The following is a 70,848-nucleotide window of genomic DNA, read 5'->3' as shown; positions in this document are numbered from 1 at the left end:
AAAACTCCCTAAAAATACCTGTTAGTTCCTTTGCCTTACTTTTTAAGTAATTTAGTTTTGCCATTATGTCCAAGTGAGGGTTTCTGTCTGAAAATTTCTCACCTCCTCTGTTTCTCCTCCAGCTCCCTGCAGAGTTCTGCGTTGTTTTCCACAAGCTGGGAATTTTCCTTCAGGAGCTCCTCATTCGGTGAAACCTTCTGTGTTGTGTTGCTGTAAATACGAGGACCAGAGAGAAATTAGACCCTTGATTTTTTTTTTACTTGAATTTTGGATTGAGGGGTTCAATTTACTTCGTGCTTTTGGCAAAGTAGTTAGGTAGAATAACTCAGATCTTGATTCCCTTTTCTGAGCCTGTCTGTCTGCATAGACTCATCTGAAAAATTTCTTCTGTCAAATATCAAAACTCGAGTAAAATTAGCATCTTTGGGTTTGTTGAACTGTGGTGGCTCCATTGAAAATGGAATCAAATTGGAAAGCCTGGTGCTACCCCACTGATTTTCAGCATTGGGGTTTGTAGAGCTGCACTGTGGTAGACATGCACATGTAGACAGGTAGACTGCCTTTAGATTGGGAAGCTTCTTTCTGGCCTTCCAGAAAGAAGAACTAAGAATGTGTGTGAGGGGCAGGATCCACCTGCTCTTCATTCAGGCCCCTCTTGGAGGCTCCTTGCAAGAAGCATTGCTCACAGAGCATAGATCCACCAGCATAGATCAGCATATTCCCTTCTACTTAAATCAGCTCACTCACCCTCCACTATCCTCACCCTCACATCTTATTACGACATGAAACAAATTCTCAGGTGTAGCCTCTCCTGGCTAAAAGAAAAGGTTATTTGTTATGTGAGAGAATTGATCTCTCAGCCTGATTCCTTCACATAATAAAATGATCGTATGAAAATTTGTCATACTTAGTAATGGGCACTCAAAACATTCCCCAGAAGATTTAGACTGCTTACCTGAGGGGGACGGGGGGGTGATGGACCGCTGAGGGGGACGCCCTTCCTTGATTGGGGGCAAGTTGCTGGCACATGAAGTCTTCTGCTGAAAAGCCATGGAGATCATGAGGAAGTTGGGCCTGAGCACAGGGAAAACCCTCAAGGCCAGTTAATCCAGGCCCCCTCACCCAAAAGAGCCATTTTTACTTCCGTGGTTTGGGTCCCATTGGGTACTTGTTGACAAATAATTAAAGAAATAAATAGGACATACCTCCGTGTGTCCCCGTTACCAAAAGATGGGGTGCTCCTCTGGAACCACTGGGAAAAAAAAATAGATTTCTTTAAAAACACAAATTTATTGACATTCATTCTTACACCAGCAGCTTTATCTGGGCTCTTTATTCCCAGATCTTAGGTGCCAGCTGATATTTCTGGCATCTAAACTCTTCACACTTCCTGCTAAACTTAAGTAGATCATAACTCTGTCTTTTTAATTGTCTCCTACCTCTGTTTCTCTGCTGGACTTTTTTCTGGAAACGATAAAAAAAATTTCCAGCCATCTCAACTGAGGCGTGGCAGTTGAAAATGAGCCAGGACAGCCCAGCCAAGGTCTTAGGACATGTGCTGTGACGTCATCATCTTTGATCCAGCTATGGGGAGATGCCTGGGGTGCCCCCTCCAGCAACGGTGGACCTTTCAATAGGGAGGGTCACATGCACTAAACGAGAGACCCTGAGAGGTTTGGGTCCCATTGGGTACTTGTTGACAAATAATTAAAGAAATAAATAGGACATACCTCCGTGTGTTCCCGTTGCCAAAAGACAGGCTGCTCCTCTGGAACCACTGGGAAAAAAATAGATTTCTTTAAAAACACAAACTTATTATTCATTCTTACCCCAGCAGCTTTATCTGGGCTCTTTATTCCCAAATCTTAGGTGCCAGCTGATATTTCTGGCCTCTAGACTCTTCACACTTGCTGCTAAACTTAAGTAGATCATAACTCTGTCTTTTTAATTGTCTCCTACCTCTGTTTCTCTGCTGGACTTTTTTATTCAATCTATAAAAGAAATTTCCTGCCATCCCTGCAGTGGTAGCAGTTGAGAATGAGCCAGGACAGCCCAGCCAAGGTCTTAGGACATGTGCTGTGATGTCATCATCTTTGATCCAGCTGTGGGGAGATGCCAGGGGTGCCCCCTCCAGCAACGGTGGACCTTTCAATAGGGAGGGTCACACGCACTAAACGAGAGACCCTGAGAGGTTTGGGTCCCATTGGGTACTTGTTGACAAATAATTAAAGAAATAAATAGGACATACCTCCCTGTGTCCCCGTTGCCAAAAGACAGGCTGCTCCTCTGGAACCACTGGGAAAAAAATAGATTTCTTTAAAAACACAAACTTATTGACATTCATTCTTATACCAGCAGCTTTATCTGGGCTCTTTATTCCCAAATCTTAGGTGCCAGCTGATATTTCTGGCATCTAAACTCTTCACACTTGCTGCTATACTTAAGCACAGGTAATAATAATGTCTTTTTAATTGTCTCCTACCTCTATTTCTCCGCTGGACTTTCTTATTAATTCTATAGAAGAAATTGACAGGAGCCAAGGCCTGGCTTTTCCAGAGGGGTCTGTGGATGGAAGCCTGTCTGGTGCTTCCTGTACCCCTTGACAAGCTCCTTTTAAATGTAGGTTTTCCAGGCATGGAAAAGAGCATGGAGCGTTTCAGTTCAAGGCCAGTTTGACCCTGAGCTAGACTTTTCCTGTTTTTACTTTTTTAAAATTTTTATTGATTAAAAAGAAATAGAAACAAACATATAAACAATACAACGACGTTTTTGACCTTCTCTTTTGTGTGGAAGTTGAGCGAGGAGATGATGTTAATAAGGTTAATAATAATAAGGGCTGTACCGTCCGTGGAAGTGTCAAATGTACAGAGACATAAGCGAGGGCATCTGGGCACCAGGCGCTGAATTATCCACCGGGCCCGCCCCCCCACCTGCGCTAAAATAAGACATTCCCCCAAAATAAGACTTAATATACGTTTTTTATACTTAAAAAGGTGATTTATTTAAGGAACTGTTTGCCGAGTTTTCTGAATCCCACCACTAATTGTATCCTACATTTATTTCGCCGCTGCGCTTTTTTCTGGCATCTATAAAAAAAGTTCCCAGCCATCTCTGCAGCCTGGCAGTTGAGAATGAGCCAGGACAGCCCAGCCAAGGTCTTATGACATGTGCTGAGAAAGCTGCCTGCCATATTATAGTAATTATTGGCACCTAGAAGGGAAAGTCCTAGCATAAACGTTTTCATTCGGAAAATCCGAAGATAGGTTTTGGGGTGGGTGAAGACATCTCTGGGCTTTCTCTAGAAGGGAGACTTCCTGCTGCCCTCCATCCTCTCCGTCCCCCCACCGAAAAAAGGCAAAGGGCCAATGGTGGAGGAGAAGACATTCTGAGCAAGGGAGGATGGGCTTGGATCTCTGCTCTGCTGTCTTTTTGAGAGGTCTTTTTCTTGAGAGGACTCCTTGGATTCCTGTAATGTAGGCCTCCAACCATGCCTGAGTCTCTAGTTGGGGTGCTTCAGCTCCTTCCTCCTTCACTGGTTTTTCCAGCCACTAATTGAAATGTTGTTGGGACTCTTCAGGACCTTCTTCCAGCAGCTTTCTCAGCATCTCCTTTAGCCAGTCTTCAAGAATAGGTCTCGGTTCTTCTGAGAGCGCAGAGATGTTGAGATATTCTTGAAGCTGCTTGAGTATGTAGTCCAGAGAAGCTGCTGGAGAGTCCTCCTGAAGGGCCTCTGTGGACTTCTCCAGCCATCCCTTCCTCTGAGACCCTGCCTCCGATTTCTACAGTTTCCCGGGAGCTTCCATTGGTGCCTCCTCCTTTCCTTTAGATGTCCCAGGCCTTTCTCCTTGCAGGTGAATGATGGACTGGGGCTGGTTCTTGAATGCCAGGTGTTGACTTGCTCTTATTAATTTGAAGAAGTCCTTCCTCAGATCTCTCTATCAGAAGGGGAATATGGCCTTCAATCTTTGCTCAATTCTTGAAGGGTCTTATGTATTTCTTATCTGTATTTCTAAGCTGCTTCAAGGAATCCTGGTCCTCTCCCTTCCTCAGTCAGGGCTGCTGCCTACGTGTTTCTCACCTCCTCAGCCTTTCCCTGAAGTTCCTCAGGATGGTCGCCTTCTCCTCGCTCAACTTCTGGTTCTTCAATCTGAGGTCTTTTATTTCTGCTTTTAGTTCCACTCGTTCCTCAACCATCTCCTCGAATATTTTTGAATTCCTGTAAATTATGAAAAGCAGAAATTAGCCCTCTCATGATAGATGATACAAAAAAAAAAATTGGTTACCGAATTATAATGTCAACTGGTGCCAATTTTTTATTTATTTATTTTTATTTTTTATTTTTTGAAATCTCTATAACAATACATTTACTCACATACTTATCGGGTCTACACGCATGCAAATTAGGTTTAAGATCAGGTATTTTCTTAACAGAGATGTTATTATTTACGATTAATGTTAGCATTATTTTTAATTTATTGGATGTCTGTTGCTGGTCGATGACTGTAATAAAATTCTCTTCTCTTCTCTTCTCTTCTCTTCTCTTCTCTTCTCTTCTCTTCTCTTCTCTTCTCTTCTCTTCTCTTCTCTTCCTCTCATGATAGATGATACTAAATATTTCTCACCTATCCAGTTCTTTCTTTAGTGTTTGTTCTCCATGAGGAGTTCCTGTTTCTCCCCAGCTTGCTGCAGAACCCTTCAGAGGAGGCTCTTATATTCCTTTCTCTCCACTTCAAGTTGATATTCCAAACTGTCGATTCTGTAAGAGACGAAGACAAGAGCGAAATTAGCCCCCTCAGGTTTTCACTCCAACCATCCAACCTGCTTAAAATTAAAACTCCTTAAAAATTCCTGGCACTTTCTCACCTCCTCTGCCTCTCCTCCAGCTCCCTGCAGAGTTCTGCATCGGTGTTATGAAGCTGGAAAGATTTGTTCAGGAGCTCCTCATTCGGAGAAGACTTCTGCGTTGTTTTGCTGTAAATAAGAGGCCAGAGAAAAATTAGTCCCTTGATTTTTTTAAATTTAAATTTTGGATTGTGGGGTTCCCAGGAGCTTCTACAGGTGCCTCCTCCTTTCCTTTAGATGTCCCAGGCCCTTCTCCTTGCAGGTGAATGATGGACTGGGGCTGGATCTTGAATGCCAGGGGTTGACTTGCTCTTATTAATTTGAAAGTCCTTCCTCAGATCTCTCTATCAGAAGGGGAATATAGCCTTCAATCTTTGCTCAATCCTTGAAGGATCTTATGTATTTCTTATCTGTATTTCTAAGCTGCTTCAAGGAATCCTGGTCCTCTCCCTCCCTTAGTCAGGGCTGCTGTCCAAGTGTTTCTCACCTCCTCAGCCTCTCTCTGAAGTTCCTCAGGATGGTCGCCTTCTCCTCCATCAGCTTGATGTTCCTACTTTTCAGGTTCTTTATTTCATCTTTCAGTTGTATTCTTTCTTTTACCATCTGTTCAAACGTTTTTGAATTTCTGTAAATTATGGAGACAGAAATTAGCCCTCTCATGATAGATGATACTAAATATTTCTCACCTATCCAGTTGTTCCTTTAGTGTTTTGTTCTCCATGAGGAGCTCCTGTTTCTCCCCAGCATGCTGCAGAATTCTGCAGAGGAGGCTCTTGTACTCCTCTCTCTCGAATTCAAGCTGTTGTTCCAAAGTATTTATTCTGTAAGAGACAAAGACAAGAGCGAAATTAGCTTCCTCAGGTTTTCACTCCAACCATCCAACCTGCTTAAAATTAAAGCTCCCTAAAAATACCTGGCACTTTCTCACCTCTTCTGCCTCTCCCTTCCAGCTCCCTGCAGAGTTCTGCATCGGTGTTATGAAGCTGGGAAGATTTGTTCAGGAGCTCCTCCTTCGGAGTTTTGCTGTAAATACGAGAACCAGAGAGAAATTAGTCCCTTGATTTTTTTTTACTAGAATCATCAAACTTTTTCTTCAATTGAAAAATATTTTTAAAATTAGCTTTATTTTTGTGTGTGTGTGTGTGTATAAATTCATTGTTGCTATTTCTACTACAATAATCAGAAATCTCTCCTTACAATGCTTTAACTTGCATTGTAACTTAACTGTCAACTTGCAAAGCTTTCAAGTTGCCATAAGCAGGAAAGGTGGGGAGAGAGAGAACTGACGGAGCTGATCAATTTCCCTAACTGCATCAGAATATTGCCGGAATGGTGCTCCTAATAAATGACTGTATTTCTTTTGAAGTTTGGCTCATGGGTCATGAATTAATTAGGGCATCTTTCGGAAACTTCACAGCATTTATTGCGTATTTTAGAAAGGCTCAGTAAAAGTGACAAATCAGTACATTTTCATGGGCTTTAGATACACCTCCAGGATAGTCTTAAGGGATTTGATTAGCTACTTAAATATTAAGATTAGCATCACTATGTTTATGTTGGAAGAAATGTCCATCTGGATTTGGTTCCAAGTGGAGAGAAGGACACTGGAAACATGGAGGCTGATTGGAAAGTCGGTTTAATGGTAAACAGGACCACCTGGGTTTGAAGTCCTGGGTAGATGACCACATGGAGTGGAGAGTGAGAGGTATTTATACCCTCTCATGGACTTTGAACTTGAGCTTCCTGTTCCTGTGGCAAGGGCATGTATTCTATTGGCTGTCAGACTCCCCGGGGGCTATGCAGGGGTCATAGCTGAGGTTGTCTGTGTCCCAGGCTTGGTTGAATCTTGCTGGGTGATGCAATGAAGAGCAATTCCTATTGTGCCTGTATGGCTTTGCCCTGAGGGATAATCCCATCATCCTGAAGCTGAGGTCCTTTGTTTTGTAGATAGACTGGCCCAGTCTTTTGTTTTGTAGATAAGCTGGCACCAAAATATCTGCTGGGGGCAGGGAGCTGGGGCTGAGTTTCTGTCTCCAAGAGCATGTCCCTCAATTTCTCATCCAGGTAAATATAATATTCTGCCTTTTTAATATTCCCTAAAATATTTCATTCTTCTAGGAGAGAGGTGAGTGCTAACTTTCTAAATTTATAAGAGTTGGATTACTTAAGTAATTCACTATTCACTAAATCTGCATTACTATTACTATTAATCTTCTCATCATTCCTATCACTCATCTCCTCCCACTTATGACTGTAACTTGTTGCTGTACCCTTATGATTTATATTGATTGTTCCCTAATATGATTGGATTGCTTATTTGTATCCTATGACTATCATTAAGTGTTGTACCTTATGATTCTTAACGAATGTATTTTATTCTCCGTATGTACACTGAGAGCGTATGCACCAAGACAAATTCCTTGTGTGTCCAATCACACTTGGCCAATAAAGAATTCTATAATCTATAATCTGATGATTTTTTACCTCAGTATTTAGCAAAGAAAGTCTACACACCCCTGTTAAAATGCCAAGTTTTGGAAATGTAAAATAAAAAAATCAGACCAAGATAAATCACTTCCGAGTATTTCCTCCTTTAATATAACAAATAAGATGTACAATTCAAATTGAAAAACAAAACTGAAATCTTTGAAGGGGAAAAATCAAAATGAAAAAAATAATAATCTGGAATGATTTGGCTATGTAAGTTTTCAGACCCTCTTAGAAGGAGGGATCTGGCTGTCTTCAGAATTCTGCCATACGCAAAATAGCCACGAGATGGCAGGCTACTATTGCTATGCAATTTCCCATAGACTTTGAAAACTGCTGTTTTCATTTAATTTGAGGTCTTTTCCACCCCGTTTTCACCTCTGAAGAAATGGGGGGCTCAGAGTACGACCCCATGTCAGATTTCGCCCGATCTGTACCCTGATTATTTTTATTGCTATTAATTTTTGCCATTAAAAGGTTGCTATCTGCCATACGCAAAATAGCCACGAGATGGCAGGCTAGTATCGCTATGCAATTACACATAGACTGAAAACTCTGATTTTCACCTCTGGAGAAATGTGGGGCTCAGAGTATGACCCCACATACGAAAACGAAAACTGCCATACGAAAACGTCTCTGTTTCAAAGCCGAAGAGCCAGTGCTGTCCGAAGACGTTTCCGTGGTCATGTGGCCGGCATGACTCAATGCCAAAGGCGCACGGAACGCTGTTACCTTCCCACCAAGTTGGTCCCTATTTTTCTACTTGCATTTTTTTTAACATGCTTTCAAACTGCTAGGTTGGCAGAAACTGGGACAAGTCACCGGAACTCACCCTGTTACGCGGCACTGGGGATTCGAACCGTTGAACTGCCGACCTTTCGATTGACAAGCTAAGCGTCTTAGCCACTGAGCCACTGGGTGCAATTTCCCATAGAGTTTGAGGCAGCAAATAGATTGGGGGTGGGGGCAAATAAAAAGTAAGAATAACGCAGGGCGGACGAGAGGGCCCAGCTCCCGAACAAAGAGAACCGGTTCGGTGATGTCATATCGTCACCGCTACCGGCTTGGCTGAACCGGGAGGAACCCACCACTGATTTGCAGGCATGGTTTTAGGTTATTTTCAAGGGGGTTTGCACCCTTTTCTTCACCTCTAATGACATATGGGGCCTCGGATTACTGACGTGTAATTATCCTGATTATGTTTATTAATGTTATTCCTTGCAAATTCTCTTCTTTTTCTGGTGCGTTATGTTTAATATGATGTAACCATTTGCCAGTAGCAAAATGGAAAGATATATTGATCCTAATGTAGCTGCAAATTTTCCTACATACTCCCGACCCTGCCTTAGATCCTCCTTCTTAGGAAACCAAGAATAAATCAATCTTACCTTTAACACCCCAGCCCCGTAAATACCGTACATTGATCACTGGAATAAACGGAGAAAGGTTTTCCCAGTTTATGTGCAGTATTTTCCCGGATTTGTCTGTTCTGCTCCTGTATTTGTCACATTCGGCTTTAAAACTGCCAGAGCTGGCTTTTTTGTGATCAGCAGAGAGTGATGGCAAATCTAGACAGCATACTAAAAAGCAGAGACATCACCCTGCCAACAAAAGTGCATACAGTCAAGGCGATGGTTTTCCCAGTTGCAATGTATGGCTGTGAAAGTTGGACCATAAGGAAGGCTGAGTGCCAAAGAATGGAGGCCTTTGAACTCTGGTGCTGGAGAAGACTCCTGCGAATCCCTTGGACTGCAAGGTGATCCAACCGGTCAGTCCTAGAGGAGATCAACCCTGGCTGCTCTTGAGAAGGCCAGATCCTGAAGAGGAAACTCAAATCCTTTGGCCACCGAATGTGAAGGAAGGACTCCCTGGAGAAGAGCCTCATGCTGGGAACGATGGAGGGCAAAAGAAGAAGGGGACGACAGAGAAGGAGGTGGCTGGATGGAGTCATTGGAGTCGGTGTGAGCTTCAATGGACTCCAGAGGATGGTAGAGGACAGGAAGCCCTGGAGGAACGTTGTCCATGGGGTCGCGATGGGTCGGACACGACTTCGCAACTAACAACAATAGCAGAGAACCATTGAAACCCATGCATTCCTAAATAGAATCAATAATTATAAAGTGTTAATATCACTTGATAAGGCCACACTTGGAATACTGCATCCACAATATAAAAAAGATGTGGAGACTCTGGAAAGAGTGCAGAGAAGAGCAACAAGGATAATAAGGGGGCTGGAGATTAAACATAGGGAGAATTGGGTATGGCTAGTCTAGTGAAAAGAAGGACTAGGGGAGACATGATAGCAGTCTTCCAATATCTCAGGGGCTGCCCCAAAGAAGAGGGAGTCAAGCTATTCTCCAAAGCACCTGAGGGCAGGACAAGAAGCAATGGGTGGAAACTAATCCAAGGAGAGAATTAAGGAATTAAGGAGAAATTTCCTGATGATGAGAGTGATTAATCAGTGGAACTACTTGCCTCTAGAAGTGGTGCGTGCGCCATCACTGGAGGCTTCCAAAACTGGGCTGCCAATTGTGTGAAATGGTGTAGGCCATACCCATAATTCTATGCACCCTGCATCCGCCTATGCACGTGTCCCCCAACCCCTGCTCCTCATTGCTCCTGGCAGGCGATGGCATGCTGGGCCCGGTAAGCCTGTTTTTCCCTCTCCCCAGGCTCCAGAGCCTTTCTAGGAGCCTGGGGAGGACGAAAACGGCCTTCCCCACCACCACCAGCCCGAGGCCCTCTGGAGGCAGGAAACAGCCTGGTTCCCTACTTCCGGTGGGCCCAGAAGGCCCGAAAATCAGTTGGCTGGCACACACATGCATGCCAGACCTGAGTTCGCATGCCCACCGATATGGCTAAACATGCCACCGGTGGCACGCGTGCCATAGATTCACCATCACGGGTATAGGGTCTCCTTCTTGCCCAGGGGGTTGGACTAGAAGACCTCCAAGGTCCCTTCCAACTCTGTTGTTCTGTTAATGTTTAAAAACGACAAATAATAACATTTTTAGTTTTATTTTTCAAGCTCCGGAGCAAAACCACTATTTTTCTCTCTGCTTTTAATAATCGTTCTCTCTCCCTGCCTGCCCACACAACCCATTTTTTTTTAAAAAATGTAGGCATTCTGTCCCTCAGACCAGAAATCAATCACCTCAAGGAATGGAAAAGGCTTTAGGAATGAATTAAAAAAAAAAAAAAGAGCGGGAGGTTTTCAGAATTGTCACTTTCCTCGCCAACGGAAGAACGGAGGTGATCGTTTTTTTGTGCTCCCCATATCTGCCATGTTCTTCCCCTGGCAATGAACAAAAAATGACTTCAAAGAGAGGGGAAAATGGTTAAGGAAAAGTGATTTTCTCTCCCGGCCTTGCTGAGGGAATTAAATCGTGTTTCTTCCATCGCCAGCAAGTGAAATCATCCGATATATTGCAGCAAAATGCATCTGCTGTTTCCTGTGGCGTGGTTGACCTGGCAGGATATTTCTTTTCTTTTCTTCTTTTCTGTTCTTTTTCTTTTCTTCTTTTCTTTTTCTCCTTTCTTCTTTTCTGCTCTTTTTCTTTTCTTCTTTTCCTTCTTTTCTGTTCTTTTTCTTTTCTTCTGTTCTTTTTCTTTTCTTCTATTCTGCTCTTTTTCTTTTCTTTTCTGTTCTTTTTCTTTTCTTCTTTTCTTTTCTTCTTTTCTTCTTTGCTGTTCTTTTTCTTTTCTTCTTTACTTTTTTCTTTGCTGTTCTTTTTCTTTTCTTCTTTTCCTTCTTTTCTGTTCTTTTTCTTTTCTTCTGTTCTTTTTCTTTTCTGCTCTTTTTCTTTTATTTTCTTTTCTGTTCTTTTTCTGTTCTTTTCTTCTTTTCCTTCTTTTCTTTTCTTTTCTTTTCTTTTCTTTTCTTTTCTGTTCTTTTTCTTTTCTTCTCTTTTCTTCTCTTTTCTTCTCTTTTCTTCTCTTTTCTTCTCTTTTCTTCTCTTCTCTTCTCTTCTCTTCTCTTCTCTTCTCTTCTCTTCTCTGAAAGCCACCAATGAAACTATCTTGGGAAGCAAAGCTGGGGACTCTGTAATCAATGGCCACCTTTTCCAATATGAGGTGGGGGGGGGAAATACTTCGAGGAGAATAATTGAGAGGGTCTAAATAGCAGTAACCAAAAAGGATCTTGGAGTCCTAGGTGGACAATCACTTAAATAGGAGCCAGCCATGTGCTGCAGCTGCCAAAAAAGCCAACACATTCCTAGGCTGCATTAACAGAGGGATAGAATCACTCTGTTATAAAGTGTGTTAATACCTCTTTATAAGGCCTTTAGTAAGACCACACTTAGAATACTTAGGATACTTCATCCAAGTTTTTAGAATACTTCATCCAATGTAAAAAGACGTTGGAAAGAGTGCAGAGAAGAGCAGCAAAGATGATTAGGTGGGTGAAATTTGCCTAGGTAGACCCGGTAAATAGCTGGGGCTCAGGATCCTGCATAGCAGCTCTAACTGGAGCGTGGAATTTAAAAGAGTCAGTTTAATGTCAGGTTTCCAAGTAACATACCCATAGCAACCAAAATTCCGAGGCAGGTAGATTCCTCAATATCAAATAAAATAATAATTTTATTTGATATGTCATATTGGCACAGGCTGGCGAAAACCGACTCTAAACGTCCCCACAGTTTTCGCCGAATTGAAAGTAAAGGTTTTCCACTTTCCTAAAACAATGGTCCAATCAGGATACGGTCCAGTTGCTAGGTGACTCCAGCCCCCTCCTTCCGAGCACCTGCTGGAATGACCTTGGTTCCCAAGAGAAAGTATTTTGTTTTGCCTACAAACCCCATCTCTCTCTACTCCCCGCTCCTTCCCTAACCTTCAGCCCCAGTTGTGGCAGCACTGAAGCCTCAAAATGGACTCAGTCAGGTCAGCTCCAGGGTTGACACATATGAAGAACAGTTGCAGAAACTGGGTATGTCTAGTTTAATGAAGAGAAGGACTCGGGGAGACATGATAGCAGTCTTCCTTTATCTCAGGGGCGGCCCCAAAGAAGAGGGAGTCAAGCTATTCTCCAAAGCACCTGAGGGCAGGACAAGAAGCAACGGGTGGAAACTAATCAAGGGGAGAAGCAACCTCGAATTAAGGAGAAATTTCCTGACAGTGAAAAGAATAGCTCAGTGGAATAGCTTGCCTTCAGAAAGTTGTGGCGGAGGTTTTTAAGAGAATGGACAGTCATTTGTCTGAAATTGCATAAGTCTTCTGCTTGAGCAAGGGTTTGGACCAGGGGTGGGATTCAGCCGGATCGGACCAATTCGGGCGAACCGGATGTTAATTTTAATCTGGTTCACCGAACCAGTAGTTGCAAGGACTGTCTGACCCCATCCACCCCTCCCAGGAGTCTCCATGCAGCCCGTTTTGGATGCCAGGTAAGTGCAGGGCCCTCCTAGAGGCTCTGGGAGGGCGAAAAAAGGGCCTACCAGAAATACTGGAAGTCTGGAAACAGGCCCATTTCTGACCTCCAGAGGGCTCTGGAGCCTGGGGGAGGTTGTTTTTGTCCTTCTGGAGGCTTGAGGAAAGCCTCTGGAGCCTGGGGAGGGTGAAAAATGGGCCTACCGGAAGTCCGGAAATAGGCCATTTCTGGTCTCCAGAGGGGCTCCAGTACCCAGGGGAGGCCATTTTTGCCCTTCTGGAGGCTCGAGGAAAGCCTCCAGAGCCCGGGGAGGGCACAAACGCCCCCCCCCCATGGTGCAGGAGGCCGACTAGGCCACGCCCCCATGGCCACACCCACCCAGCAACTGGGCAGTGAACCGGTTGCTAATTTTTTTCAATCCCACCCCTGGTTTGAACTAACAGACCTCCAAGGTCCCTTCTAACTCAGATGATGGTCTGTGTTCTAGGAGACGATCCAACAATGGCAGCTAGGGGGAGCTGCGGTTCTGCCTTCGGCCCTGCAGATCTCCAGAGATCTTCTGATGTCCCGCGAAACGAAAGCCTTCGGCCTCAAAGGTTGCAGGGATGGGCCTTTGGGAGGAGGCGGAAGAGGTGGCAACTCTCTGCACATGTTCAGAGGTGTGCCTTCGTGCCTTCTGAAGTTCCGAAAGTTGCAGCATCAAGCTGGCAGGATCTGGTGCCCGTTGGAGGATGAAGGCAGAAAAGGAGACCCCGGCAGGCGGGGGAGAAAAATGATTCACCGCGTTGCAGTGCCGCTTCCACGCTCCGTTAGCGGCCCTCGCCTGTCTTGTTTTGAAACTGCGAAATGAGGCACGGCGATTGAGAGGGGCTTTAATAACCATCTCAGCGCTGACATTTAGATTACAGATGGCATTTTCAATTAGGTGGGCAGCCTCCACGGGTGGAAATCAGCTGCTGGCGCGGTGTCAGACTTCCCCGCGCTCTGTAAGAAGGGAAGCGAGAAATGGAGGAATTCAGGCCAGGCAATGAAGGCGCACACAGGGACTCGACGGGCCTGCAAACCCCCCCCCCCCCCCCAGGCATGGCGTGGGAAACCGAAAGCCCGTTCTGGGGGTTCAAGGCAGGGTTGAAATCCAGCAGGTTCTGGAGAACCGGTAGCGGAAATTTTGAGCAGTTCGGAGAACTCCGAATTTTGAGCAGTTCGGAGAACCAGCAAATACCACCTCTGGCTGGTCCCAGAGTGGGGAGGGAATGGGAATTTTGCAGTATCCTTCTTCCAGGAGTGGGGTGGGAATGGGGATTTTGCAGTATCCTTCCCCTGGAGTGGGGAGGGAATGGAGATTTTGCAGTATCCTTTCCCCGGAGTGGGAATGGGGATTTTGCAGTGTCCTTCACCTGGAGTGGGGTGGGAATGGGGATTTTGCAGTATCCTTCCCCTGGAGTGGGGAGGGAATGGAGATTTTGCAGTATCCTTTCCCTGGAGTGGGAATGGGGATTTTGCAGTATCCTTCACCTGGAGTGGGGTGGTAATGGAGATTTGGCAGTATCCTTCCCCTGCCATACTCACCAAGCCACGCCCACCAAGCCACGCCGACAGAACCGGTAGCAAAAAAAACTTGCTGGTTCACGGGTGGGGAAGCCAAAGCCATCTCCCTGCAGATTTGGGGTCTGGAGCTGAAGTTCGACAAGCTGAGGATTTCCCATCTTCAGTTCTGAAGGTCCCTCTTCATGTTGTGCCATGGGGGGGGGGGCGGAGGGTCAGGTGACACTCATCGGTCCTTGCTGAAGAGTAAGTGGTATCAGATAACAGATTAGCAGAGTTGGAGGGACCTTGGAGGTCATCTAGTCCCACCCCCACCCCAAGCAGGAGACCCTACACCATTTCTGACAGATGGCAGTCCAGTCTCTTCTTGAAAGTCTCCAGTGATGAAGCTCCCACAACTTCTGAAGGCAACTTCTGTTCCATGGGTTGATTGTTCTCACTGTCAGGAAATTCCTCCTTATTTCCAGGTTGAATCTCTCCTTGTTCAGTTTCCATCCATTATTCCTTGTCTAGCCTTCAGGGGCTTTGGAACATAGCTTGACCCCCTCCTCTCTGGGGCAGCCCCTCAAATATTGGAAGACGGCTATCGTGTCTCCCCTGGTCCTTCTCTTCACTAGACCAGCCGTGCCCAGTTCCTGTAACCGTTCTTCATATGTTTTAGCCTCCAGTCCCCTCATCATCCTGGTTCCTCTCCTCTGCACTCATTCTAGAGTCTCCACATCTTTTTTTAAAATAATTTTGATTAAACATTTTTTTCAAAACCCAAAAAAGACACTTTAAACAATAGTTTCTTCCCAACAGTTTCGCAACGGTTAAACATTCCTGACTTATCCATTTTTTCTCCCTTATTTCAATGTATCCTTTATACATACAAGTCTAATATTGATTTATTTACATATATACGTATAAATAACTACGCAATTTCATTTTCTACAAACTGCATTTTCCCCCCGTTTCCTTTTATTTTTTGTTACATTTCTACTCCTATAATCTTCCTTATTTGATCTTTCCTTGCCTTTTATCTCTCTCCTCTAGCCATTCGTACCGTTTCTCCCACACTATCTAATACTCTGTTTCCTCTTTTTCTTGTATCTCCTTTGTAAATTTCTCCATTTCTGCGCATTCCAAAACTTTTCTAATCAAATTATCTTCGGTTGATATGTTATTGTTTTTCCAATTATGTGCGTAGATTATTCTTGCCATGCTCGTCGTTCATCCGGAGGACTGCATTGCGTTCTGCGTGGGGCTGCCCTTGGAGACTGTACAGAAGCTTCAACTGGTCCAAAACGTGATTGGGGGAACAAGACGGGCATAGCAAGGGCAATAGTATTTATATGCAGCCCCACAGTACTTTGAATCCCTCTCTGAGCAGTTTACGGAGTCAGCCTCTTGCCCCTAACAATCTGGGTTTTCACGTTACCGATCTCGGAAGGATGCAAGACTGAGTCAACTTTCAGCCGGTTGGGATCGAACTGCTGGCAGCCGGCAGAGTTGGCGAAGTGCAATACTGCATTCTAACTCCGGCAAATTGTGCACACACATACACACACACCCCAGTTCCCAAGGAAGCTTTTTGTGCCTGTCAGTCTTGTCTCTCTGGTCCTTGAGCTGATCTTGAGGTGGAATGAGCTTTCCTGCTTTTCGTTCGTCGGTTGTCCAGCATTCTGGGCAGCCGAGAAATGCAACTGAGGAGAAAGCAAATAAGCAGAGCCTTTTAGAGTCCATCTGGGCTTTTTTTCCACGGTTGGAAAAAGCAGAAGCCGCTAGCCTTGCTCCGGCCGGTTTTAATTTTACTCCTCGGGGAAAAAAATTCATAATGCTGGGAGATAAAAGGAAATAATTAGGAAATTAGCAGACGCCTCGGGAAAAGACAAGAGGCTGCAAAGGAGCTGGGGGCATCCTGGCCCTTCCCTCTTTTAATCCCATTAAAATTCATGGTAATTAGATTTTAAACGACCGACCGCCTTCCCTGTTTACGGTCTTGGTCAAAGAAAAGGAGAAAAAGGAAAGGAAAAAACGATGGTGTCGCCTGAGAGGAATCAAACGAGTTTTAAAGGTTTTGGAATTTCGGCTCTGTGTCGCTTTGGAACCGGTTCGGCTTCCCGGGGTGGAAGCACTGAAGTTTACAAAGGAATAAAATAACTCAGAGAGGCGTTGGGTCAAAAGAGTCAAAATGGAGGCCACCAGAGAAGATTGGTGCTCTGCTTGGTTTTGAGGGGTGTCACAGTGTCATGGCTGCCATCTTGGCCTTTGTCGCAGTGTCATGGCCGCCATCTTGGCCTTTGACGCAGTGTCATGGCTGCCATCTTGGCCTTTGTCGTGGTGTCCTGGCCACCATCTTGGCCTCTGTCATGGTGTCCTGGCTGCCACCTTGGCCTTTATCATGGTGGCATGGCCGCCATCTTGGCTTTTGTCATGGTGGCATGGCCGCCATCTTGGTCTTTGTCGTAATGTCATGGCTGCCATCTTGGCCTTTCTGGCCCTTGAAGGATTAGAGAAATGCTTTGGCGGACAGGTGTGGGTAGGGGAAATGGGTGTGGCCAAAAAGTGGGCATGTCCAGAATGAGAACACGGAAGGGGCATTTAGAGCTGGCGCCCCACAGTGGTTGAGAACCCTGTTCCTCTCCCCAAGACAATATTTTCCTTTGCTTTTCCTACTTTAAATTTGTTACTTTCAAATTTAATATGATAGCCTTGATCGTACTTTGAATCAGCTGACAATAAAGGCGCAGAGAGATAAATAGATCTTTTCTCTAAATGCTGTTTGTTTTGTTTGTTTTTTTGAAGATAGCGATCTTTTGCCAGATCTGGTGGCAGGGAGTTCCCAAGTCAACCAGATTCCCGTTCCCTAAAACACACACACACACACACACAAAATTAGTCTTTAATCACCCATGTCTTCTTTCTGAGCAATTTGCTGTTTAAGGCATTCGAAATTGTCAGATTCGTTACGCTTTGTTAGGTAAACAGGATGGCGTTTTTTGAAAAGAAAAGACCTTTATAAATATGCATTCCCATCCTGTTTTGAAACCACTAAATTTAATAAGCTGCTCCCCCTGAAAGAGAGGGGGGGGCAGAAATGGCTGGGATGATAAGATAATTACGCCCGAACTATGAACTTTTTTCTATTTGCTGGCGAAGAAGCCCGAATGAAAGACGATTTTGCTCGCAAGGTTTTATTATTAAAAAAAAAAATCAAATCAAAACGAAGCCAAGCTCCTGCTAATGAAGACTCGGTGGCACAAAGCAGAAAAGGAGTCTGAAAAACCATCGTCCCCTGCCACAGTAGTTCGTTAAAAGAGGCTTCCTCTAATCGGAGGTGCGGCCAATTAATTTCCTTAACAAGCTCTTCATCCCAACTGTTGTCAGAGCCTAAGTCAACGTTGCACTGGGCTGCATTAACAGAGGGATAGACTCAAGATCACGTGAAGTGTTACTACCACTTTACAAAGCCTTAGTACAGCCTCATTTGGAATGCTGCATGATCCATTTTTCATCCCCTTTGTGTATATATATATATATATATATATATATATATATATATATATATATATATATACATATATATTAAAAAGAGGTTGACACTCTGGAAAGAGGGCAGAGAAGACCAACAAAGATGATCAGGGGACTGGAGGCTAAAATATATGAAGAACGGTTATAGTAGGGGTGAAATCCAGCAGGTTCTGACGGGTTTTGGAGAACCGGTAGCGGAAATTTTGAGCAGTTCAGAGAACCGGTAGTAGAAATTTTGAGCAGTTCGGAGAACCGGTAGCGGAAATTTTGAGCAGTTCGGAGAACCGGTAGCGGAAATTTTGAGCAGTTCCGAGAACTGGTAGTAGAAATTTTGAGCAGTTCGGAGAACCGGTAGCGGAAATTTTGAGCAGTTCGGAGTACCGGTAGCGGAAATTTTGAGCAGTTCGGAGAACCGGTAGTGGAAATTTTGAGCAGTTCGGAGAACCGGTAGCGGAAATTTTGAGCAGTTCGGAGAACCGGTAGCGGAAATTTTGAGCTGTTCGGAGAACCGGTAGCGGAAATTTTGAGCAGTTCGGAGAACCTGCAGATACCACCTCTGGCTGGCCCCAGAGTGGGGTGGGAAATGGAGATTTTGCAATATCCTTCCCCCAGGAGTGAGGAGGGAATGAGGATTTTGCAGTATCCTCCCCGTACCACACCCAACAAGCCAGCCCACCAAGCCACAGCATGCCCACAGAATCAGTAGTAAAAAAAAAAAATGGATTTCACCACTGGGTTACAGGAATGGGGTATGGCCAGTCTAGAGAAAGGAAGGACTAGGGGTGACAGGATAATAGCATTCCAATATTTGAGGGGCTGCCTTGTTCACTTCCAGCTTTTCCTTCCACTCTTTCTGCCCTGGCACAATTGCGCATCTCGAGGTGGCTCGCAAATGAAGTCAGAACAAGGCTCTGAGCACCACCGGAAGGGTAAAAATAATGGGAAGCCTTTTAAATGGACACCCCCTTGACGATCCAAACGTTGTAGACCGCAATCCGTCTCCGGTGACGGTCCTTCCTGCTTCTTCCGCTGCTTTTTCTTGTTCCTGCTGCCTGGTCCTCGGTCTTTCCAGGCAAACAGCAGGAGGGAATCTCCAACCTGACATCTCTTGGTCCATAAATGGAAAACGCAGCTATGCCGGAGCTTCCGTTGGCGGGGGTAGCTGCATCCTTAACAAGCGACTTCCTGCAGTCAGGCTGCCAAAACCGAGGTTCATTCTTTCAAACACTTTCCCCCCCCAGCCGGATTTGCATGTCTGTCTGTCCGTCTGTCCATCATCTATCTATCTATCTATCTATCATCTATCTATCTATCTATCTATCTATCTATCTATCTATCTATCTATCTCTAATCTATTATCTCTCTCTCTAATCTATTATCTACCTACCTACCTACCTACCTACCTACCTACCTATGTAACTAATGCACCAAGACAGATTCCTTGTGTGTCCAATCACACTTGTCCAAAAAAGTCTCCTCTTCTCTTCTCTTCTCTTCTCTTCTCTTCTCTTCTCTTCTCTTCTCTTCTCTTCTCTTCTCTTCTCTTCTCTTCTCTTCTCTTCTCTCTTCTCTTCTTTTCTCTCCTCTCCTCTCCTCTCCTCTCCTCTCCTCTCCTCTCCTCTCCTCTCCTCTCCTCTCCTCTTATATTCTATTATCTATCCAATATGTGTGTGTGTATGTGAACATGTACCTCTGTGTGTGTGTACATATCTATGTATGTATGTATCAGTGGTAGGTTTCAAAATTTTTTACTACCGGTTCTGTGGGTGTGGCTTGGTAGGCGTGCCAGGAGAAGGATACTGTAAAATCTCTATTCCCTCCCCAATCCAGGAGAAGGTTACTGCAAAATCCTCCTGATCAGCTGGGACTTGGGAGGCAGAGAATAGATGGGGGCGGGGCCGGGGCCAGTCAGAATTTTTACTACCGGTTCTCCGAACTACTCAAAATTTCCGCTACCGGTTCTCCAGAACTGGTCAGAACCTGTTGAAACCCACCTCTGGTATGTATGTATGTATGTATGTATGTATGTATGTATGTATGTATGTATGTATCTGTGTGTGTATCTCTCTCTCTCTCTCTCTCTCTCTCTCTCTCTCTCTCTCTCTCTCTCTCTCTATATATATATATATATATATATATATATATATATATATATATATATATATATATATCTGCACACTCCATTTTAGACCTGTTCCAGACTGCCGGGATCGCCTCCGCATGTTGCCGCTGTTCGCCGCCACCTCCGCACGTCGTGTGTATATATATATATATATAGTTTGTCGTGAATGCGACTGCTTGAGGGCTCCTGGATTGGAGCTGAAAGGCAAAAGGGAAGCAGTATGCTCCCTCCCATATTATTTATTTATTCAATTTATTGGGGTAGACCAGGTGCTTCGACAGAAAAAGTACTTTATGTATGTATATATGTACTGTATGTATGTATGTATGTATGTATGTATGTATGTATGTATATGTAAATAATTATATTATATTTTCCCCTGCCTAAATTGGTTTGTTGGGAAAGAGAGAGCGAATTTTTAGGCTCTCTAATTAACAGGAAAGATTTTTCTCTTTCTCCGTTGTTCTTTTTTTTTTTTTTTTGCAACCGTTCATGAATGAATAATGACATGGGTTCATAAATGAAAATTACTGTCCTTTTTAAAATTCCATAATTTCATTTTGAAGAATACAGAGTAGGGGATCGGGGGGGGGGGGGCGTGGGGGGGGGGAGAAGGGAGAGAAGGGGGCCAATTCCTGGGATATGAGAAACGTATTAATTTGGAGTGGGGCTCGCCGAGGAGTGTTAACCATTACAAAAAGGTTTAATGTCTTGCTGATTAATTACCTTGCGAAGGTTTACGAGCAGACAAGGAGGTTTTTATGGGGCCAAACATTTTTTATCTGGCATGCAAAGCCAGCCAGGCAAGAACATTGGAAGGAGGGCAAAGCAACAGGGAAGGAATTGGGTGGTGGCCCAGAAAAAGAAACCAGCTTTTTCCAGATGGGAACTCACCAAGTTTTTATTCGGCAACTTGACACATCAGCTCCTTGGCGGCTTCAAGGATAGGCTGTTCCTTGCCCCTGAAATGCCACATTTGATTTATGGGAGTGTGGAACCCCGCAGGTCGTCAAGGGAGTGGGAGCTAGATGCAGGATTCCTCCCCCCAAAAAAGAGGAGAAATGAACCCTAACAGCGGAAGGGGCAAAGCAACCAAAATCTGGAGTATTTGAAAAAAAAAAAATTGGGTGAGTAGAGATCAGGGCTGGGCCGCTGGGGGTTCGGGAGAACCTTTAGCTAAGATTCTGTGTAGTTCAGAGAACCTCCAAATCTCATTCCTGGCTGGCCCCGCCATGCCCACCCTGCCCCTCCCAGGAATCCCCACGCGGCCCGTTTTGGATGCAGATAAGTACAGGGCGCACTTATGGGAAGGCTTGGGGAGAGCAAAAAACGGGCCTACCGGAAGTTCGGGAAGACCGGAAACTATTCTATTTTCTGTTCTATATTCTGTTCTGTATTCTATTCTGTTCTGTTCTGTTCTGTTCTGTTCTGTTCTGTTCTGTATTCTGTTCTATAATCTATTCTATTTTGTTCTATATTATTTTCTATATTCTATTCTATTCTCTTTTCTCTATTCTATTCTATTCTATTCTATTCTATTCTATTCTATTCTATTCTATTCTATTCTATTCTATTCCTCCCAAAACTGGCAAAGGGCCTGGATGCTAAAAAATGCAGCTCCCACGCTTGGATAAAATGCTCAAACTAAGTTCTGGCTGCAGGAACAGGAGGACAGGATTGCTTTCTTGCACAGGTGATGGATAGGCCACCTCGAAGAGGAGAGTCCCAGAGAGGAAATAAATTAACATGCAAGAAACGGGGATGGGGGGAGAGAAGGGGGGCATTGGGGAGAGGGAGACGAGTTTCATTTTCCACCTGTCAGGATTGGCAAAACGAATTATAGAAGAAAACGCCTCCTGTCCTGGCTAGGAATAACAAGCTGTTAAGTTTGAAATCTAAAATAAATAGGTAAATCTCTCCGGTGACCGGCAGGATAAATGGTGGCCGGGTGACAGGCAGTGATTAAATTAAACAGTAATGAACTGGTGAGAAATGGGACTGCAGGAAGAAGTAGTACTGGGGAATGGCTGGGTAGGGGGGGCTGGGAAAGGGGAGGGGGTCGGTTCTCTGCCAGGCAGAGTAATCTTTCTCTGCCCCGTCTCAGGTTTTTTTTTTTCTTCCCCCTTAAACTGAACTTCTGCGTAACTGAAAAGCCAGAAGAATAACTTGACCCCTTCCTCTCTGTGGCAGCCCCTCAAATATTGGAAGACTGCTCTCATGTCTCCCCTGGTCCTTCTCTTCACTAGACTAGCCATATTAGAATCAACCTGTTTTGTTTTGCCCAGCAAAAGAACAGCTTAGACTAGTGAATGGTTCATGAGGACTAGTCACTTCTGAGTGGGCTTGCTTTCTCTTTCTCCCTTATGTCCCTGATGGTGATGGTTGAGTAGGGACAAGCAAAGAGGACTCTGGCCTGCAAATTAAACTCTTGGACAGGATCACAGGAGAAAATTGTAAGAATGGTCCCCCACCGCCCTCTCTCCATTTCCAGTTTACTTCTCGGTAGTTTGACGTTCATCAACCCGAGCTGGAAAAGCCGAGGGTCTTTCTGGTGACCTCCCGGAGAAGCCGCCAGGAGTTCGGCCTCAGCCCCTCCATTTAAAGGACCGCTAAGAGCCACCGAAGCAGAGTGAGGCCACTCAGCCATTATTCAGTTCCAACTCCCCAGCTCGGCTCGGAAGGCACACGGAGACAGCTATTTGAAAATGTCATCTGCAATTTAAATTGCCCAAAAGGAGAAATCGTATCCAGGGCTTTCTGGAGCTTGGAGCTATAAAACAGCATTGTGTGCGTGCATGTCTTATATTTTCTGCATGAGGGCCCCCCCCAGAGAGAAGACGGCAGCGTCGACTTGCTCCTTCTTCCCCGTCTCGATTCCTCAGATATCAAATCTGAATTTAATGGGCAAGTCGAAGCTGGTTATTGACTGCTAACGCAACGGGGCCAAGGTGACGTCAAGAAAGGCCCCTGAGACAGAACTGGTGCTAATTGAATATTATGGATGGGTGTGAGAGGAGAACAGGAGAACAAGATGACGTTCGCTATTCTTAGCCATGGATCATCTGGAGATTTGATTCAACAGCCTTCCAACCAGATCCCTGAACTGAGTCCAACTTTTCCAAATTGGAAAAGCAAACAACATCCTCCTCCGATTAAATACCTCTGAACAGATCTGGACAATGAAGACCGTCCTGGGCCTAAACCTAAAAGTGTAGCTTCTCCTGATTAGCCAGATTCGCTTAACAACCGTGTCACTAACTCGAGTGATTCACTCAACAACTGTGGCAAGGAAGGTCGTAAAATGTCTCACTTAGCAAAAGAAATGTGGGGCTCAATTGTAATCGTAAGTCGAGGATTACTTGCATTAGCAGTTTCAAAGTTTTGCGTAGTTCCGAACTTTTTCCTTTTTATAGAATAGAGTAGAGTAGAGTAGAGTAGAAGAGAAGAGAAGAGAAAGAATAAGAAGAGTATAAGAAGAGAAGAGAATAAGGAATAGAATAGAATAGAATGAATAAGAATAAGAATAAAATAGAATAAAATAGAAAGAATAAGAATAAGAAGAGAATAAGAAGAAAATGAATAAGAAAATTAGAATAGAATAGAATAGAATAGAATAGAATAGAATAGAATAGAATAGAAAGAATAAGAGAAGAGAATAAAAAGAGAAGAGAATAAGAATAGAATAGAATGAATAAATAGAATAAGAATAAAATAGAATAAAATAGAAAGAATAAGAATAAAAAGAGAAGAGAATAAGAATAGAAAAGAATGAATAAGAATAGAATAGAATAAGAAAATAAGAATAGAAGAGAATGAATAAGAAGAGAATAAGAAGAGAAGAGAATAAAATAGGAAGAATAACAATAACAATAACAATAACAATAACAATAACAATAACAATAAGAATAGAATAGAATAAAATAGAATAGAATAAGAAAATAAGAAGAGAAGAGAATGAATAAGAAGAGAATAAGAAGAGAAGAGAATAAAATAGAATAACAATAAGAATAGAATAGAATAGAATAGAATAGAATAGAATAGAATAGAATAGAATAGAATAGAATAGAATAGAATAGAATAGAATTCTTTATTGGCCGAGTGTGATTGGACACACAAGGAATTTGTCTTGGCTGCATAAGCTCTCAGTGTACATAAAAAATACATTCATTAAGAATTGTAAGATACAACACTTAGTGATAGTCATAGGATACTAAATAAGCAATCAGAATCATACGGGAATCTAAATAAAATAATATAAAGTTGCAAGCAACAAGGCTACAGTCATAAGTAGAAGGAGATAGATAATAGGAAGGATGGGAAGAATCATAGTAATACAGTCTTAGTCATTTTTAATTCCACGCAAGGCCTCCTCGCTGCAGTCTTTAAACGTCCCCGCTTAAAATCAGGGCCCAGCCTTCTTGCAAAGAATGCAGAAAAGGGAACAATTGCAGGCTGAGCCCGTAAATCAAACGCAGCCGCTGGCAACCTTTCTGACATCCGTTAATGCGGAATAAATTTGCGTTGGCTCAGCACAAATTTGTACAAGCACCGAAGGCTTCCATTACTCACGAGACAAATTTGTCAGCCCTCTTCTAACACTCCCAGTCAAAGGGTGGGCAGATCCGGCCTTCCCAGATGTTCTTCCCCGGGTAACACAAAACGACACGCCAGGTGTTCGGCTGCTCGGAGCTGCCCGCCAGGCTACGGTGATTAGCCCTCCCTGAACCGCCTTGGGCTGAAAAAGGCAAATTAAAAGAGGATCGGGGCCGAAGAGACTTCCCGCGGGGCTAAGGCGGAAGGGAGGTCAGGGGAATTCACCGAGGCCAAAATACAGAGCCAATTTCATCATTGAGCCAATTTCTGTTGCTAATAAATGAAGTTGGCCCCATTTTACGACCTGTCTGGCCTCCGTCGTTGGGTGAATCCCTGCAGACGCTAAGGGAGTAAGACGGTTATTAAGTGAATCTGGCTTCCCCCCGTTGACTTTGCTTGTCAGACGGTCGCAAAAGGGGATCATGCGACCCCGGGACATCGCAAACGTCATAAATACGAGCCAGTTGATCACGTGACCAAGGGGATGCTGCAAAGGTCATTAAGTGGGGAAAACGGTCGTAAGTCACTTTTTCCAGTGCCCTTATGTTATCTGCATCTCAAATGGAAGGATGAATGGTTCCTGTAGTCCGCAAGAGCGGAAGAAGCTTGTTGCCTTCGGGCTGCAAATGGTTCCTTTAGAGCGGAAGAAGCTTCTTGGATGAGAAGAGAAACGTCTTCAAAAAAACAAACAAACAAGGAAGTCCGGTGACCTCCTGAAAAAAGCACCTTTGGGACAACCATGACCTGGATGACTGAGAATCTCCATAGACAATCTGGGCCCTCATCCAATGTCTGCGATGAATAGGATAGAATGTAGAATATATGGAGCAGAGCGGAGCAGAACGGAACGGAACGGAACGGAACAGAACACAGAATAGGATGGATGAGATGGGATGGGAGGGAAGGGAAGGGAAGGGAGGGAGGGAAGGGAATGGAACGGAATAGAACAGAATAGAACAGAATGGGAGGGGAAGGGAGGGGAGGGGAGGGGAGAGGAGAGGAGAGGAGAGGAGAGGAGAGGAGAGGAGAGAACAGAACAGAACAGAACAGAACACAGAATAGAATAGGATGGGAGGGGATGGGATGGGATGGGATGGAAGGGAAGGGAAGGGAAGGGAAGGGTAGAATGGAATGGAATAGAACAGAATAGGAGGGGAGGGGAGGGAATAGAATAGAATAGAATAGAATAGAATAGAATAGAATAGAATAGAATAGAATAGAATAGAATAGAATAGAATAGAACAGAAAGGAGTAGAGTAGAGTAGAGTAGAGTAGAATAGAATAGAATAGAATAGAATAGAATAGAATAGAATAGAATAGAATAGAATAGAATAGAATAGAATAGAAAATACGGAATGGAATGGAACGGAACGGAACGGAACGGAACAGAACAGAACAGAACAGAACAGAACAGAACAGAACAGAACAGAACAGGAATTCCATTCTTTATTGGCCAAGTGTGAAAGGACAAACAAATGAATTCGTCTCCGGTTCATGGCTTTTATACTCCTACGGCCCTGTAGGGAAGATATTTGGGGGAGCCCCCTCCCCAACCGTTCAATCCAAATAATCACAGGATCCCAGTTATTCTCTCCCCGGGGGGGCAAACTCTCTTGAATAGGCCACGTCTGAACCCATCACAACTTCAACGATAGCTTTTCCGTTCAGATTTGAATTTGTCCCGCTGACGTCTTCCTCCTCTGCTTATCTCCGCCACGGGAAATGGGGCCTGCGGCTTCTCTTCTCACTTCTCACGTAGCGCCTCCTGGACCTTCTGCGAAATGTGGATGGCGCAGATAGAGAAGGATGGAGGGTGGGTTGGGGGCGAAGTTTGGGCTTTTATGGCGATGGGGAGTATTGTGCAACATTCCACATTATTGTACAAACAGCGAAGGGTGGGGAGGGGGGGAAAACTTTTAATGGGGCTATAAATCTGAAGGTTATTTAACAATCCCCAATCAATTCAGCCGCATTAAAGTGCATTTACCGGGAGAGTTAATAGAAAAGTGGGGAGAAGGGGGTGAAGAAGGAAGGAAAGACGCCGTTTAAGGGGAAGAAAATGTTGATCCAGCAAATTCTTAGAGAGTTTTGTTTCCCCCTTCTTTTTATTCAGCCCCCGATAGGAAAAGTCAGCAGTTTTATTCCCTTTCTCTTTTATGTAAATCAATATCCCCTCGTGGAGCGTGACCAAAAATTGGTCCAGTTAGGGGTTGGGTGGCGAGAGAGAGGAAAATCTTTTAACGTCCCTTTTGGGGTCCCTCAAACTCTACCCAACTTCTCAAGAGTACCCACTGCTGAATTGGACAGCCGGGAGATGGAGAGAACCATTAATCTGCTAATTTGAAATCAATTTAAAGTGCATTTGCTTAATGGGTGGGAGCCTTGTAAACGAGCGAGATGTTGCTAATTTAAGGAAAGAATACCATGCCAAAAAAAAAAGATTTCTCCGCGTTGGGCTTGTTGTTAAAGAGGCCTTCGCTTATTTGTTCCAAGGGGATTTGCTGGGAAGCTTCATGATGTTGCGCAACCTAACTGAGGGATGCGGTGGCTCAGCGGCTAAGATACTGAGCTTGTCGATCGAAAGGTCAGCAGTTCGGCGGTTCGAATCCCGAGCGCCGTGTAACGGGGTGAGCGCCCGTGACTTGTCCCAGCTTCTGCCAACCTAGCAGTTTGAAAGCACGTTAAAAATGCAAATAGAAAAATAGGGACCACCTTTGCTGGGAAGGGAACAGCGTTCCGTGCGCCTTTGGCGTTGAGTCATGCCGGCCACATGACCACGGAGACGTCTTCGGACAGTGCTGGCTCTTCGGCTTTGAAATGGAGATGAGCACCGCCCCCTAGAGTCGGGAATGACTAGCACATATGTGCGAGGAGAACCTTTACTTTTACCTTAGGCTACGTACTTGGAAACCCAATCCAGATCAGAGAAACCAGCCACAGAGAAAGAAGATGGAGTCAATCCTGGTCCTTGGTTAGAATTAAGGCAGCCAGCCCAAAGTGAATGAGAAATGGGACAACTGGTTGCGGTCAACCCGCTGTAGCCAACTCGCCGTGGGACAATTCAATTCAAATTATTTAAAATAATGTAATTTTTTTAAAAAATTTTTGTCATTCGCCTTTCATCCTGTCCCTTCTTTCTTTCATGATTCCTTTCCACCATTTCTTCAATATTAGTGTTTTGTCCCGTGGCAAGTTGGTGGCGCAGTGGTTAGAATGCAGTATTGCAGGCTGCTTCAGCTGACTGCCGGCTGCCGGCAGTTCGATTCTCACCGGCTTCAAGGTTGACTCAGCCTTCCATCCTTCCGAACAGCTCCAGCTGTTCGTCTGCCTCACTGATGTCTGTGTCAGACTGTGGTGCTATCTCAAAATTAAATGAATTTCCAAACTGCTAATCTTTAAGGAAATCTTTCTTTAATTTGAGCTCAGCCACCGGATCATGACTCCGTGCAGACAAGACTGACCTTTTGCCTCCCAATCCCTCCCTTTCCAATCCCCAAATCTCTGCTTCTCATTGGCTGTTTTCCAATTCATTCTTCAGACTTCTTTTCCTCATCATTTCCCAGGAATGTGCCCCCCTCCCCTCATCTCCACGACAACCAGGCTTCAAAGGGATTTATCAGGCAAAAGTTTCAGAGTTTATCTTTCGCTCTCCTCTGCTCTCTCTCTCTATGCCAGCGTTGCAATGCTGACATCCTGACTCTGAAGGCAGCTGATAACTGGCATACGGCCCTGGCCCCCTCTCTGCCTCCGATGCAGAGCCCTCATCAGAGCCTTCCCCAGACTCCAGGACTGGCCCATGTTCCTCCCCAACCTCCTCACTGTCTGAATCTGTGGGCCATAACATAGATAGATCAAACACGCCAATCCAATCCAAGCTTGCCGTTTCCACCAACACCTGCTTCATCACCAATCCTTGGACTTCTCTTCCAAGAGACACACACATACTGACACCCCTTAGGGTACCTGGCTAGCGATCCTCATTAATAGAAGGGAATGTGGGGTATGTGGTTGCTGAACGATCTGGTAGCGATTGTGGCTGGTCAGCCAATGAATAGACATGGCAACAGATCAGCCAATGGGAGCTGAATTAGAAACTGAAACTGGAAGGAGCCTGGGCGTGGCTCTGCAGATCTGGATCTGTGTTGAGAGCTAAACAAGTCTGGGCTTGTCTGCTCTGCTGAATCGAAAATAAGAACTGTTCTCTCCTCTGCCTGTAACATCTACCACGTTGGAAGAATCTGCTGTTGGTATTGTACATTTAGTCACGTGTTATTATGTATATGAAGAGAAGTTAATGAATCCTGCTGCATCAGTCTGCCTGTGTGTGCTTTCTGGATTTGATTTCTACAACGAACTCTTAACATGGTTGAATCTCATTACAGAGATTCAGGGGCCGACATGCCTTGGCCATAAAGCCCAGCAGATCCTCCTTTGGCAGACTGGAAGACGAGGCTGTAGGGGGAAAGATGTTCCCAGCCTCTATTTGCCCACACCTGTCCAGGCACCTGGCATGCAGAGCGAGGAAGACCACTGAGGCAGGTTAGAAAGAGAAAGGGAGAGTTTGCCAGACAGCTTGAGCATCAGAATCCAGAACTCCGAACACTCACTGAACAGAAGCTTTGGTACCAAGATTTAGCCTGAGCCAGTGTAAATCTATTTTTAAGCTTCCTCTGGAGAGGAATTGCAGGGAAGAGGATCAAAGGAGCAGGACTTATCACCCTCCGAAGAGAAGACGACCGTCTGGTCTCTTTAGCATCTGCAGTTTACTGCAGTGAAAGAATACATCGGCACCATCTAAGAAGGAAATGGCTGTTTATTAACTATTTAAAATTGGGTGTTCTCGAAGTGAGAGCTGTGTTGTTCTTAGAGAGGCTGGGGATAGCAAAAAAGTCACTTCCTGTCCAATCGGAAGTTGGGAAACGGGCCGTTTCTGGTCTTCGGAGGGCCTCCGAGGGGGTGGGGAAGGCTGTTTTAGCCCTCCCTAGACTCATAGAGAGGATCTGGAGCCAGATGGGAGCTGAGACAGACTGGAACCAGGGCGTGTTTTAGTCTGCAGCTTCTGAGTCTGCGCAGAGAATTGAAACTAAAACTAAAAAAGCCTGGACTTGCTTGTCTGCTCTGCTGAAATGAAACTAACTGTTCTCTCCTGCCTTGTGTTGTAACTGCTACTACGCTGAAGAAGAATCTATACTGGTATTGTAAATACTTCATCTGTTATTATGTATATAAAGAAGTTAATGAATCCAGCTGAATCAGTTATCTGTGTGTGCTTCTGGATTTAATCTTTTGCAAGAAACCCTGATAAAGTGGAGGCGAGAAATAAACGAGTCCAGAGAAACACACACATACACACACACAAGCGAATGTCAAAATTTGTTGTTTTCTTTTCCAACAGTCTCAAAAAAGAACACGTACACGCGCACAGAAATTCCACAACCGAGGATGGGTAACTCAGGAACGCGGGAACAGCCAAGTTTAAAAATAAAATAAAAAATCGGGTAGGGACAGCAAAAAAAGGGAAGAAATTGTGCTCTTTAATTGCCGGAACGACAATGATGACGAAGGCTTGACACCTGCTCGTCAAGACCAGATCCCAACGTGGAGAAGCTTGCCCCCCCCCGCCCCCCCCCCACCTAAATCTGTCTCTGGCTAGTCTCAGCCAGGAGGTTTGCCAGGACCTTGCTCAGATCAAGCAAGGCATTTCAAGGTCTTCATTTGGCTAAAAGAGAAGCTGGCAACGTGCCTGGCTACCAGCTACGGGAATCCCGGAAGACTCCTCTGTTCCGCAGAAGTTAATTTACGGATCCGGTAAGCCAAGAGTGAATCCTTGTTCTTGGTGTAAATCACCCAAGCAGCAGCCTTGCACACCCAAGGATTCCCGTTAGTCACGGTGGTAAATCACTGGCGGTTTATTGCCTTCCCAGGAGAAGCACTTCTCTTCGAAGGGAAAAAATCGAGAGGCTCAAAAAAATTATATTCCAGGAAGGAAGGGAGGGAGGGAGGAAGGAAGGAAGGAAAAGGAAAGGAAAGGAAAGGAAGGAAAAGGGAGGGAGGTAAGGAAAGAAGGAAGGAATATGGGGACAACAAAGGAAGGAAGGAAGGAAAAGGAAAGAAAAGGAAGGAAGGAAAGAAAGAAAAGGAAGGAAGGAAAAGGAAAGGAAAGGAAGGAAGGGAAGGAAGGAAGGAAGGAAGGAAGGAAAAGGAAAGGAAGGAAGGAAGGAAGGGAAGGAAGGAAAGGAAGGAAGGAAAAGGAAAGGAAAGGAAGGAAGGGAAGGAAGGAAGGGAAAGGAAAGGATGGATAGATGGAAGGAAGGAAGGAAAGAAAAGGAAAGGAAGGAAGGAAAAGGAAAGGAAGGAAGGGAAGGAAGGAAAAGGGAGGGGAAGAAAGGAAGGAAAGGAAAGGAAGGAAGGAAGGAAGGAAAAGGAAGGAAGGAAAAGGAAAGGATGGATAGATGGAAGGAAGGAAGGAAAGAAAAGGAAAGGAAGGAAGAAAGGAAAAGGAAAGGAAAGGAAGGAAGGGAAGGAAGGAAAAGGGAGGGGAAGAAAGGAAGGAAAGGAAAGGAAGGAAGGAAGGGAAGGAAGGAAAGGAAAGGAAAGGAAAGGAAGAAAGGAAGGAAGGAAAGGAAAGGAAGGAAGGAAGGGAAGAAAAGAAGGAAAGGAAAGGAAGGAAGGAAGGAAAAGGAAAGGAAGGAAAAGGAAGGAAGGAAAAGGGAGGGGAAGGAAGGAAGGAAAGGAAAGGAAGGAAGGAAGGAAAAGGAAGGAAGGAAAAGGAAAGGATGGATAGATGGAAGGAAGGAAGGAAAGAAAAGGAAAGGAAGGAAGAAAGGAAAAGGAAAGGAAAGGAAGGAAGGGAAGGAAGGAAAAGGGAGGGGAAGAAAGGAAGGAAAGGAAAGGAAGGAAGGAAGGAAGGAAGGGAAGGAAGGAAAGGAAAGGAAAGGAAAGGAAAGGAAGAAAGGAAGGAAGGAAAGGAAAGGAAGGAAGGAAGGGAAGAAAAGAAGGAAAGGAAAGGAAGGAAGGAAGGAAGGAAAAGGAAAGGAAGGAAAAGGAAGGAAGGAAAAGGGAGGGGAAGGAAGGAAGGAAAGGAAAGGAAGGAAGGAAGGGAAGAAAAGAAGGAAAGGAAAGGAAGGAAGGAAGGAAAAGGAAGGAAGGAAAAGGAAAGGAAGGAAAGGAAGGAAGGAAGGAAAAAGCAAGACATCTAAGGGCGAACTCAAGGCTGGATTTGAGTCATTCGAAGGGGAGAAATTTCAATCCGCTTGTCGCTTCCAGGCGGTGTTTGAACACCTTCTCAAGAACAAGAGACGGGTCAGCTGGAGTGCTTCTCATCCTTGGGAACTTCAACTCCCAGAATTCCCAGCCAGCCCCATGGTTCAACTCTGGCCGTTTCTCATCCCCAAAAACCAAAAATACCCCCAAACACGTGGTTTGCAAATCCAAAATGGGAGACGGAAATGCCAATAGCTGGGGAGGGAGCGAGCAACGGCAACCAAGCTCTAAATATATATATATCTTCATAAAAGGCGAAGCTGGGAAAGATTTTCAGAGCAGGGAAGGGAAAAAAAAAACGTCTCGAAGAAGCCAACGAAAAAGGCAGCCTCTCATTCTTTAACTTCCACCAAAGGTGGACAATTGTTTGCCTGTCCAGATCCTCATTATTTCTCGCCCCAACCCAACCCCCAATAAAACCCTACCTGGAAACAAGCCAAGGGGAGGTAGGAATTAAAGTGCAAGTGGAAACCGAAGGCGAGGAAGGGGATACGGGTTGTGGGAAGCCAAGGACGTTTTCTCCTGGACTTCTGACCGGGAACCTTCGAAAAAACCAGAGGCAGAATTTCTGGAAGCTGCCGAAAAGCCTGAAATGTGTCAGCTGGTCCCAGAGATGGAAAGTGGGGGCAGGGGTGAAATGCTACCGGTTTACACCGGTTCGCGCGAACCGCTTGGTTCAGCAAACTGGTAGCGGCGGAAGCACAAGGCTCCGCCCACCTGCCTAGACATCATTACTTCCTGGTTTTAACGGGTAGGGAAGGTAAGTATATTTCACCCCTGAGACGGGGGGTTGTTCCTCTCTGGACTGCCCAGGAGGACCCCGTCTTTCTCCTCTGCCCTGGCTTCTCATCGTGTGCATGGGAAAAGACTCCAGCTTTGATTTCACCGGGAGACGGAGAACAGCTCCGGGACTCCCATTCTGCCGACGGGTGAGTGGTCCACAGACAAGAGAGCTGCATTCCCAGCAACAACTCCCATGGAACAGGATCAGAACCCACCCCCCAGAAAAGATCATGCACCCAAGAAGCCTCACCCTACAGTGTTCTCTCTCTCTCTCTCTCTTTTTTTTTGAGAGAGAGGGGAAAATGGGCAGGAGGGTCTCTGTGGGCTATAAGCCGGGCCCGCTGAGGAGGGGGATCTCCAATCCGCTTCTCAGCAGCACCAAATAAAAGCCGAGGCCGCCCGCCCCGGCCAGCAGCACCCCCAGTAACGCCTTGAGGAAAGAAGTCCGGCTGCGGGTGAACGAAGGCGGCCCCATGATGCTCAGCAAAGCTGTGCTGACAGTCAGGGTGTAGAGGATGGAGAGGCCCGTGTTGAGGGCCACGATCTTCCCGAACTTGGCAAAGGGCGCGATGATGCAGAAGAAGAGAGGAATGGTGGCAATGACCGTGGTGACTGCGCTGGAGACGACAGCCACGCCCACGTGGCGCACCGACTCCACCGTCCTCCACTGGCGACTGGAGCTGGGGTCCTGCGGGCCACATGAGACAGGTCAGCTCTGCTTCTCTCCCCCCCCCACCAAGGCCTTTAAGACAGCTTGTCCCATTTTAGGTTCCCCCCACTCTTCACCCTTAGAGAAACCTAAGCGGCACCTGAAATGCATGTGATTCTTTTTTTTTATTCTCATGCAAACTTTGACACACCCAACGGGATGTGTGCTGTGTTATAAGATGGGCCCCCTTGGCGGTTTTTTCCCCCCCACCTCCCCCCCCCCAAATACATGCACTGAACCTTCCTGGTGCCACCTAAAAAAACCAGTCGCTGCCTTGGATTCTCAACTTCAGTCGCTGGAGCAAGTGGCCGATCGAATTTTGGACCCATCTTTAGCTCAGCAAGCATTTTCGAAGGCGGCGTACACCAAGATGGCTCTGAAATATTGCTCGGGGTCGGGCTGGGCTTTGAGGAATAGTTCAAGGGGAATGGGGCGTGCTTAATAGCTCTCTTTCCCTATTCCAGAGTTGTTGCCCTGCGTGATTATCACGGTGATTAACATAGTGGCGCAGTGGTCAGAGTGCAGTACTGCAGGCTATTTCTGCTGACTGCCGGCTGCCTGCAATTTGGCAGTTCAAATCTCACCAGGCTCAAGGTTGACTCAGCCTTCCATCCTTCCGATGTCGGTCAAATATAAATCGCTTTAAACTTAAATGAAGACCCAGATTGTCAGGGCAATAGGCTGACTGTGTAAACCGCTTAGAGAGGGCTGTAAAGCACTGTGAAGCGGTATATAAGTCTAAGTGCTATTATTCCTTCCTTCCTTCCTTCCTTCCTTCCTTCCTTCCTTCCTTCCTTCCTTCCTTCCTTCCTTCCTTCCTTCCTTCCTTCTTTCCCAGTGCTTAGAATGCAGTATTGCAGGCTAACTCTGTCCACTGCCAGCAGTTCGATCCTGACCAACTGGCTCAAAGTTGACTCAACCTTCCATCCTTCCAAGTTGTGTAAAATGAGGACCCAGATTGTCAGGGCAATATGCTGACTCTGTACACCGCTTAGAGAGGGCTGTAAAAGCACTGTGAAGTGGTATGTAAGTCTAAGGGTTATTGCTATTATATCCTGGACGTAGAAGTAGGGGAGAGGAAGAAGAAGATGATGCCCCAAGACAAAGCCTCACCTCTGCCAGGTGCGGGGGGAGGCTCTCCCCAGCCAGAAGGAAGCCCTCCACCAGATGCACGCAATAGTCCACCGAGGAACCCACCAGGATGGAGAGCGAGACGGCTTCCACGGCCCCAATCTCCCAGCCCGACCAGTACATGACAGTCACCACGAGACAGACGACCCCTGATGAAAGAGATCAGCACCCATCAAAATTCGCCCTTCAAAGGCTCTGTTTCGGAGCTGAAACCAAAAGTTTCGTCCCTCCCTGCCTGGCACTGATTTTGTTACCGGTGAAAGGAGCGAGGAAAATTTTGGAACTTTTCAGGAGGTGGGAAAGGCAGGCTGGGCGTCATCTCGTGTAGCCATCTTACTTGGCTAAAGTCCCTCTAAAACAGCGGTCCCCAAACTTTGTGGCTTGGTGGCCCCAGCTGGGAAGGGGAGAGGAGAACCGGGACACGTAAATGGCACGTCCATGCCTGTGGGGGGGGGGGGCACCGCTCGCATGAGTTGAGCTGTGCACACGTACACCTTGCCTTGTCTCTTGTGGGGCCTAGTTCCAAATAGGCCACGGCCCCAGGTGTTTGGAGACCCCCGCTCGAAAATGAATGAAAAGAGAGTGGGGAAACTTCTCAAACTTGGTTTTTGGGAAGGGTTGGCGGCTTGCTTTGACATTCAGGTGAAAAAACGAAACGAAACGAAACAAACGAAACGAAACGAAACGAAACGAAACGAAACGAAACGAACGAAACGAAACCGTACCGAACCGAACCGAACCGAACCGAACCGAACCGAAACAAAACAAAACAAACAAACAAAACAAAACAAAACAAAACAAAACAAAACAAAACAAAACAAAACAAAACAAAACAAAACAAAACACAAATCAGGGCCTTATACGAATTCAGCCAGGACTCTTTCCTTGCGCACCGCAAGAATAGAGAGCCGGGATGGGTCGAGGCAGGGAAATTTGGATAGAGCACCCGGTACCTAAAATGGTGAGCAAGACGGGAAGCAGGAGGAGAAGGTGGGTGGTGAAGAGGGCGACAGCGGCGATGCAGATCACCAGGGAAAGGATGAGGCCGAAAAGGGCACTTTGCACACCTGGAACAGAGACAGACAGGCGAGAAGAGAGAGCAAGAATCATTTTGCATTTTTTCTAATGCTTTGAAAAGCCTCTGCCGATCAGGCAACTCAGCTGGGATCATCAGAGAGGCTTTTTAAAAAATGCCTCTCTGCCGATCAGGCAACTCAGCTGGGATCGTCAGAGACTTTTCAAAGCATTTTTTTAACCACCTCTTCGGCCAAGAGGTTGCAGAAAAAAAATGCTTTGAAAAGCCTCTGACGATCTCAGCTGAGCCGCGCGATCATCAGAGGTTTTTTTTTTTTAACTTTTAAAAGCATTTTTTCGTCGGAAGAGGTTGTAGAAAAAAATGCTTTTAAAAGTAAAAAAAAAAAAAAAAGCCTCTGATGATCGTGCGGCTCAGCTGGGCATGGGGAGGGCGCAGGGATTTTTGCTACCGGTTCTCCGAACCACCCGCCACCATCGCTACCGGATCGGGCGATCCGGTCCGAACCGGGAGCATTTCAGTCCGGAACTATAGGCCCTTTATGACTTGTGGACTTTAACTTCTAGAATTCTGGGAGTTGACGTCCATAAGTCATAGAAGAGCCCTGCTCTACAGCAACAATCAGGAGTAGTGGGACATGTACTGCAGCCATGTTCAGGAGTATCAGGAAGTGTTTAGGATTTTACCCTTCCTCTCTTAGCACGAACATATTGCAAGCTGCATGGAGTCACCGTATGTTAACCGGCCAAATACATTTGTTTAATAAACACATTTGCTAGCAATGATAAATCAGAGTTATTTCTCATTCTGATCCTATCACTCGCCTATGATTTCCATGAAGATCTGCTTCCAATGCTCACAAGTCTGGAAACCTCTGTGTAGTGACGACCCTTCCGGAAACTGCCGGATCTGGTCCTGAAGGAAGTTTTCCCATTTGCGATAATCGGAATAAGTCTGGAAGGATGATTTTCCCTTGTAGGTGGTCTGAAGGAAGGAAGGAAGGAAGGAAGGAGTGGGACGTTAGAGGAAAAGGACAAGGCAGAATGACAGAATGGAAGGGACCTTGGAGGTCTTCTAGTCCAGCCCCCTTCTCAAGCAGGAGAACCTATACCCCATTCCAGACAAGTGGTTGTCCAATCTCTTCTTAAAAGCCTCCAGTGATGGAGCACCGACGTCTGGAGGCAAGTAGTTCCACTGGTTAATTGCTCTCACTGTTAAGAAATTTCTCCTTAGTTCTAGGTTGCTTCTCTCCCTGATTAGTTTCCATCCATTGCTTCTTGTCTTGCCTTCTGGTGCTTTGGAAAAATAGGTGGACCCCCTCATCTTTGTGATAGTCCCTCAGATATTGGAAGACTGCTATCATGTCACCCCTAGTCGTCTTTTCGCTAGATTAGACCTACCCAATTCCTGCAACTGTTCTTCCTACGTTGTAACTTCCAGACCCCTAATCATCTTTGTTGCTCTTCTCGGCACTCTTTCCAAAGTCTCGACATTATTTTATCATACGGTGACCGAAACTGGATGCAATCCTGTCTCTCCAGGGCTGCGTGAGTGCCCTCGTACTGTAAGTGGGAATGACCTTGGTGGGAAGTTGCAAACTGGACAATGGTTCAGGGGTGAAATCTACTTACCTTCCCTACCGGTTCGGAAGTGCGTGCGCTGTGCGCACACCATTTTCACGTCTGATTTTAGACCCTCTAAGCATGTGCAGAGGGTCAAAAACAGGTTACTTCCTGGTTAAAACCAGGGAGTAATGACGTCCGGGCAGGTGGGCGGAGCCTTGCACTGCTGCCACTACCAGTTCACCGAACTACCCGCTGCCGCCGCTACCAGTTTGCCCAAACCAGAGCGAACCGGTAGAATTTCACCCCTGCAATGGTTGGATAAGAGGCAGCTGAGCCCGCAGAAGGAAAAGGGGTGTGAGAAGCACCTCAGAAAGGACCCTCCCTAGTTTTTTAGATAGCAAAAGGAAAGGAGGGGAGAAATACTAGCTGCTATTCATTGCTGTGCTTCTTGTCTGGACTACCTTGAAAGGCTAACATCAATTTTGCAAGCCTGAAAACATTTCTTCCAAGTTTTCTTAGGCTTTTCCTCTTTTTTGGGGCAGCTTTCTTGAGAGTTTGGAAGTCTAGCTTCTTGAGGACTAGGATCTTGATCCATTTTTTTTCCAGTTCTGGAGACGAAAAAGGGCATGGCGATCTCAGAAAGCCAGAACGGGAAATCAGGGGTCTCTCACCGACTCAAAGGCCATGGAGATCCACTGGATCTTGCCGTCCTTCACCCCCACCGTCCCATGGGAGAGCTGTCCGGGAAGCAGGTTGGGCTCAGGGAGGTTCTTACATTCTGGGTGTAGCATCTGAAGGACAGAGGAGACACTGTAGCCTAAAAAAGGGAAAGAAAACTGGTTTTTTTCCCCCGTGTATTCTGCAAATCGGGGTCTGCAAAACTCTTCTGACCCAGCCTTAGCAGAAGCAAGAAGCAGACTCCTTATTACGAAAAACCCCTCTTTATTTACCTCTTGTGAATTAATTTCATTAATTTCATTCACCCATCGAAAAGTCCAGGCAATAGTCCTTCAAGGAGTTAACTGCAGCAACAGACCTTATCAGTTCCTTGCAATAATTGCCAGGCTGTGACCTCCCAGCCGAAAGAAAGGCTGCAAATTAAAGTGCTGGCAAGCAGTCTTTGTGGCACGAAACACAATGAGCGAAATCGACAGAAATACGAACGGTTGTCCCCTACGACCACCACTCCCCTTTCTTTCTATTTATTCCCCAGCCAGGAAGGGGCCATTCAGCATCCACCTGTGCTTTGCTTCCTGAAGTCGACTCCTTGTCCTCCATTGTTCACCTCTCCTAACTGCTCTGCACATACGTGCATCTGGACCAGGCCCCAGCTGTTCTTCCTCCTCACTCATATCAGCCTCCAAAGGCAGCTGCCTCGCTGGTAGCTGGGAAATGTCGGACGGCCTTGGCTCTATCTCTGCGTCAGATGCAGAGCATCCATCAGAGCCTTGCCTGGACTCCAGAACTGGCCCAAGTTCCTCCCCAACCTCCTCACCGTCCGAGTCTGCCACCAGCTCTGCTGGTAGGTAGCGGGGCATAACAAAAACTGCCCACATATCTATGTTCATAAAGTCTTTATTTTATTTAGATTTGTATGGCCACCTATCTTGCTGGGCGTCTCACAACAGCAATACGCACGATCCACAGGCTGCGAGATTTTTTCCTTCCTTTTTCTCTGGCTAAAGAATTGCCAGATTGGCAGCCCCTCCAGGCGAGAAAAGATCGCCACTGGATTGCCATGTATGACCCTCCCCCGGCTATATCGCTCAACCATCTCCATCTTTCATGTCGACCAACTTAATAAAAACAGCCCCCGATTTCTAAGATTTCAGACAAGCTGAAGGGCAGAATTCGTCCATAGGCACGAACCTCATAAGGACTAGAAGCTTACTGTTTTTAAATCCAAGGGGAGACTCTTTTCATTCTGCTTTTCTTTTAAAGAGTGCCAGCGTTTTGCCAGTTTCAGGTGCAGCTTGGTATAAAGAAAGACAGAGTCCAGGTATTTGCCTCAATAGCTTTTATGCGTTTATTTGTTCTGCCCCAGCTACGGACCCCAAAGAACGCAGCACACACAAAGTCCGTTCAAACCTTAGTTTACTGAATAAACCAGTCTTTTACAACAACGGCTGTTAATTAATTGCATTAACAGCCACCAAGAATTCAAAGAATAATAACTGAAAGCTTACTGTGGTTGGCAGAATGCCCAGAAGCAATTTGCAGGAAGCTGATAAGAAAAGCAAGACAAGACACAAAGGTATGTGAACGAAGTTGTTCCCTGCAAATTGCTTCAATCGGCGTTCCTCCTTAAATAGGCTAAGGGAGTGGACAATTAGCCCCAACCCTTACTCTCGAGGAGACCTCCTCCTGAGGAGCCACTCCTGCCTTTTGGCAGCTCTGCGCGCCCGTGCATCGAGAAGAGGCTCCTCTTCTTCGTCCTCTTCACTTAAGGGAGCTTCTGGAGGTTCTGAAGGCCCTGGCTGAATCCCCGCCTCTGGCACCACATCTTCTCCAGCCTCCTCATTGTCCGACTCGAGTGCCAGCTGCACAGGCTGCTGGCACAGCACCACATCAGCCTCCTCACTGTCTGAATTAGCTACTAGCTGCACAGGCCGCGTACGGGCCACAACATTATTCAGCTGAATAAAGACGGCCCCCTCCTTAGCAAGAGCAAACCTGAATACACTTTGACACTCATATTTCTACATTTTCCACTCCTCCACCCAAGAAACATTGGCACACTCCACGTACTCAAGATAAGATAAAGAAGTACAGAAATAGTCATCGATCTCCCTTGGAGGTCTTCCAAGGACATTGGGTGTTTACTGAGGAACCTTCCATGACCTTGAAGGCCTTCAGAGGCGATGCATATGCACATATGCACATATGCTCCCTCTAGACTGTCACTAGAGACCTTAGGTTCCTGATCAACACCAGAGAAGCCCACAAGAGATTGTGGCTCACAGAATCGAGGCCTGAAAAGGAGAAGGGGAGATACCTGAAGGGAGGCACTGGGCTCCTCCTGGTTTGACCAGCTCGGAGTTGCTGGCAATGGCCTTACAGATCCGGCACAGGTTACCAATTTCTTTGAACAGGTCGAAGCTGCTGTCGTAGATGACGCTACCCTTTCCAAAGGAGATACAAGCGGCGAAGAGGAACATGTAAGCGAAATCCCGACTTGGGACGGCTCCTCCAGCCCCACAGACCCCAGGAAAGGACAACGCGCACCATGTCTCCAATGACGTGGTTGTCGGTGTGCCGGGTACGGTTGACCCCAAGGATCCCAAACACTACGAAGACCATGGCGCCCGTGTCCACCAGGGGACGCACGGCAGGCTTCCCGCAGTTGCCGTTCCTGCAAGGGTTGAATCCTGACGTGATGGAGAACCTGGATCTAGCAGAGGCTGGAGAAGGAGAGAGGACAGAGCAAGGAAGTGGTGCAGGAGTGAAATACTCGTCTGCTACCAGTTCGCTTTGCTACCGGTTTGCTTCGCACGCATGTGCACCGGAGGGGGGAACAGCTTTCTAGGATTTCTTGCTTTCTAATGAATATAAATTGCGCGGCACAGCTGATCGTCAGAAATACCGGTTCGCCTGAACCGGTAGCATTTATTACTACCAGTTCGGGCGAACCAGTCCGAACCGATAGCATTTCACCCCTGAAGTGGCATAGCTGTTAGGGTGATGATGTTGAGGCTTTAGTCATCCAAAGTAGGACAGGACAAGAGGACAAATTTAAAGAACCCCATCTTTAAATTGGGAGTTGTTGGGAAATTCGTGTTCCAGCCCAGAACCTAGCAATTATCTCAATACAGCTATTGGCCATTTTCACCCTTACGACCGTTGCAGCCTCCCCATGCTCATGTGATCCAAATTCAGACGCCCTGGAAACTGACTCATATTTATGATGGTCCCTGGGTCATGTGATCACCTTTTGCAACCTTCTGACAAGCCACGTCAACGGGGAAGCCAGATTCACTTAACAACTGTGTTACTAACTGAACAACTCCGGTGATACAAAATTCCCATTCCCTCCCCATTCCAGGGGAAGGATATTGCAAAATCTCCATTCCCACCCCACTCTGGGGACAGCCAGAGGTGGTATTGGCCGGTTCTCCAAACTACTCAAAATTTCCGCTACCGGTTCGCCAGAACCTGCTGAATAGCACTCCAGGACCTTCAGCCTCCTCCCTCTGCTTCCTCTCCCAGCATTGCAACAAACCGTAAGTGTGCCACAATGAAGAGAACACACTCCCCCCCACCCACCCACTTCACAAGTGGCTCACCTCTCTCGCTTGGCACGAATAGGTATCCTTTGTTGGGTCCATCTGGACTGGAGCTGAGGAGGCAGCCCGGGGGTGCCAGGCAGATTCGGCCGTGGTACGGAGGCTTATGTGACTGGGCAAAATACAGCTTCCTGGGGAAGAGCAATAGCACGTAGACTTATATACCGCTTCACAGTGCTTTTACAGCCCTACGCGGCTTTCAGAGTCAGCCCTATTGCCTATTGCCCTCCAACAATCTGGGTCCTCACTTTACCCACCTTGGAAGGATGGAGGGCTGAGACAATCTTGATCTGGTCAGAATCGAACTGCTGGCAGTGGGCAGAGTCCGCCTGCAATACTGCATTCTAACCACTGTGCCACCATGGCTCTTATATAGCACTAGTAATAGCATTTAGTAGACTTATATACCGCTTCACCCCTTTCTAAGAAGTTTACAGAGTCAGCAACTTGCCCCCGACAATCTGGGTCCTCATTTTACCAACCTCGGAAAGACGGAAGGCTGAGTCAACCTTGAGCCCCGCCCCCAACTTTGTCTCACTGCTCCGTCCAATGATTCATTGCCGAGCATCTTCCGACGGCTGTCTGGACGCGTGCCAGGCCGCCTCTGCCCACCCGCTCGGCATTACCGTGTGCGTTGTTGCTCCTGGGTGGCCACGTAGAAGCTGAAGTCAGATTTCCACCCTCTCTTCATGTCGCATGATAAGCTGGTCATCATCCACTTCTTGCTGGCCCCTGGTTGGACATGCCCTACTGTGGACATACAAGCGGTCAGCCTCTTGGTGAAGTTACCGTAAGGAACTTTATACACCTAAGCATGGATTAATGAAAACACAACACTTCACTATAGGTCTCTAGAGGCTGGCGGGAGGGGGTGGGGGGGAGGGGGCAAACAGGGCACAAAAGACAACTTAAGGGGTGGCATGCCCCTCTCTGTTTGGCTCTGCCAAGAGGCACGGGTGGTGAGCAAGGAACCGGGAGCTGGCACCTGCCACCTGACTGTCAGCTCAAAGAGCAGCTATGAAGGAGGTCCACGACGGTTGCCCACAACCGTCGTGGAAGGATGAGCAGCCCTGCAGTCCAACAGTAATCTAGACAAGGGGTCCACTACTGGGCTATGGCCTCTTTGCAACCGGGTGATGTGAACGGCGGGCTGTGCACACGCGGGCAGCTCAACATGCCCACTGTCCACACAAGCTGAACTGTGTGTATGTGTGTGTGTATGCCAGCCTGCCACTCATGCAGCCCAGTTCCCCTCTCCCGCCCCTCCACGACGCTGCCAAGCCACAATGGTTGGGGACTCAGTGGAGACCTAGCTAGTCTACGCATCTTAAAAGATGGCATTCTAGGCAATGCCACCGACGCAAAAGCTGGACGATGCCCTACTGAAGGGAGCTAAGCTGCCCAGTTTGCCCCTCTGTGCTGATTTATGGTCCTCCCTGACAAAGGAGTCACCTCTTCATCACCTTCACCTGTCGATGCTTACCTGGAAGGACGGCACTTCTCCATCTTTTGCAGGTACTGTCTGCCAGGATGGCGGCACGGTGGCGTTGAGAGAAAACCTGTAGATCACCGGCCGGCTGTTGCCCTTGGATCTGAAGATGTAGACTGTTCCCTGGGGATCTGAGGAGACAAGACAGTCATCAGATCACCTGTTGTGGCTTGTCGGCCGCCGGCCCCTCCAACAGCTGAATCAGATGAGGAGGAGGAGGTGTGGGAGTCAGAGCCAGCATCAAGGCAACCGGAGAGCTCCGAGGGGGGAGAGGGAACGGAGCGGGCAGAGAGAGAGAGCTGGGGCCGTCCATCAGCCCTCAGATGGAAAGTCAACAGCCCCCAGGTCTGGAGGTGGCTGATGAGGAAGAAGAGGAACAGCTGGGCCCACTGCCTGTCGCGCGGATGCACAGAAGGCAGAGGAGAGGAGAGCAATGGAAATCTATGGGCCTGTCCTTGGGATGGAAGAGCCACCGCTGCTAGTGAAGCCCCACCCTAGCTCTGCGGATAAAAGGCAGGGGCGGAGATGAATAGGTGTGGCAGAGAGAGAGAGACAAAGAGACAGAGAGAGAGAGAGAGAGAGAGAGACAGAGACAGAGACAGAGACAGAGGCAGAGACAGAGAGACAGACAGAGAGAGAAATGGAGAGAGAGGCAGAGAGGCAGAGAGAGAGAGAGACAGAGAGAGAGAGACAGAGAGAGAAATGGAGAGAGAGACAGAGAGAGAGAGAGAGACAGAGAGAGAGAGACAGAGAGAGAAATGGAGAGAGAGACAGAGAGGCAGAGAGAGAGAGAGACAGACAGAGAGAGAGAGACAGAGAGAGGCAGACAGAGAGACAGAGACAGAGAGACAGAGAGAGAGACACAGAGAGACACAGAGAGAGAGACAGAGAGAGAGACACAGAGACACAGAGACACAGAGAGAGACACACAGAGATACAGAGAGACATAGAGAGAGAGACACAGAGAGAGGGAGGGAGGGAGAGAAAGGGAGAGAGAAAGGGAGGGAGGGAGAGAGGGAGGGAGAGAGAGACAGAGTGAGACAGAGAGAGAAACAGAGAGAGAGACACATAGAGAGAGACACACAGAGAGAGACAGAGAGACGGAGGGAGGGAGGGAGGGAGAGAGGGAGGGAGGGAGACATAGAGAGAGAGACACACAGAGAGAGGGAGGGAGGGAGAGAGAAAGGAAGGAAGGGAGGGAGGGAGAGAGACATAGAGAGAGAGAGACACAGAGAGAGACACAGAGAGAGAAAGGGAGGGAGGGAGGGAGAGAGAGAGACAGAGAGAGAGACAGAGAGAGACAGAGAGAGAGACAGAGAGAGAGACAGACAGAGAGACAGAGCGGCTGGATTCAGGGGCAAGTTTGAACGCAGGTGGTGCCAACATCCAAGATGGGTATTGAATTGGTGATACTGGAGCACATCCAGAGCCGCTGGCTCTGTGCCTTGCGTAGAAATTGCCTTTTTCAAACCGGTTTCCAAATCTGAATCGAATCAACCCAATTTACTCATTGAATCCAACAAGCATGGGCTTGCTGGTTTTCGGGTTGATTTTTTTTTCCCGATCGAATCGATGATTCTGATTAGATTCCTCGAGGGTACCCTAACAGGGTGGCCAACCATGGAGAGAAGCCCGTAAAAAAAAGATCCCGAGAGAAGGATGATGCTCACCCTGCAGCGTTTTGTCGTCTTGGGGGCTCCCTCGGCCGCTTCCCGGTGGCCCCGACCCCCTCTTCTTCTTCTCCAGAGAGGTGCGGATGTTATTCTGCAGATTACGGGGTTTTTCCTGAAACAACCCTGTCGCACAAGGTTAGTCAGGGACAAAAGAGCATCTCTCGTCAAGGGCGGCAGCACCGTTTTCACACGGAGGCGTAAACTCATTCAAGGGACACATTTGCATTCTGAAGAGCCCCTTAGATAGAGTTATTGTGTAGGACCTCAAGTAGGAAGAACAATTGATCTGAGGGGTGGAAATTCCCAACCCAAATTCCCAAATTCTAACCGATGAGAAATGACCCCAAAAGTCTGGAATGAGCTCCCCCCGGAGATACGGAGGATCCCGGATCTGCGTACCTTCCGTCGCGCGCTCAAGACTTTCCTATTTCATCAAGCTGGCCTGACCTAAGTCTTTCCCCTTTTTAAATGGAAATTTTAAATTTGGTTTTGAATTATCGGGGTTTTAAATTTGTTCAGCCAAATTATTTAATTCGTTTTAGTTTATTTTAAATTTTGTATTTATATGTTTTATTCTATGGCTGTTCACCGCCCTGAGTCCTTCGGGAGTAGGGCAGTATACAAATTCAATAAAATAAAATAAATAAATAAAAGTTAAATAGCATTGTTTTTAGTCAGTCAAAAAAGAGGGCTGTGAAAATATCTACAGACCCCTCACATCTGGGACATAAATTGTTTCAACTTCTACCCTCAAAACGACGTGATAGAGCACTGGACACCAGAACAACTAGACACAAGGACAGTTTTTTCCCGTGTGCCATCAACTCTGCTAAACAACTCATTCCCACAACACTGTCAAACTATTTACTATGACTGTATTACTATTATTCTTCTCATCCTTCCTGTTACCTATCTCCTCCCACTTATGGCCATAACCTTGTTGCTTGTATCTTTACAATTTATATTGTTTTATTTAGTTTCCTAGTATGATTTTGATTGCTTATTTAGTATCCTAGGACTATCACTAAATGTTGACTCCTAAGGTTCATGATGAATGTATTTATGATGACTATATGTTCATGATTTATCACTTGTTGCTTGTATGCACAGTGAGAGCTTATGTACCGAAGACAAATTCCTTGTGTGTCCAATCTCACTTGGCCAATAAAATTCTATTCTATTCTATTCTATTCTATTCTATTCTATTCTATTCTATTCTATTCTATTCTATTCTATTCTATTCTATTCCATTCCATTCCATTCCATTCCATTCCATTCCATTCCATTCCATTCCATTCCATATTTTCCATTCCATTCCATTCCATTCCATATTTTCTATTCCATTCCATTCCATTCTATTCTATTCTTAGTATGATTTTGATTGCTTATTTAGCATCCTAGGACTATCACTAAGTGTTGACTCTTATGGTTCACGATGAATGTATTTATGATGACTATATGATCAAGATTTATCACTTGATGCTTGTATGTACACTGAGAGCTTATGCACCGAAGACAAATTCCTTGTGTGTCCAATCACACTTGGCCAATAAAGAATTCTATTCCATTCTCGTTTAGGCTGGCCATTGGAATGCCTTTCTCTTCTAAGTCCTCAACGTAGAGTTATTGGGATAAATTGAAGAGAGCCTGCCTGCCTGCCTGCTTGGTAAAATGAAATTCTCTTGTTCTTCTGGTACAGATGAAGACTAATTAGATCTGGGAACACAACTTGCTCTCCGGTTATTGAATCACTGCCTGCCTCTTCTGGCCTGAAATTCATAATGTGATCAGCAGCTGTTCTCCTGGGTTTCCAATAGTAATTGATCCAACCCTATTTAGTTACGAGTGGGATCAAACCTGAGATCTTGTCCATGCTTGGTGAGCACAGGAAATACGAGAGACTCGTATTTCCTGTGAATCTTTTCATACTGATCCAGCTATCAGGGGGAATGTAGCTGTCCAGGGTCCTGACCGTCATAGGTAAACGGAGGCCTTCTAAAGCAGGACTGTCTTAACCTTGGCAACTTTAAGACTTGTGGACTTCAACGCCCAGAATTCTGGGAGTTGAAGCCCACAAGTCCCAAAGTTGCCAAGATTGGACACCCCTGTTTCTAAGGGGAAAGGAAGGGTTCTGTCCTAGAGCTAAAGATTTCCCTTGGATGAGAAGATTCCTCCTGCCTTCCAACGTTCCCAGAGATCAGTTTATCTTGAAGAAACATGGTTTAACCTGAACACAACATGGAGGTCATTGACACTCTCATGCCATGTTCTACCATGGTGACTCATGGTTGTGGCCCGCCAGTGGCCAGTGGAGCTGGAAACAGATTCGGACAGTGAGGAGGTTGGGGAGGAACATGGGCCAGTCCTGGAGTCTGGGGAAGGATCTGATGAGGGCTCTGCGTCGGAGGCAGAGAGGGGGCCAGGGCCGGATGCCAGTTATCAGCTGCCTTCAGAGTCAGACATCAATGAGGCAGACAAACAGCTGGAGCCTGTTCCCAGTGTGTGCATGCACAGAGTTGCCAGATGAAGGGAACAGCTAAAGAACAAGGGTCGACTCAGGAGTAAAGCCACAGGTGGACGATGAATGGCCCCTCCCAGAGGGAATAAAAGAGGAGCGAAAGGGGAGTGGAGTTTGCAGGAGACAATTAGTTCGCTTAATTGGTTCGTGACTCTCCGAGACTCCTTGCCAAGTTTTGAAGATATCGGCTCTCCAAGCCAGATAAGGTCTGTGACTGTCAATTCTCCCTTGAAAGACTTTGCTGAAGGTGAATGAGAGGAATTCACAGTAACTTAATAAAAATGGATTTTTGTCAAGATATGGACAAAAATGCTTTGTGGTTTGGGGAAGCCTAGGTCAGAACACTCATGGGCTCCGTCAAACTCACCTGAGCAGGTAACACAAGAGATGCCCTCAGCACTCAAGTTGTACTTGAGGTCCATCAACACCTGGATGTTGGTATCGGGCCTGAAGAGGAGAGGGGCGCGGCTAGCTGGGCGAAGGCGGCTGGCGAAGAAGATGGAAAGGATGAGGACCAAGACAAAGAGCCCTGGAATGAGAAACATGGGCAGACAGAGGCCCTGCATGAGATGATACTCAGGCTACTCTACTTATGGTAGGCCTCCATAAGCTTGTTTTTAAATCAAGGAAGTGCCTAGGTGCAGGCGACTTACCAACAATCACCCATTTGTTTTTGACTGCCGACCATAGTGCCCAGCACTGGAGGAGCTTCTGCAGGTGAGTGATCAGGTGTCCCGGGCTGTCATTGTTGGTAGTGAGGTGGTGGTTTTCGGGCAACACAGATACCAAGGGGACATCTCCCATCTCTAGAGCAACTGGCCAGAAAAAGAGAAGGGAAGGGCGTCTTGAAGGACATGATACAAACACCGGCCACAGACCAGACCAAAGCCCTCTAGATACCGAACTAAGCAAAGTTAGTCTGTCAGAGAATTCATGACGGGCAGAGACATGGTAACAAGGTCAGCCAACGAATAGGCATAGCAACTAAGTCAGCCAGTGAGGACTGTTTGGAAACTGAAACTGGAAGGAGTCTGGGCGTAGCCCTGTATTAACCCTCACACATATGTGCTAGTCGTTCCCGACTCTAGGGGGCGGTGCTCATCTCCCGTTCAAAGCCGAAGAGCCAGCGCTGTCCGAAGACGACTCCGTGGTCATGTGGCCGGCATGACTAAATGCCAAAGGCGCACGGAACGCTGTTACCTTCCCACCAAAGGGGGTCCCTATTTTTCTACTTGCATTTTTTTTAACATGCTTTTGAACTGCTAGGATGGCAGAAGCTGGGACAAGTCATGGGAGCTCACCCCATTACGCGGCGCTAGGGATTCGAACCGCTGAACTGCCAACCTTTCGATCGACAAGCTCAGCGTCTCAGCCGCTGAGCCACTGCGTCCCCTTACACAGGTTATTACACAATAACTTAATTAACCTTCGCTTAAAACATGAGCAACAGTGTGCGGTATCAGGTTTTGATGTCATCTCAAATAAATTGCACTCCCAAACAATTAATCTTTGCTGATATATTCCATTTATTGAGTATGACAGATCTGGCCCCGACTTCGTCGTAGCCGATACTAACCCTCTGACCCCTTCCCTTTCCATTCCCCAATTCTCATCTTCTCATTGGCCATCTTCCAAGTCAGTCTCCCCAGCTTCTGACCTCAACCCACAGGAATGCCCCCCTCCCATCCCATCTCCTAGGGGATATTATCTACAGAGAAAATAAGTAGGTGAAAAGTCAAGTCTCGTCTCCTCCTTTTTATGGCAGCATCAGAATGCTGACATGCGTTGGCAGCCAACAAAGCTAATACAATCCTTGATTGTACAAACAGAGGCACAGAATCAGAATCACACAAAGTGTTAGCATCGCTTTAGAAATCCTTAGTAAGGCCACCCCTGGAATACCGCATCCAATTTTGGTCACCCCAGTACAAAAAAAGATGTTGAGACTTTGGGAAAAGTGCAAAGAAGAGCAACTAAGATGATTAAGGGGCTGGAGATCAAACTACATGAAGAACGATTGCAGGAATTGGGTCTGGCTAGTCTAGAGAAAAGAAGGAGTAGGGGTGATATGACAGCAGTATTCCAGTTTTTGAGGCGCTGTTACAAAGAAGAGGGGGTCAATTTATTTTCTAAAGGGCCAGAAGGCAAGGTAAGAAACGACGGATGGAAACTAATCAAGGAGAGAAGCAACCTGGAATTAAGGAGAAACTTCCTAACAGTGAGGGACAATCAACCATTGGAACAGCTTGCCACCAGAAGTTGTAGGTGCTTCATCACTGGAGGTTTTTAAGAAGGGACCGGACAGCCACCTGTCTGAAATGGTAGAGGGTCTCCTGTTTGAGTAGGGTGCGGGAGTGGGCCGCTGGGGGTTCACAGGGGTTCGGGAGAACTTCTAGCTAAGATTCTGTGCAGTTCGGAGAACCCCCAAATCCCACTCCTGGCTGGCCCCGCCCACCCCTCTCTGCCCCGCCCCTCCCAGGAGTCTCCACACGGCCCGTTTTGGATGCAGGTAATTGCAGGTTGCGTGCGTGGCCCTCCCGTTTCCGGCCACCAGAGGGCCTCCGGAGCCTGGGGAGGCCATTTTCATCCTCCCGGAGGCTCAAGAAAAACCTCTGGAGCCCGGGGAGGGCAAAAATGTCCCTCCCCTTGCCATGGTGCAGGAGGCTGGCTAGGCCACGCCCACCATGGCCACGCCCACCCAGCAACCAGGCAGAGAATCCCTTGCTAAAATTTTTGAAGCCCACCCCTGAGCAGGGGGTTGGACTAGAAGATCTCTAAGGTCCCTTCCCGCTCTATTCTAATCAATTCCTCCAGTATCTCTAGGAAGGAGACACAGATATCTGGCTTGGGGTCTAGGAATGGGCCCCGGCTAAGGGACTGGGATGGAGGGGCAGTGGCCGATGTGCCGGGACGAAAGACTGGGGGGGAGAAAAGTTTGTGGCTAATAACGCAGAGGCGAAAACCTTAAGGTGAAACAGGCAAGGCGAACAGACCGAGGAGAAAAGTCCAATTCCGCTGGCTTTGTGTATTGATGTGCGTGGGCAGCTGTGTTTGTGACCCACTACCTGTTGAGGCTCTGACCCCCGAGCCCATCTTATCAGAGGAAGAAGGCTCCGAACATGAAGGAGAGGAGCCAGCCAGGCCTCCCTCTCCAGGCGCCTCCTCTCTGGCAATGCCTCAGGTGTCTGCCGAGAGAGAGGAGATTGACCAGGAGCCAGGTGTCTCTGATGACAGCGATGAGGGTGATAAGTCGTTCCTGGATCCATGCCAATGAAGGCGAGATAAACGTTTGCAGCAAATGAGGAGGCGTGCCAGGAATTAAACTGAGTCACTGGACCACACCCCACAGGCTATATAAGAGAGTGTGGTGGCCATTTAGACTCTGTGATGGACAAAGCCAACTTCTGGCTAGTCACTTTGTACAACGCCTAAATCTGCTGAAGGTTCCATGTTTGAGTTGGACTGTTTTGAAAACTGTGTGTATTAGTTGGTGTTATCTGGTGGAGGAACACTACCTCTTCTTGTAGTAAAGCACTTGGCAGACGGTTATCATATTGCTGCCAAGTTCCTGATAACGAACCTTGTGTGTGCCGAGTACTTCTTTAACCCCCGGCTGGCTGTTTGTGTGTGTGTGGGGACGGGGACAGAACACTACCCGTGACTTACCTGGCTCCTCCTCCACATTCAGCAGGGGGATGTCGTCATCCAGGTAAGGCAGAGTGCCCAGGCCTGACCTGCCAGCCACTGCCAAGGAGACGAACAGACCGTCCGAGCTCTGCAAAGCGTTTTCCTTTGTGCATTTTTTACTGCATCTGCAGACCAGGGAAGGGAACAATGCCAAATGAATCTCACAGCGCTTTCTATCCGGGTGAGACAGCTGTGCCCGGCTTTGTTGGCGGAGCGAAGGGGGCAGACCAGCCGAGCTGCAAAACAGCTACAACACCAGGCAAGGATCAGGTGCACCTGGTGTCTGAGCAATTACCGTCGCTAATGCATTGGGCAGGCGGACGGAAAGAGAAGGAGTTGGGGGGGGACTGTCTGGAGCCCCCTCCCAGATAGCTGGGCTCATTCACCAGATCGTTGAACACTGTGCTTGCCAAATTTAAGGACGTTACTCCAAATTCGGTAAACGTTGGTGTTTTTTTTTTTCTTTGGGTAATGACACGCAAACCCTTTACAGGTAGTTCTCGACTTACAACAGTTCATTTAGTGACAATTCAAAGTTACGACGGCATGGGAAAAAGTGACACGCCCATTTTTCACAATTACAGTCTTTGCAGCATCCCCATGGTCCAACGGTGGGTTGCCCCCCGGTTCGGTCCGGTTCGTGCGAACCGGTAGTAAAACCGGCGGGATGCTCCACCTACACACCCGGATGTCGTCATAGACGATCTGCGCATGCGCGACCCCGTTGCGAACCGGTAGTAAAGGTGAGTAGAACCCACCCCTGCCGTGGTCACAGGATCAAAATTCAGATGTTTGGCCACTGGTTCATATTTACGACGGTTGCGGTATCCCGGGGTCAAGTGATTCCCTTTTGCGTCCCTCTGACGAGCAGAGTCAATGGGGAAGCCCGATTCACTTAACAACTGTGTGACTCATTTAACAGCTGCAGTGATTCACTTCACAAATGGGACCTAAACAGTCGTAAAATGGGAGCCAAACTCACTTAACAAATTTCTCACTTAACATCAGAAATGTTGGGCTCGACTGCGGTCATTAAGTCGAGGACTGCCTGTACCAATTTCAGACAACAGAAACATTTAAATAAGGACTCTCTTGATACAGTAAATAGAGTTTTGGTTAAGGAAAACAAATTGGGAAGCACTGACTGCTTTTCCTTCCACTTTTCCTCCTGGTTTATATTCATTTTGAAGGAAGAATAGGCGAAAAGTGCCTTCTAAAAGAGAACAGCATCTGAGTACATTCTTTTGGGTGGACCCTGATAATCCAGCTAAATCGATTTCTTTTCCTCGAGAAGCACAGCTGCTCTTGCAGGCCTGCTTCACAAAGCGGATTTATTTTTATTTTTACCGTATTTTTCGGAATATAAAATGCTCCGGACTATTAGATGCACCTAACGTTTTGGGGGAGGAAAACAAGAAAAAAAAATCTGCCTCTGCCTCCGAGCAATTTTCCTCCTTGCAGCAAACAGCAAACAGCCTGCTTTAGTTTCATTATTTTCAGCACAGCTTGATTAGCACAAGAAAAAAAAATCTGCCTCTGCCTCTCAGCGATTTGCCTCCTTGCAGCAAACAGCAAACAGCCTGCTTTAGTTTTATTTTCATTTTCAGCACAGCCTGATTAGCACAAGGAAAAAAAAATCTGCCTCTGCCTCCCAGCAATTTTCCTCCTTGCAGCAAACAGCAAACAGCCTGCTTTAGTTTTTCATTTTCAGCACAGCCTGATTAGCACAAGGAAAAAAAAATCTGCCTCTGCCTCCCAGCAATTTTCCTCCTTGCAGCAAACAGCAAATAGCCTGCTTTAGTTTCATTTTCATTTTCAGCATAGCCTGATTAGCACAAGAAAAAAAAATCTGCCTCTGCCTCCCAGCAATTTGCCTCCTTGCAGCAAACAGCAAACAGCCTGCTTTAGTTTCATTATTTTCAGCACATCCTGATTAGCACAAGAAAAAAAAAATCTGCCTCCCAGCAATTTGCCTCCACGCAGCAATAGGCAATGGCAATCTCTGCAGCCTGAAACAGCTGAGGGTTGGGAGGCTGTTCTAACCAACAATCAGCTGCTTGTGCTAATCAGGCTGTGCTGAAGCTGAAATGGGCTGTTTGCTGCAAGGAGGTAAATTGCTGGGAGGCAGAGGCCTGTGGGTGGACAGGGCTATATTCGGTGTATAAGACGCACCCAAATTTTCACCCTCTTTTAGGGGGGGAAAGTGCGTCTTATACTCCGAAAAATTCAGTAATTTAAAATAGATTCAATTGACCTTACCTGGCCTGACAGGTGTTTTCCAGCGAGGACCAGTAGAGAGACCAAATCCCCAGAGCAGCTGGCATAGTGAAAAGGACCCCAACCCAGCAACAGGAGACAATCAAGGACATGAAGAGGCCAAAGTCATGGACAGCTGGGATCTAGGAAAGAGACAGGGGAGAAGGCAGGAGACTGTCAGGTTTCGATGTCATCTCAAATAAATTGCACTCCCAAACAATTAATCTTTGCTGAAATATTCCATTTATTGAGTACGACAGATCTGGCCCCGACTTCGTCGTAGCCGATACTAACCCTCTGACCCCCAAACCCTTCCCTTTCCGTTCCCCAATTCTCATCTTCTCATTGGCCATCTTCCAAGTCAGTCTCCCCAGCTTCTGACCTCAAGCCACAGGAATGTCCCCCCTCCCATCCCATCTCCTAGGGGATATTATCTACAGAGAAAATAAGTAGGTGAAAAGCCAAGCCTCGTCTCCTCCTTTTTATGGCAGCATCAGAATGCTGACAGAGACAGGTTACCATCTCCTGGCGATCCAAGAACAACAACAAAAAAAATACACTACTTTTTAAAAAATCAGCATGGGTTTTTTTGCATAAAAGAGGACAAAATTGTTGGCTTGACAATTAGATAGGACAATAGAAGGAAGAGAGTCATGATGTCACTTTAAAACAGAATAGACATGGTTTGGATGACGACAGAACTCAGGAAGGACGTAGAAGAGGTGGAAATAATGACAAATATGTGGGCAGATCACAACCCAGTAAAAGTAATATGGAAAGGACAACGGAGAAGGAAAAGATGGACGATGAATAAGGAAATATTAAAAGATAAGGAATACGTACAGATGATGGAAAAAGAAATGAATATATTTTTCAAGATGAATACAAAAGAGCAAACCTCACTTCAAAATCTATGGGACACGGCAAAAACGTACATAAGAGGCCTGACAATTGCATATACGGTGAAGAAAAAGAAAGACAAACAACAAACACGAGACAACCTGTTAAAAGAACTTAAAAAAGAATATGAATTTGATCTACAGAAGGAACCCCCAAATAAAACGATCCAAGGAAAAAATAAATTTGACAAAACGTGAAATTAATTTGATCGCACAAACAGAAATAGCAAGGAAAATTAAATCAGCAAAACAAAATCATTTTGAACGTTGCAAATAAAACAGGATGTTGGTTGGCTTCTGAGTTGAAAAAACGAAAAAGAGAAAAGAATAATACACCAATTACAAGATGAGACAGGAGAGATACATTATAGAAAAGCTTGGTGACTTTAAGATGGGTGGGCTTCAATTCTCAATTGAAGCCCGCCCATCTTAAAGTTGCCAAGTTTGGGAAACACAGCTTTAAGAGAAAGAGTTCAATCTAAGAATTGTTCTTCTAACTGCTGTGAAGAAGCTTGCGAGCCTTTATAATGACTTTAAAATAGGTGGACTTCAACTCCCAGAATTCCCTAACCAGCTGTCAGGGTTCCAAGTAATACACCCATAGCAAACATAACTCAGAGGCAGGTAGATTCCTCAAAGAATAGTTTTATTTGGATATATCATATTGGCACAGGCTGGTGAAAACCGACTCTGAATGTCCCCACGGTTTTCACCTAATTAAAAAGTTTTCTCCTTTCCCCAAACAATCAGTCACATGGTCCAATCAAGGTGTCGCCCGGTTGCCTGGTAACTTGACTCCTCCTCTCTCCGGCCATCTGTGGAAGTGTCCTTGGTTCCCAGGAGAAAGTATTTTGTTTTGGCTACAAACCCCAACTATCTCTATTCCAGTGGTGGGTTCCTCCCGGTTTGGCCCGGTTCGGCCAAGCCAGTAGTGGTGACAATATGAGTAGACCGAATCCTCCAAAAACAAATGAGTAGACCGGAGCCTCCAAAAACAAATGAGTAGACCGGAGCCTCCAAAAATAAATAAGTAGACCGGAGCCTCCAAAAACAAATGAGTAGACCGGAGCCTCCAAAAATAAATAAGTAGACCGGAGCCTCCAAAAACAAATGAGTAGACCAGAGCCTCCAAAAATAAATAAGTAGACCGGAGCCTCCAAAAACAAATGAGTAGACCGGAGCCTCCAAAAACAAATGAGTAGACCGGAGCCTCCAAAAATAAATAAGTAGATCGGAGCCTCCAAAAACAAATGAGTAGACCGGAGCCTCCAAAAATAAATAAGTAGACCGGAGCCTCCAAAAACAAATGAGTAGACCAGAGCCTCCAAAAATAAATAAGTAGACCGGAGCCTCCAAAAACAAATGAGTAGACCGGAGCCTCCAAAAACAAATGAGTAGACCGGAGCCTCCAAAAATAAATAAGTAGATCGGAGCCTCCAAAAACAAATGAGTAGACCGGAGCCTCCAAAAATAAATAAGTAGACCGGAGCCTCCAAAAACAAATGAGTAGACCAGAGCCTCCAAAAATAAATAAGTAGACCGGAGCCTCCAAAAACAAATGAGTAGACCGGAGCCTCCAAAAACAAATGAGTAGACCGGAGCCTCCAAAAATAAATAAGTAGATCGGAGCCTCCAAAAACAAATGAGTAGACCAGAGCCTCCAAAAACAAATGAGTAGACCGGAGCCTCCAAAAACAAATGAGTAGACCGGAGCCTCCAAAACTAAATAAGTAGACCGGAGCCTCCAAAAACAAATGAGTAGACCGGAGCCTCCAAAAATAAATAAGTAGACCGGAGCCTCCAAAAACAAATGGGTAGACCAGTACAGCTCTGCAAGCAGTTAAAAGCCTGGTAGACCAGTACCTCTGCTAAATCCTAAAGAATTGTCACATGACCATCAAGCCATACCCACAAAATAAGCCACGCCCACAGAACCGGTAGTAAAAAATTTTAGAACCCACCCCTGGTCAGAACCTGCTGAAACCCACCTCTGCAGTGTGGCCTCAACACTGAAGCCTCAAAATGGCCTCGGACAGGTCAGTTTCAGGTTTGACACTCGCCCTGCTGGCAGGGGAATTCTGGGAATGGAAGTCCGCCCATCTTAAAGTCACCAAGCTTGGGAAACATTGCTTTAAGAGAAAGAGGTACATCTAGAATTGTACTTCTAACTGCTGTGAAGAAGCTTGGAAGCCTTTAGAAGACAGCAGTGAGCGATAGTGTTCTGCCCCAGCTCCGGATTCCCAAGGATATTGACACACACCAATGGTCCTTATCAAATTTATTAAGTAGACAGAATAAACCAGAGTCTGGCAAAGGTTGGCAACCAGCCCAGAAAACAAGATACGATAAGACTTTTCCAAAAATGCTCTGATGATAATTACAAGTTGTTTCCAGCAAGAAACTTACTAATTGCGTGCGACGTAAATAGGCTAAGAGAGTGGCCAATTAGCCTCAAGCCTTACTCTCGAGGAGACCTCCTCCTCCTGAGTAGCCACTCCTGCCTTTTGGCAGCCCTGCTTGCTCGAGCATTGAGGAGAGGCTCCTCCACTTCACTCTCTCCACTTGAAGGAGCCTCTGGAGGTTCTGAAGGCCCTGGCTGAGTCTCTGCCTCTGGCACCACATCCTCTTCAGCCTCCTCGCTGTCCGACACGAGCACCGGCTGTGCCGGCTGCTGGCGCGACACCACACCAGCCTCCTCGTCATCGGGATCAGCCACAATCTGCGCAGACCGCTGGCGGCCCACAACAGACAGTGGAAAGCTGGCTTAAGGCGTGGGTGACCCATGGACTGATACGGGTGGGGAAGCTTGGCTCACCTGGGAAAAAATGTTGGCGGCATACGCCGCAGCCGTGGTTAAGGAGGTGAAGAAAGTGGCTTTGCCAGCTGTCTGGATGGTGTAGATCATCCTGAGGTTGAGATCTTTCAGATGAGTGGCCTGCCGATAGGTGTTGATGAAGACGAAGACGTCGTCCACCCCTGAGAAATGACACAGGGAGGGAGACGGTTAGGAGGCAAAGTTTTGGGGGAGGGAGAACAGCCCCTGACCCGGTTGGATCGTCTCTTACCGATGCCCACGATGACAAAGGCCGCCACTCCGTTCAGGATTCCCAGGTACTGGATTCCGAAGACAATGTGGTACAGAAAAAGGGCCACCAGGCAGCTGATTCCGATGCTAGCAATGCCAAAAAAGGACAGGAAGACTGCAGGAAGAGAGAAGAGAACAGATTAACAGAGTGAGAAGGGACTTTGTGGGTCATCTAGTCCAACCCCCTGCCCAAACGGGAGACCCCTACACCATTTCTGACCGATAGCAGTCCGGTCTCTTCTTGAAAGCCTCCAGGGATGAAGCTCCCACAACTTCTGAAGGCAACTTCTGTTCCATGGGTTGATTGTTCTCACTGTCAGGAAATTCCTCCTTATTTCCAGGTTGAATCTCTCCTTGTTCAGTTTCCATCCATTATTCCTTGTCTAGCCTTCGGGTGCCTTGGAGAATAGCTTGACCTCCCTCCTCTCCGTGGCAGCCCCTCAAATATTGGAAGACTGCTATCCTGTCTCCCCTGGTCCTTCTCTTCATTAAACTAGACATACCAAGTTCCTGCAACCGTTCTTCCTATGTTTTAGCCTCCAGTCCTCTAATCATCCTTATTGCTCTTCTCTGCGCTCTTTCTAGAGTCTCCAGATCTTTTTTACATCGTGGCAACCAAAACTGAATGCAGGATTCCGAGTGTGGCCTTACCAAGGCCTTATAAAGCGGTATTAACACTTTTACATGATCTTCTCTGCACTCTTTCCAGAGTCTCAGCATCTTTTTTTTTTATAATATGGTGACAAAAACTGGATGCAATATTCTAGGTGTGGTTCTTACTAAGGCATTATAAAGTGATTTGATTGGGTCCCCGTAATCCGTCCAAGTGGAGATAAAAAAGAACATGATGTCAGACCTGGAAGCATTTGAGATTTCAGGCCCGCCACATTTTTCTACTGTGGGAAAATGGGAGGGGGGATTGCATAAAGAGCCTTGATAGTACAAGGATTTAGTGCACCCTGTTATTAACACAGCTGCCTGCAATTTCTGCTGGTTCGAATCTCTCCAAGGCTCAAGGTTGACTCAGCCTTCCATCCTTTCTAAGGTAGGTGAAATGAGGACCCAGTTTGTGGGGGCAATAAGCTGACTTTGTATAAAATATACAAAAGAATGAAGGCTATTGCTTAACGCATTGTAAGCCGCCCTGAGTCTCCGGAGAAGGGCGGCATATAAATCAAATTAAAAAAAAAAAAAAGTATAGGTGATATGTAGTCAAAATAACATTCCTTTCTCAGAGAGTCAAGGACGCCTTGCCCTGGCACTTGGAGTCGGATGATTGGGAGGTATCTCCAGTTTGGACAGAAGATGATTGGACTATGTGGGGACTGGGCAGGGATTTGAACTTTCACTTGGGTGGGGAAAACCTGGAAACTTTCAGATTTGGATTTTCCCAGATGTGCCAATATGACATCTTCAATAAAAAAGGAACTCGGAGTCTTCTTTCGTTGGGTGTGTTATTTGGAACCCTGACATGTGATCTTTCTTCCAGGCCCCAATCCAAAACAGGGTCCCTAATGCTGGGGGTTCACAGCTCCCCCCAAGAACTCAAAGGATGGAAATCCCTCCGGTCTCAGGTGCGAGGGGGTCCCAGGAGCAGAGCAGTGGCCGTTCTCCTTACCTGAACACGACGCCAGGAGGTAGACCAGCACCGCAATGCAGGAGCTGCTGATGAAGGCGAGCAGCATGTCATTCTTGAAAATCTTCCTCACTTCGTAATCAAACAGGTCCGTTCCGCCGTACAGAACCTCCACTTTGCTACAGAAAAAAAGCACGGGAGGTCGGTTGGCCTGACACGTTTAACTTGGTTAAACTGAAATACCCAGTAGTCCCAGATTTACAACATTTTATTGTATTATATTAGTGACCGTTCAAAGTTACAACAGGACTGATATCCCTTTTTCACACTTATGACCGTTGCAGCCTCCCCCCCGCATGGTGATTTATATTCGGGTGCTGGGCAACCGACTCGTATTTATGACGGTCCCGGGGGACATATGTTCCCAGGGGTGAAATGCTCCCGGTTCGGACCGGATCGCCCGATCCGGTAGCGATGGAGGCGGGTGGTTCGGAGAACCGGCAGCAAAAATCCCTGCGGCCACCGCCCCCCATGCCCATAATCATCAGAGGCTTTTTTTTTAATTTTTAAAAGCATTTTTTCTACAACCTCTTTGGCTGAAAAAAATGCTTTTAAAAGCATTTGCAGATCGGGCAAGTCAGCTGGGATCGTCAGAGGCTTTAAAAAAAAAAGAAAAGAAAGCCTCTGACGATCAGGGAAGTCAGCTGGGATCATCAGAGGCTTTTAAAAGCATTTTTTTTTACAACCTCAAAGAGGTTGTAGAAAAAATGCTTTTAAAAGTTAAAAAAAAAAAAGTTGGCCACGCCCACTCAGTCATATTACCCACCCCCAACAAGCCACGCCCACAGAACCGGTAGTAACAAATTTTACATTTCACCACTGTGTGTTCCGACAAGCAAAATCCTTGGGGGAGCCAGATTCGTTTAACGACCGTGCTACTTATTTAACAACGGCAAGGGATTCACTTCACAAACGCGGCAAGAACAGTCGTCAAAACGGGACGAAACTCACTCGGCAAATTTCTCACTTTGCGACATACATTCCGGGCTCAGTTGTGGTTGTAAGTCGAGGAGTACCTGTAATCGCTAGGTTGCATAATAGGCTGAATGCTCCGTAGCCAAACCCTACATCTGCCATCTCCCCCTAGAAATACCCCAAACCAGCTGGACGGGCTGAACATAATGGGGGGGGTGGGCAGGTTTTACAATCTGGAGGGCCCTGAATTTGCGGAGGAAGCTGTGATTTGTGTAATAAACCACGGAGGGCTAAATAAAGAACAACACGCTTAGCCATAGATCACAGCTCCCAAACCATGGGAGTTACATCGTTCCCCGAAAAAGCGAAGTATGGCACTGCACACGGTGCAAGAGAGCACGTTTCCCCCCGCCCTTCCATCCGCCACGCAAGCCCTCGGCTGCCGATCTCCAGGGAATCCTAAACTCTGATTATTTGAAAGAAGAAAAGAAAAGGGGGGGGGATAATCGTTTGGTATCTTTAGGAAGTGCAGCAGCCTGTGTCCAAAGCTGCATGAAATAGCCCAGCTCTTTAGGAGGGGGAAGAGAGAGGGGTCTGGGAAAGTTAATTAAATGAGGGAAGCAATTAAGCCCTCGCAGCAGGGGAGATGGGCTGGGGAAGGGGGTTCCTGCGCTGACTCCTGGAGGTCTCTTTCTCTCTCTCCTTCTCTGCTTCCATGGCTCCTTTGAGCCAAGAGCATCAAGCAGAGATACACACACACACACACAGAGACAGAGAGAGAGAGAGACAGAGTGAAACAGAGAGAGAGAGGGAGACAGAGAGAGAGAGATGGAGTGAAACAGAGAGAGACAGAGAGAGACAGGGAGAGAGAGAGAGAGGGAGACAGGGAGAGAGAGGGAGAGAGACAGACAGAGAGACAGACACACAGAGAGAGAGACAGGGAGAGAGAGAGAGAGAGAGAGACGGAGAGAGACGGGGAGAGAGAGTGAGACAGAGAGAGAGAGAGAGACAGAGAGAGAGGGACAGATAGAGAGACACAGAGACACAGAGAGAGAGACACAGATACAGAGACATAGAGAGAGAGAGACACAGAGAGAGGGAGGGAGGGAGAGAGAGAGACAGGGAGAGGGAGAGAGAGAGACAGAGAGAGAGAGAGAGAGAGACAGAGAGAGAGAGAGAGAGAGAGCAACAGAGAGAGACAGAGAGAGACAGAGAGAGACAGAGTGGCTGGATTCAGGGGCAAGTTTGAACGTAGGTGGTGCCAACATCCAAGATGGGTATTGAATTGGTGTTACTGGAGCACATCTGATTCAGATGCCGCTGGCTCTGTGCCTTGCGTAGAAATGACCTTTTTCAAACCGGTTTCCAAATCTGAATCGAGAGAGAGAGAGAGAAAGAGAAACAGACACAGAGAGAGAGAGAGACAGAGAGAGAGTCAGGGAGAGAGAGAGAGAGAGACAGAGACAGAGAGAGAGAGACAGAGAGAGAGTCAGGGAGAGAGAGAGAGACAGAGAGAGAGTCAGGGAGAGAGAGAGAGACAGAGAGTCAGGGAGAGAGAGAGAGACAGAGAGAGAGAGAGAGACAGAGAGAGAGAGACAGAGAGAGAGTCAGGGAGAGAGAGAGAGACAGAGAGTCAGGGAGAGAGAGAGAGACAGAGAGAGAGAGAGAGACAGAGAGAGAGTCAGGGAGCGAGAGAGAGAGAGACAGAGACAGAGAGAGAGAGACAGAGAGAGAGTCAGGGAGAGAGAGAGAGACAGAGAGAGAGTCAGGGAGAGAGAGACAGAGAGAGAGTCAGGGAGAGAGAGAGAGAGACAGAGAGAGAGAGAGAGACAGAGAGAGAGAGACAGAGAGAGAGTCAGGGAGAGAGACAGAGAGAGAGACAGAGAGAGAGAGAGACAGACAGAGACAGACAGAGAGAGAGTCAGGGAGAGAGAGAGAGACAGAGAGAGAGTCAGGGAGAGAGAGAGAGAGAGACAGAGAGAGAGAGAGACAGAGAGAGAGAGACAGAGAGAGAGTCAGGGAGAGAGAGAGAGAGACAGAGAGAGAGAGACACAGAGAGAGAGACAGAGAGAGAGTCAGGGAGAGAGAGAGAGAGACAGAGAGAGAGAGAGACAGAGAGAGAGAGACAGAGAGAGAGTCAGGGAGAGAGAGAGAGAGACAGAGAGAGAGTCAGGGAGAGAGAGAGAGAGACAGAGAGAGAGAGAGACAGAGAGAGAGAGACAGAGAGAGAGTCAGGGAGAGAGAGAGAGAGAGACAGAGAGAGAGACAGAGAGACAGAGAGAGAGAGACAGACAGAGAGAGAGAAAACAGCACGATCTGAAATATATCAGACCAGGAGTCCCCAACCCCGGGCCATGGTCCACTACTGGCCTGGTGTGAAACCAGGCCACAGGAGATACGGGCAAACGTGGATGCGTGAAGCTCCACTCATGCGAGTGGCAGGCACTTTCACTCGTGCGCGAAACTCCGTTCGTGTGAGCAGAGAGCATGCCCGCCCACCACATGCACAAATGGAGCTGCAGGCGCACACCTGCCACTCACATGTCCCCTGCCCAAGCTGGAATAGTTGGGGGCCACTGCATCAGACACGTTTAATGCTGGTTTAATCCTTGCATTCACAGGGCCCGACCTGCCCCAACATGACTCAAACCCTGGCTGGGTTCACACCTGACACTGAACCCCAGGGAACCCATCCGAGCGGAATCTTGCGAGATCCATCCCCGCAGAAAGCTTGAGCCTCTCACTTTTACTTCTCAGCCCCAGCGGGAAAAAGGGCCCTCAAGCAGGCAGGCTCCTTTTGTGCTGCAGCTACAGAGGGGAGGACTCGCATGTAGAAAGCTCGCTCTGCAAGGTTTCCTGACCCAGCCGTCACGACCGTTAAGTTGACTCGCAAATTTATTCTGATTTATTTCCTGGAGCCATCAACCTCAGCTCCCAATGGCTGGAACCCCATCTTGCTGTTGCCCCTGAGAGGCTAACTTTCTACAGGAGAAGAGCCACGGATGTTTCATCCATCCCCGCATTGTGAAAGAATCCATTTCAACCAGAGGTGGGCTGCTGGGGGTTCGCAGGGGTTCGGGAGAACCTCTAGCTAAGATTCTGTGCAGTTCAGAGAATCCCAAATCCCACTCCTGGCTGGCCTCGCCCACCCCTCCCTTCCCAGGAGTCCCCATGCGGCCCGTTTTGGATGCAGGTAAGTGCAGTGTGTGCACAAAGGCTCGGGGAGGCTGAAAAACGAGCCTACTGGAAATCCCAGAGGGCCTCCGGAGCCTGGGGAGGCCGCTTTCGCCCTCCTGGAGGCTCAAGAAAAGCCTCCAGAGCCCGGGGAGGGTGAAAATGCCCCCCACCCACTGCCATGGTGCAGGAGGCCAACTAGGCCATGCCCACCATGGCCACGCCCACCCAGCAACCGGGCAGAGAACCCCTTGCTAAAATTCTTGAAGCCCACCCCTGATTTCAATCCTTCGGACTGGAAACTCAGGCGAGGATGGAGCAGGGCAGAACCTCTGTGCTCACCTGGTAGACTCCTTGGCCAGCAAGGCCACGTAAGTGACCACAAAGTTTTGAAACTTCCGGCACTGTTCTTCCCAGCGGTCATCCATGGAATAGTAGCTGGGCAGGGGAGCGCCGAAGAGGACCTCGCTCCGCAAGAGAGAGCTTTTCTTGTTCTCAGCCGAGAGGCCCTCGTCCACATACCAGTAGAATTCCGGGTGGGTCATGGCCAGCTCCAGAGACCCTGCGGGAAACAACAGAGTAACAGAATGACAGAGTTGGAAGGGACCTTGGAGGTCTTCTAGTCCAACCTCCTGCCCAAGCAGGAAACTCTGTACCATTTCAGACAAATGAGTTGTCCAATCATTTCTTAAAAACCTTCCAGTGTCGGAGCATTCACAAGTCTTTCTAAATGTTAAGACCAGGGGTGGGCTGTTGGGGGTTCGCGGGGGTTCGGGAGAACCTCTAGCTAAGATTCTGTGCAGTTCGGAGAGCCCCCAAATCCCACTCCTGGCTCACCCCGCCCACCCCGCCCCTCCCAGGAGTCCCCATGCAGACTGTTTTGGATGCAGGTAAATGCAGAGTGTGTGCGGACGCCTGGGGAGGGCAAAAAACAGGCCTACCAGAAGTTCAGGAAGGCCGGAAATGGGCTCCTGAGGGCCTCCGGAGCCTGGGGAGGCCGTTTTCACCCACTCGCAGGCTCGAGGAAAGCCTCCGAAGCCTGGGGAGGGCGAAAACGGCCCCCCTACCATGGTGCAGGAGGCCGACTAGGCCACGCCCACCCAGCAAACGGGCAGAGAATCCCTTGCTAAAATTTTTTGAAGCCCACCCCTGGTTCTAACTGTCAGGAAATTTCTCCTTAGCAGTCTGAGGAGGAAACCCCCGCCCCCTGGTCCGATGGGGACTTTCTCCTTTGCCCTGCTTTGCTGTTTGAGTATCCTCCAAGCTACAGTATGATTCCCAGCATGCTCTACAGAGCATGAAAAGACTGCGGCTGGAGAGACTCAGTGGTGGAGTTGCTTGCTTTCCTCTTCCCTCCTCCTCTTTTATTTTATCCCTTCTTTTATTGACTCTGGCTATTTTGGACACAGGGGAGCAATTATTTAAGCAGGCGTGGGGTAGGCAGGAGCTCTGGCAACTCTACTAAAGGAGCCCTGGTGGCACAGTGGTTAGAAAGCAGTTCTGCAGGCAATCTCTGCCCGCTGCCAGGAGTTCGATCCTGACTGGCTCAAGGTTGACTCAGCCTTCCATCCTTCTGAGGTGGGTAAAATGAGGGCCCAGATTGTTGGGGGCAAGAGGCTGACTCTGTAAACCGCTTAGAGAGGGATGTAAAATACTGTGAAGTGATATATAAGTCTAAGTGCTATTCCTTCCTTCCTTCCTTCCTTCCTTCCTTCCTTCCTTCCTTCCTTCCTTCCTTCCTTCCTGTTAGAATGCAGTATTGCAGGCTGACTCTGCCCACAGCAAGGAGTTCAATGCTGACCAGTTCAAGGTTGACTCAGCCTTCCATCCAAGGTTGGTAAAATGAGGACCCAGATTGTTTGGGGCAACAGGTTGACATTGTAAACCATTCAGGCAGCGCTATAAAGCACTATAAAGTGGTATATAAGTCTTAAGTGCTATTACTACTCCTTGTCCTAGGTTGGCCCAGTCCCTCCACCCAACCCTCAAGGCTCACCTTGGATGTCGGCGAGCTCTTGTCCGAGGCCATCGTAGTATATTTTTCCACCCCTCTCTGTGGGGAAGAAATAGGTCATGAGGGAGCTAGGAGGGGAACAGTAGGAGTAAGACCCCAAAGGGAGATCTTTGAGGACCTCGTGAGGCTTCCAGCAAAACTCCTGGAAGTGAGGATGGTCCATAATTTTGCGCTCCACCTCGTGGATCGTCAACAGGCGCTCGGAGGTGAAGATATTCTTCTCGGCATCTCCCCGAGCGAGGAAGATGAGTTCGATGCGCCAGTGGGCGTGAGTCTGGGTGTTGGCGCTCACGGTGGTGCTCGGATACTCCCACCGAGGGACGGGACTTCGGGATTGGTGGGAGGTGTGGTTGGCTGGGCCAGCCTGATTCCGGCCCGTGTCCCTTCGCTGCCTCCGGGAGAGGTTTGGGGCCCACGTCCGCGAGGCGTTGCGCTGGAGGTGCTGCAGTTTCTCAAAAATCAGTCTCCGTAAGGTCTCCGAGCTGAAATCAGCCAGGTCTCGGCGGCTGCGTCCCCACAAGCCGAACTGGGACTTGAGGGCCAGGGTGAGGGCATCGAAGCGCTGCGACGACTCGTGGTTGCGGATCTCAAAGGCGTTGTACGAGATGTCGATGTCCAGAGCGGGGTAGTGGAGGAACATGGTCAGGGCCAAGCCGGCAGGAATGGCGCATCCCAAAAAGAGGATGAGGCTGGCGGAATAAGGGTTGGTGAAGACCCAGCCCACCACGGTCCAAAAATCCGAGGATGGGAGCGTCACGAAAGTGGCCCGGTGCTTGGGCTTCCACTGGCATTTCCCACAGAGGCGGGACCCTCTGGTTTTCATGCCAGGGCCACAAGTCCCCTCTTCGTCTTCATTGCCGCACCCATCTTGCAATAAAGCGTCGTCCTCCGTGTCCATTCCTAGAAAGAGAAGAGGGGAATCAAGAGGTCCGAACAGAATTGGAGGCAAATGGGTGAACCGCTAAACTTAACATGCAGAACCGCTAAGAAATGGATCGCACTTCCTGACACCAGCCAGGAAAAAAATCGGAGGGATCCTTGGTGCTCTCTGAGTTTGGTAGTTTCCTTGCAGGCCTTTCGTCACACAAATGAGGTAACGTCATCCGTGCTAGTACTAAAGGGAAGGAAGGGAGGGAGGGAGGAAGGGAGGGAGGGAGGAAAAGAAAGAAGGGAGGGAGGGAGGGAAGGAAGGAAGGAAGGAGGGAAAGAGAAAGAAAGAGGGAAAGAAAGAAAGGAAGGAAGGAAGGAAGGAAGGGAAGGAAGGAAGGAAGGAAAAGAAAGAAAAAGAAAGAAAGGAAGGAAGGAAAAAAGGAAGGAAGGAAGGAAGGAGGGGAAGGAAGAGAAGGAGGGAAAGAGAAAGAAAGAGGGAAAGAAAGGAAGGAAGGAAGGAAAGAAGGAAGGAAGGAAGGAAAAGAAAGACAGAAAGGAAGGAAGGAAGGAAGGAGGGAGGGAGGGTGGAAAAGAAAGAAGGGAGGGAGGGAAGAAAGAAAGAAAGAAAGAAAGAAAGAAAGAAAGAAAGAAAGAAAGAAAGAAAGAAAGAAAGAAGAGAGGGAGAGGGAAGGAGGGAAAGAAAGAAAGATTGAAAGAATGGAAGGAAGGAAAAGAAAGAAGGGAGGGAGGAAGGGAAGGAAAGAAAGAAAGAAAGAAAGAGGGAAAGAAAGAAAGAAAGAAAAAAGGAAAGGAAGGAAGAAAAAGAAAGAATGAAAGGAAGGAAGGAAGAGAAAGAAAGAAAGAAAGAAAGAAAGAAAGGAGGGAGGGAGGGAGGGAAAGAAAGAAAGAAAGAGGGAAAGAAAGGAGGAAAAGAAAGAAAGAAGGAAAGGAAGGAAGGAAAGAAGGAAAAAAGAAAGAAAGAAAGAAAGAAAGAAAGAAAGAAAGAAAGAAAGAAAGAAAGAAAAGACCTCAATCCATTTTCCTTGAGAGTCCTTCCTGCCTCTTCCGCTGCTCGAGTAGGAGGTTGGACTAGAAGATCTCCAGGATCCCTTCCACCTCCAATACTCCATGTTTTAAACTAATGCATCTAAAAGTTTGGCAAAAAGTCTTTGAGTGGCTCCCATCTGGCCGTGTTTTCCCCAAAATGCCAGGCATTTCCTTTTCATTCGTGGCCTAACCCTGAGAACTCTGGCTTCCTCATATTTTTTCTTCGCGCTCTTAAAAACTCCAGCCGGTTTTTTTTAAATGTGAGACGCGGAAACGGCTCCTTGCATTTCCCCGGCCCGCCTCCTCTTCCGAGAAGAGATCCTTCCATAGACCAGGTATAGGTTTTATATTTATATCTCCTACGGTGAGCCAACTCAATCCATCAAAGCTTCTGCCTCCTGAATCACCTCATTAAGAGCCTTTTTTTTTTTCCTGAGGAAAATTATCAATCGAAAGAGAACGAAGACAAGACAGAGAGAGAGAGACGTGCCAAAAGCGACATGTTGTGTATAAATATAACCCTTTCTCACAAATCATCCAACGTTTCGTCTTTATTAAGAGCTTTCAGATCTTTCCTGGCAAACCTCCCAGGATTAAAAGAGGCTTCACATCTGCGAGCTCATAATTTGGTTGTTTTTCTAAGAAGCCAAAAAAGCTTCCAGGAGGAGGGATTCTTATCCCCAAACGGACATCGCAAAGCAGCGGGGAACAAACAGTGTATTTTCGGCCTTTCCACAGTGGGGATCTCTCTTTTGTGGTCCGCCAGCAGCCCGCGGAGCTGGCAGCGGAGTCGGACAATGAGGAGGCTGGGGAGGACCATGGGCCAGTCCTGGAGTCTGGGGAAGGCCCGGACGAGGGCTCTGTGTTGGAGGCAGAGATGGAGCCAGGGCCATCTGGGAGCGATGCGCCGACTCCGGAGCCTCCAGAGTCGGACAGCAGAGAGGCAGAGGAACAGAAGGAGCCTGTTCCTAGTGGATGCATGCGCAGAGCTGCCAGAAGGCAAGAGCATCTAAAGCAAAAAGGACAACTCGGGAGTAAGGCCAGGAGATGATTGGCCCCTCCCATAAGGCTTAAAAGAGCAGCAAAGGCTCTTGGGCTCTTTGTAGGAAAGCAATGTTGCTCAATCTGTTTCCAGTCAGCATCTCTTGTTTCTGAACTTTGTGGGGCTTTGCCAAGAAAGGCCTTTGGCAGGGTGCCAAAGAAGATAAAGGTTTGTGATAAGCCCAAAGGACTTTTTCTGAAGGATTTGTTTTGGAATTAATTTGGACTAAGCTGGGAATGAAGTAATTCTCAGCTGTTATAATAAAACTGTTTTGTTTTGGATCAACTGTGTCTTGTAATGACTAAGTGAGCCTGGGTCCCAACACTCTCATTTGGCCTGCAGCAGTGGGGGTTGCTACCGGTTCGGTCCAGATAGTGCGAACCGGTAGTAACGGTGGCGGGAGGCTCCGCCCACACACCCGGATGTCATCATGGACGCTCAGCGCATGCACAAAAGCTTCTGCGCCTGCGCAGAAGTGCCGCACATGAGTGAAGCAAGCACACGCAAGTTCCCGTTGCAAACTGGTAGCAAAAGTAAGTGGAAACTACCTCTGGCCTGCAGTATTCTGACTTTTGCATATGCTGGCTTCTCATTTAGCGCCGGGCTCCAGGGATCAAAAACTAAAAAAAAAACCCAACGTTTTTTTACTTTTTAATCTTTTTTTAAAAGATCGGCTCTCCCAGTTTTCAGCACTGCCGCACGCACGAAGGCCAGCTGATCGTTGCACACCAGAAACCCAGAAGAGGAACAGGCGACGCCGCGCATGCCAGGCGGAATGGCTCCATGTGCCACTTCGGGCACCCGTGCCCTAGGTTCACCATCATGGCCCTATACCCGTGATGGTGAATCTATGGCACACAGAGCCATATCTGTGGGCACATGAGTGTTGCCCTAGCTGGCCAGCTGATTTTCAGGCCTTCTGGGCCTACTGGAAGTCAGGAAACAGGCCATTTCCGGCCTCCAGAGGGCCTCCAGGGGGGTGGGGAAGGCTGTTTTCGCCCTCCCCAGGCACCAAGAAAGCCTCTGGAGCCTGGGGAGAGCAAAACACAGGCCTTCTGGGCCCACCGGAAGTCAGGAAATGGGCTGTTTTTGGTCTCTGGGTGGGGGAAGGCTGTTTTTGCCCTCCCCAGGCGTGGGGAGAGCAAAAAACGGCCTACCAGGCCCACCGTTAACCTTTTTGTCATCACGTGCCAAAAGTGGGGGGGATCATGGAGGGGCGGACCATGGGGCGCGTGCACAACCCCCCCACTCCCCCCACTTTTGGCACCTGATGGCGAAAAGGTTAGCCATTACTGTCCTATACCATTCCAGGCAGTTGTCTGTCCAATCTCTTCTTAAAAGCCTCCAGTGATGGAGCATTTGTTCTCCACTTGAAATTCAGTTCTTGTTCGGTCATTTTTCCCTGCTTTCTTTTGGGGCGGTGGGAGAAACGTTTGCTGGAAACCTATCCAGAGAGAGAAGGGGCAGGAAAAAAAATTATTCAGGATAGCAGCCAGGTCCCCTCATTGAAAAGAAGAGCTGCTCATGTTTGCAGTCACCCGTCGTCAATTGCCGGCAAGCACGCCTGATCGACTGCCAAGCCATAAATCTGGTTCTCCGGGGCTTCCCAAAATACTATGGATAAGAACGAGGCAAAAGGAAAAAAAAAAAAATTAGCTTTCCTTCTGCGTTCCACAGCTTCATAGATTTTCTTGCTTCCGACGCTCTCAGGGTAAGAAGCACCGTTTATAACCGTTTCCCTTGCAGACTGTGTTAAGAGGGAGTGCAACCCACAATCCCGTTACTGAATTCACTTCATTTTCCAGGGATGCGTAAGAGCTGGAGGCAAAACCCACAAAAGGGATAGAAAAATATAACCCTTTTCTAAATGATAAAAGTCAGCTGCGTGTCGGGCTTTTTACTTGTCCGACTGGGCAAAATCTGCCTGGAGATTTCACCGCCATAAGGGCCCCACCCCCTACCCCTTCCCAGCACGGTCCCTTCCATCTCAATTCTCACTTCCACCGTTTCGCTGGCAACCTTTCTCCGTAGCATCCGAAGCTGCAGGCAAACCAGCTGGCCTCATATACCCTCCCGGGCTCTCAAACTGCAGGCTGGCTGAAGAGAGCCTTGAATGAGTTCTTCCAATATTATTATTATTATTATTAATAATAATAATAATAATAATAAAAATCTACAAAAAACCACCTTACTCAGAACAGCTTACATCCTCCGACGATACCTTAACAGTTCCTAGGTCCTTGGTTAGGACTCGAGCTGCTGAGCTATTAACCAGCCTCAAAGGCTGTGAATCTCACTAAAAATTAACCAATAATAATAATGATGATGATGATGATATCACAGTTGTCGATGGTTCATTATGTGAACTGAAGTACAGAAAAATTGCTGCAGGCTGTGAAAAGGGAGAACATTATAAAAACAACAGAAACAAAGGCAGAATATAAGGGAAAAACAGATTAAATAGGTGGACAGCACTTGAAAAACATTGAAGGAAAATGTGATGATAATTTTACATGGGCCTGGCTTAAGATGGGAACCATCAGGAAAGAAACGGAAGGTTTAATACTGGCTGCTCAAGAACAAGCCCCTACAAACGAATGCCACGAAAGCGAAGATACAAAAATCCACCGACAATCCAAACTGCCGACTTTGCAACAGCAAAACTGTTTCACATTTAAGCCTTGGTAGTACAGGGGTTTAAGGCACCCTGTTACTAAGCTGGTTATTAAGACCAGCTGCCTGCAATTACTGCAGGGTTCGAATCTCGCCAGGCTCAAGGTTGACTCAGCCTTCCATCCTTTCTAAGGTAGGTAAATTGAGGGACCCAGTTGTGGGGGGCAATAAGCTGACTTTGTATAAATATACAAAGTATATATATTGATAGCCGGACTATTGTATATATATTGATAGCCGGACTATCAATACAATAGTTTTAAATTGGGGTATTTAAATTTATTGGGGTTTTAAATTTGAGCCATTTATTTAATTATTTTAAATTTTATATCATTGTTTTGTTTGTGTTTTTAAATAGGCTGTACACCGCCCTGAGTCCTTCGGGAGAAGGGCGGTATAGAAATAAAATTATTATTATTATTATTATTAAATTATTATTAAAAAGGATGAAGGCTATTGCTGAGCACATTGTAAGCCGCCCTGAGTCTTCGGAGAAGGGCGGCATATAAATCAAATTAAAAAAAATAATATGTGAATGTAGCAAAACTGCACACACTGACTACAAAGCTAGACACGACCGAGTTGCTAAATTAGTCCACTGGTCACTATGTAAAAAATACGACTTACCTGTATCCA

The 70,848-nt window shown here is 47.1% G+C and overlaps 1 protein-coding gene across 1 annotated transcript; it reads right to left on the bottom strand.

The window, feature by feature from the left end:
* Positions 1-32,838: 32,838 nt before the first annotated feature.
* On the bottom strand, positions 32,839-65,478 carry DISP3 (dispatched RND transporter family member 3). The gene is made up of 20 exons (XM_070956167.1): positions 64,563-65,478; positions 62,909-63,128; positions 58,460-58,596; positions 56,822-56,956; positions 56,572-56,732; positions 52,861-53,000; positions 50,581-50,726; positions 47,568-47,729; positions 47,282-47,443; positions 44,394-44,519; positions 42,718-42,854; positions 41,861-42,042; positions 41,235-41,365; positions 40,177-40,352; positions 39,947-40,073; positions 37,623-37,768; positions 36,211-36,370; positions 35,307-35,420; positions 34,336-34,502; positions 32,839-33,201 (listed from the first exon to the last, which is right to left on the bottom strand). Exons 1-20 carry the CDS (start codon positions 65,476-65,478, stop codon positions 32,839-32,841), a joined length of 4,008 nt encoding a protein of 1,335 aa, XP_070812268.1.
* Between the last annotated feature and the right edge of the window lie 5,370 nt (positions 65,479-70,848).

The sequence above is a fragment of the Pituophis catenifer genome, unplaced genomic scaffold (assembly GCF_029215685.1).
Source record: "Pituophis catenifer annectens isolate HBS135680 unplaced genomic scaffold, rPitCat1.0.hap2 SCAF_18, whole genome shotgun sequence".
NCBI classification, from domain to species: domain Eukaryota; kingdom Metazoa; phylum Chordata; class Lepidosauria; order Squamata; family Colubridae; genus Pituophis; species Pituophis catenifer.
This window is presented reverse-complemented; position numbering and strand designations above follow the sequence as displayed.

Excerpts from the sequence above, each read along its gene's own strand:
- DISP3 (XM_070956167.1), bottom strand. The coding sequence starts at position 65,478 with ATGGACACGGAGGACGACGCTTTATTGCAAGATGGGTGCGGCAATGAA. Across the intron at positions 42,855-44,393 it reads AGACGACAAAACGCTGCAGG|ATCCCCAGGGAACAGTCTAC; the intron begins GTGAGCATCATC and ends TTGTCTCCTCAG. Across the intron at positions 36,371-37,622 it reads TCTCCATGGCCTTTGAGTCG|ACCACCTACAAGGGAAAATC; the intron begins GTGAGAGACCCC and ends TCCTTCCTTCAG.